The sequence below is a fragment of the Gossypium hirsutum genome, chromosome D05 (assembly GCF_007990345.1).
Source record: "Gossypium hirsutum isolate 1008001.06 chromosome D05, Gossypium_hirsutum_v2.1, whole genome shotgun sequence".
Taxonomy (NCBI): domain Eukaryota; kingdom Viridiplantae; phylum Streptophyta; class Magnoliopsida; order Malvales; family Malvaceae; genus Gossypium; species Gossypium hirsutum.
Window position 1 is genome coordinate 2000037 of NC_053441.1, and position 70749 is coordinate 2070785.

General features: G+C 34.0%; 8 protein-coding genes across 21 annotated transcripts; 1 reads left to right on the forward strand and 7 right to left on the reverse strand.

Moving 5' to 3' along the window:
- Positions 1-242: 242 nt before the first annotated feature.
- LOC107902867 (strigolactone esterase RMS3) lies at positions 243-1427 on the reverse strand. Its single transcript, XM_016828979.2, has 2 exons — positions 921-1427; positions 243-799 (listed from the first exon to the last, which is right to left on the reverse strand). The coding sequence occupies exons 1-2, from the start codon at positions 1289-1291 to the stop codon at positions 412-414; spliced, it is 759 nt and encodes a 252-aa protein (XP_016684468.2). The 5' UTR covers positions 1292-1427; the 3' UTR covers positions 243-411.
- Positions 1428-2795: 1368 nt separating this feature from the next.
- LOC107907417 (fe-S cluster assembly factor HCF101, chloroplastic) lies at positions 2796-7804 on the reverse strand. Its single transcript, XM_016834791.2, has 15 exons — positions 7624-7804; positions 7382-7522; positions 6592-6734; positions 6443-6493; positions 5934-6089; positions 5642-5785; positions 5420-5562; positions 5227-5296; positions 4885-4980; positions 4597-4686; positions 4401-4454; positions 4130-4253; positions 3900-4024; positions 3598-3720; positions 2796-3131 (listed from the first exon to the last, which is right to left on the reverse strand). Exons 1-15 carry the CDS (start codon positions 7691-7693, stop codon positions 3057-3059), a joined length of 1605 nt encoding a protein of 534 aa, XP_016690280.1. The 5' UTR covers positions 7694-7804; the 3' UTR covers positions 2796-3056.
- A 5967-nt stretch (positions 7805-13771) lies between these two features.
- On the reverse strand, positions 13772-20258 carry LOC107907232 (VIN3-like protein 1). Of its 2 annotated transcripts, none has more exons than XM_016834512.2 (5): positions 20027-20258; positions 19107-19176; positions 15928-16567; positions 15382-15692; positions 13772-15295 (listed from the first exon to the last, which is right to left on the reverse strand). In XM_016834512.2, the coding sequence occupies exons 2-5, from the start codon at positions 19135-19137 to the stop codon at positions 14124-14126; spliced, it is 2154 nt and encodes a 717-aa protein (XP_016690001.2). In that variant the 5' UTR covers positions 19138-19176; positions 20027-20258; the 3' UTR covers positions 13772-14123. The 2 variants fall into 2 exon arrangements, with proteins under 2 accessions (XP_016690001.2, XP_040949013.1); XM_041093079.1 differs by lacking the exon at positions 20027-20258 and adding an exon at positions 18233-18389 and having other exon boundaries at positions 19107-19171.
- Positions 20259-21547: 1289 nt separating this feature from the next.
- Positions 21548-29409, reverse strand: LOC107907231 (uncharacterized). 2 transcript variants are annotated; one of them, XM_016834510.2, is made up of 2 exons: positions 28529-29409; positions 21548-21906 (listed from the first exon to the last, which is right to left on the reverse strand). In XM_016834510.2, the coding sequence occupies exon 1, from the start codon at positions 29031-29033 to the stop codon at positions 28557-28559; it is 477 nt and encodes a 158-aa protein (XP_016689999.1). In that variant the 5' UTR covers positions 29034-29409; the 3' UTR covers positions 21548-21906; positions 28529-28556. The 2 variants fall into 2 exon arrangements, with proteins under 2 accessions (XP_016689999.1, XP_016689998.1); XM_016834509.2 differs by lacking the exon at positions 21548-21906 and adding an exon at positions 26882-27029.
- Positions 29410-30927: 1518 nt separating this feature from the next.
- On the reverse strand, positions 30928-32790 carry LOC107907230 (protein SODIUM POTASSIUM ROOT DEFECTIVE 2). The gene is made up of 3 exons (XM_016834508.2): positions 31768-32790; positions 31570-31645; positions 30928-31393 (listed from the first exon to the last, which is right to left on the reverse strand). The coding sequence occupies exons 1-3, from the start codon at positions 31963-31965 to the stop codon at positions 31266-31268; spliced, it is 402 nt and encodes a 133-aa protein (XP_016689997.1). The 5' UTR covers positions 31966-32790; the 3' UTR covers positions 30928-31265.
- Positions 32791-38945: 6155 nt separating this feature from the next.
- Positions 38946-44572, forward strand: LOC107907228 (probable ADP-ribosylation factor GTPase-activating protein AGD14). 10 transcript variants are annotated; one of them, XM_016834500.2, is made up of 14 exons: positions 38946-39205; positions 39325-39386; positions 39481-39589; positions 40129-40190; positions 40328-40415; positions 40532-40593; positions 40675-40771; positions 40967-41443; positions 42180-42857; positions 42961-43125; positions 43207-43311; positions 43423-43506; positions 43752-43927; positions 44005-44572. In XM_016834500.2, exons 3-14 carry the CDS (start codon positions 39491-39493, stop codon positions 44138-44140), a joined length of 2229 nt encoding a protein of 742 aa, XP_016689989.1. In that variant the 5' UTR covers positions 38946-39205; positions 39325-39386; positions 39481-39490; the 3' UTR covers positions 44141-44572. The 10 variants fall into 10 exon arrangements, with proteins under 10 accessions (XP_016689989.1, XP_016689996.1, XP_016689991.1 ...); XM_016834502.2 differs by having other exon boundaries at positions 38957-39216; XM_041093081.1 differs by having other exon boundaries at positions 38957-39216; positions 42183-42857.
- Positions 44573-45374: 802 nt separating this feature from the next.
- LOC107907227 (probable serine incorporator) lies at positions 45375-50261 on the reverse strand. 3 transcript variants are annotated; one of them, XM_016834498.2, is made up of 13 exons: positions 50003-50261; positions 48604-48905; positions 48346-48419; positions 48032-48191; positions 47865-47889; positions 47635-47724; positions 47248-47419; positions 47073-47146; positions 46686-46755; positions 46450-46521; positions 46240-46379; positions 46000-46073; positions 45375-45795 (listed from the first exon to the last, which is right to left on the reverse strand). In XM_016834498.2, exons 2-13 carry the CDS (start codon positions 48794-48796, stop codon positions 45737-45739), a joined length of 1203 nt encoding a protein of 400 aa, XP_016689987.1. In that variant the 5' UTR covers positions 48797-48905; positions 50003-50261; the 3' UTR covers positions 45375-45736. The 3 variants fall into 3 exon arrangements, with proteins under 3 accessions (XP_016689987.1, XP_016689988.1, XP_040949016.1); XM_016834499.2 differs by having other exon boundaries at positions 46240-46373; positions 50003-50259; XM_041093082.1 differs by lacking the exons at positions 45375-45795; positions 46000-46073 and having other exon boundaries at positions 46240-46368.
- An 8551-nt stretch (positions 50262-58812) lies between these two features.
- Positions 58813-61911, reverse strand: LOC107942295 (leucine-rich repeat extensin-like protein 4). Its single transcript, XM_041093083.1, is given in 4 exon segments — positions 58813-60215; positions 60218-60243; positions 60246-60308; positions 60311-61911. Coding segments are annotated over 4 exon segments (2187 nt in total). The 5' UTR covers positions 61617-61911; the 3' UTR covers positions 58813-59423.
- Between the last annotated feature and the right edge of the window lie 8838 nt (positions 61912-70749).

Here is a 70749-nt window from a genome sequence, read left to right on the forward strand (position 1 = left end):
CTCGGCTCGACTTGAATTTCATTTCACATGACTCATTTCGAAAAAATTTAAAATCGAGTTAAGATGATAAAATAAGACTTATCAATTAGATTAATTCAAAATTCTTTTACTCAATTCAATCCAACGCTAAACCCTAAGTTACAATTCACGCGATTTTACTATGATAAACCTTTGAAATTGATAATAATAATAATAATAATAATAATAATAAACCAACAATTTAGCTTCTTTTCGCACCAAAATGCAAGACCAACATAGTGTGTAATTTTCTTTTTCTAAATCACAGGCAGTTACATCTGGTAAAACTACCATATGAAATAATGATTTCACTAAATATCGTAAGGTCACATTCAAGTTCATTTTTTTAAAATTCAGTTGGTACCGTTTAAGGTGTTGAAAACATTTCAAAGCCTAAAACTCGACCCAAGACATGAACCAACTCAAGATGTGAATCTCCACTGTTGTTTCCCCTTTGATCTTCTTCTGCATGTAGTGTGCAACAGACTCCGGCACTACAAGGTCATTTGTGGTCTGAATTATGGTGCATGGTGTCGTAACCTTCTCCAGAGTTTCCCTTTCGTCGCTACAAAATACTATTTTAGCTAATGGGACCACAAATTCTGGGTTCATACTCTTCAAGCATCTTAAATAGTGTTCGACGGAGAGGGGATCATTATTGTCAACAAGAAGCTTAACGAAACTTAATGTCCAATTCTCGTAGCCTGATTCTATGCTTGTGATCATGTTGTCAATTGTTGCACCCTCTAATCCACCCTCGTAATCATCTGTATTAATGTACCTGTGTTAATCAATTTAGTTGCATTAGAAAAAGAGACAAAAGATTTAAAGAAGGAGCAGTTTTTTTTTTTCTAGATATTTTTTTGTTTGTTTCAGGGAAGTAAAGAAAAGAAGAGAAATACCTAGGAGAAGCACCGATAAGAATGAGCCTGCTAAAAAGTTGAGGTCTTTTAATGGAAGCAATGCAGCCGATCATACCAGACATGGAATGGCCGACAAAGACTGAGGATGTCAAGTGAAGTTCATCCATAAGCGCTATTAAGTCATCAAAGGAAGAGTATCTCAAAGGATCATAGAGGTTGGGATATTTGACAGCTCCAGAAAAGAGCCAGTCAAAAAGGAGAACCTGGTAATGTTTTGTCAAGTAAGGAAGGATTTTGTCCCAGAGAGATTGGTCTCCTCCGAAGCCATGTGCAAGAACCATGGTCTCACTCCCCGACCCAATTATTCTTGCGTTCATGGCTGCTTGAAGACTCGTTTCTAGCTTCGACATATTTGGCAGATATTGACAGAGAAGAGAGACAGGGAGCTGGAGGTGAAGCTTGTTTTTTCGATGCTGTCTGCTGCTGATCTGAGTTTCGGTTTATAGGGAGTAGTTTAGTTATAAAAAAAAAAGACACTAAAAAGGACAACTTTTTGCCGTTGGTATCTTGTTCAAGGAAAAGACTTTTGGATGCTCGAACGGTGAATCGCACTAAATTATTTTAGATGGGTTCTTAAATTTTAAAATATTATAATTTATTATATATAACAAAATGTAAATTTCAAACTTAGACGAATGGAATTAAATTTTAAAAAAAAATATATATTATAGTAAAACTTAAGCGAAAAAAAATCATTTTTGAGTGAAGGTATTAAAGAAATATAATGTAACAAAATTCAATAAAAAAATAAATGCATTTTTATCATTAAGACAATTTGCTTACGTACTTAAATTCTACTCAAGTTGTGAAATTCAAAGATTTGGGAAAAAAACAAAGAAGGAATAAACTGAAATCTTGGACATTATGACTATCTATATCCTTCAAATGATATTAGGTAAAAGGGCACACCAGTTGAACATAGACTTATCTCAAAAAATAGAATAAAAAATCAAGTCTAATAATCAATCAAACATTATAAAAGTCGTAAAGCTAATTATGAGTCCTGGAAAAAAGAAGAGAGTGATTTCCTTTGCCTCATGTATATTAAAAACTAGGTTTTAATGAATCAATCTATCTTAATTATATAATAATAGAGTTGGATCTCACAAGTCTTAAAAATTAATAAAAATAAATATATATATATGATTTTGAGGAAAGAATAAGCAAAATAAATAAGTTCGGGATTTATTTTTATGCATAGGAGACTGTCCTTGAAGATGCTGACTTCAATATACACAGTGCATTTTATATATGATAGTTTGAAGGGTAGAAGGTTGAAAAATAAAGCATGCCTGAGAGGTTTCCAAGGATGAAGTGAAATTATAATGGGAAAGGTGGGGAGGCTGAAAATGATTGAGCAACCAGTTACTTTGAAAATTAATTTTTCAAACTCCTATTTACAGTTAAAAAATATTTTTTTATGGTTGGAAAATAAATATAAAACTTCCGGTAATTTGATAAAGGTTTGTATCAAAATTAAAAATTGAAAATACGAAAAAGCATGCAAAATTGACTTTTGAGAGATTCCATTTTCAAATGATTTAGACCAAGTAACCACTAGCCATTACTTTTCTTCTTCCTTTTTTAGTTTAAAATTTTACCTGCTACTGGGACTTATTCACATTTTTACTATTTTCTTCACTTTATATTGTTATTAATTTTGTATAAAACCAAAAGAAAAGAAAAGAAAAGAATTGAGGGATAATTTTATTGTTACTATTTTCTCGGTCTAATTTAAGATTTTAACCCTACTGTTCATTTTGTTTGGTATGTTGAATGATGCAAATTTTCCTTTTTAGCAAATCTGATATATGGTTTCTCCAAGATACCAGAATTTTTGTTGTAAACTGAAGCTTCTTGAACCTTTGCGTAGAGTTCTTGAGAAAAATTACGTCTGAAAGAGTTTTCAGTCTAATACATACGTGCATATGCCTAGAAATACATAGAAGCTCTGGTCTTAAAATTGAGGTTACTGTGCTTCAAGTAATGTCCTAAACTCCCTTTCGTTTCATTTGACTCCAACAGGCTTTGTAGTAGAAATGCATGATATTCCTTGTTCGGTGGAATCATGGTATCGATCTGAATAGGCCACAAATGAAAAGAGGAAACTTATCATCATGATTGGACGGCTGTCGGTTGAGGAACATCCACTAAACGCTCTATCATCTGGAGCTGATCATAGGGAGCGATCTGTGTGATGACAAAGAAATTAAAAAAGTTCATATTGGTGTATATGCAATCAGATCCTGCTATATGTGATTTTCATGGGTAGCTAAATGCATGTCAGCAGACTATGTTACGCCGACTCTTTCGTTTTTTTAAAGTAATCTTGTCCACCCTTTGAGTATATGAAAATATTAAGCATAACCGTATTTGTTACTCACCCTGAGTCTAGCACGCAGAAGTTACTGGCCAATCCGTTTTATTAGTAGACTGATAACGCTGGAGGTTAAGCAAAAAGCATGGAAGTGTAGTTCCAATACTGGCTTACTCCATTGTTTCAATTGCAAATTTTCACGAAACTCTCAGTTATCTTAATGTTAGCATTAGGTTAGACAATTCCTTGACTTATAATAGCATCTATCACTCTGTAGAACTGTAACAAAAATCATAGTCATCCAATGCAAAAGAAAGACAGGAGCAAGTTAAGTATCACCTGGCTAAATCCATCTGGCCACGTAATTGACACAGCATAGTTTCCCATAGGTCGAATTTCTTCAGGTTCAATATCTTCTGGAATGTCACCGTACTGCAGCTTTTGCTCCCCGGTCCACTCATCCTGTTTTAAATGAAGAAAAAGAAAGATTGAACAGAAAAAAAAGGATGAAACAATAGTTAAAGTTGAAACTTCTGGCGACAGCTAAGTTCCACCACGTGGGAGGACTTGCTGAGGCTATCGTTTCTTCAACTAGAAAGATTTAAATAAAATCTATTAACTAGTAAGAAAAACATACTTACCACACTTTGGGCAGAGCGGTCATTCCGTCTTACTGTTGCAGGATGCAGAAGGAATTCTTCCTCTGAATCCGGTACCTTAACTCTTATGGCCTTGATGGATTTGTCATATGTAACTGCTGTTGATACTAGAACCAAAGAGGATATAAAAGGAAAAAAAAAAGCATTGTTATATCATCGATAGCAACTTGAAAAGGATGAAGTATCGGAAAAAAAAAAGACAATGTAAGTACCTTGCTGGCGAATCTTGGCACACTGTTGCACAACACATACTCCAAGGTTCTGAAAAGTCTGGGCAACTTCACCTTGAGGATCAGCCACCACTTCAGGTGTTCCACTATCACCAGAAGCAGAAAGCTGCAAAAATTAAATGTAATAAACCATAAACTTGGGTAGGATTTTCAGCACATACAAACATTCTAACGGAGTACTCTTGAGTTTGCAATAACGCAATGGAAAAATACAATTTACTATATAAGCACAAACATAAATCATCGGACATACAGTTGGTCTAATGGGAAGATCAAACAGATGAGGGATCCCAAACTGCTGGACAACCTGCAAATCCAGTAAAATGATCAGTTACACAATTTTTATTTTGCGCATAAAAGATTTACGAATAATTAGCGGAGTGTGAACGCTATAAATCACTATACTATCTATTAGGCATGAAAGTTAACTTAAGGAAAATATAACATGCCTGAGAGCCTGAACCTCGACCAAACGGGTAGTAGCGTTTGCCATCTGCATCAAAGTGACTCATATTTTCAACCACAGCAACACATGGTACCTATATGTTTTACCCAGCAAGACGTATTTGAAAATATGAAGCACAAAAAAAGGTTAGACCAAGTGATAACTAAAAGCAGGTAGAGAGTATAAATTGATTTGAAGTTTGGCGATTGTATGGCATAAAAAGAGAATCTTTGTCTGATATACATCAGCTTATTTGTAAAGTATGGTTAGGTTGTAAAGATAAAGGGGAAACCTTAAGTTTGGAAAACATGCGAACTCCTTTGGCAACATCAATAAATGCTAGCTTTTGAGGGGTGGTAACAATCACAGCCGCTGTCAATGGCACTACCTGACATTCATTTTAAGCATCATTAAACATCAAAGCACTGACTTTAAGAAAAGACGATGAATTGCAGTACAAGCAACAACTTTAATGACAGGGAAAAGGGCGATCCTGCAAGCTATATATGTCTAGGGCACGATGTGCATGACAATATGCTAGTCCTTAAAATTTTCTTCTATAAAAAGAAGAAAAATACTAGAACTATATAGAAGATTCTATTAGGGGGCAGGAAAGAAGATCATAGAAAAGAACCTGGCATAGAGTAAGCTGGATGTCACCAGTTCCCGGAGGCATGTCAATAACAAGATAATCAAGCTCTCCCCTACAATGTAGAAGATCATAGCAATGCACAAAAAAAGAAAAAGAAAATCATAAAGTTATGGATTCATCAAATGCTTCTAAATGATCTCAAATAGCATATTTAATACAACACCATAGACCATACCACTCTGAAGTTGTCAGAAGTTGATCGATGACCCCTGAAACCATTGGACCTCGCATTATTGCACGACCTTGTCCAGCAAATCCAAAGGATACCAACTTGACTCCTAAATAATCTGTTGGGATGATCGTTCTCTTTTCTGGGTTCTATGATAAGATTTTAAAGAGTCAGATTTCAGAATATTACCTATGTGCATGAAAAATAAATTTCAACTCTGAAAACTACCATCTCTAGCAATCGGTTTTCAGGGGAGACCATTGTTGGTAAACTTGGTCCATAAACATCAGCGTCAAAAACACCTACTCTGGCTCCCATTCCAGCCAAAGTATACGCAAGATTTACAGCAACCGTTGATTTTCCTACACCTCCCTACAGAGTTTTTGACAAACAGGAGTTATGAGAAAAATAAACAATGCATTCAACATTACTCATTTTAGCAAGGTCACAACAGATACAAACATATTTGCATACCAATAAATTCAGACAGACAGTAACCAAATGGTTCTGAAACATTTACCTTGCAACTTGAAACCGCTACAATATTTGAAATTCTCTGCAAACCTGCTGGAAGATCTCCGGCAAAAATAGGTTTGGCTGGTTGTGCTGACATGGTCACAGTGACCTTCTTCACCCATGGAAGCCTAGCCACCACTTCATTTGCTTGCTGCTCAAACTGTCATGCACTGAAAATCTCGTTAGACTTGCCATTTCAATACTGTCCCAAAGACATATATTTCCATTTGCAAATGCACGTGGTGGTAGACATAACAACATAGTTCATTGAAGATGCATTACCCAAAAATAGTCTGCACAGTGCAGGCATGTCCATAAAGAACAATACGCACAATGGACAAGCAAGAAAAGGATAATACCAAAAGCAATAGCCACCTAGCCTAAATAAGTTTTATGTTTCACAAGAGTACCATAGATTTTACTAGTTAGTTTTAAGCGAACATATGAAATAAAAGTCTACCCTTCCAAATATACGTCAGTTGTTGATCAAACAGTGGTGATTATGTGATTTACCATGTCCTTGATTGGACATGCTGGTGTTGTAAGCTCCAAACGGAAGGAAACCTGAAATGTGAAATTGAAACTAATTTTAGAAGGTGTGTTTTTTTCCAACTCTTTTTAGGGTATTTTACGGAAATCTTCAAACATAATTTCTAAGTGACCTCTCCAGAAGCTTCATCAATGAGCAGATCTTTCACAAAACCACAGGTGACAATATCTGTTCCAAAGTCTGGATCAATGATTTGAGACAAGGCTTTTAATACATCACCTTCAGCTGTTCCACTTGATGCTGCTGAAGAACCAGCTGCCATCAACCAAATAAAAGTTTAGATGACTCAAAACAAAATCCAGAGAACACCTTAAACAATAATGTTACTCCCAAGTCCTAGACCATAAAAGAAAAGGGGTTGCAAGGGTTTCCTTGTTCAAGCAATAACAGCAAAAATGGCAACAAAATTACTAGATCAATCCCTATGTCCTAACCTGATAGGATATTTTTATATAACTGCAAAGGATGGTAGAAACCTATAGGAGTAAAGCTTTACATAAATATTTTATTTATTAAAGTAATTATTTCACTTTAATTCAGAGACCAAATTAAGCATGCCCTGCATGGAGACATTCAAGCTTTACAAGAAATACAAACACAAATATAGGATATAATATAATTTTCCAGAAAACGAATAGTAAAAAGACCCAAAACAAAAGAAATATAAACACAAAAACATTAAGCAAAAAACCAATATCATCCATTTTAAAGTCATTCCAAAAATTAAGAAAAACCAAATAGATAATCATGCTTCCCGCCAATGTTTTCAACTTGAAGAATCCCCCGGCTTAAAAAGAAATGCACTATTCATGTTGGGTTTTTTCATAATAAAGGAAAACGAGGAAGTTTTAGCTTTCCTGTTCCTGAGTTTAACTTTGGATAATAAAACGGAGTATCATTACCTTCAACTGAGGTAGCTTTTGTTGCACAGAAGCTAAAAAAGTTTCTTTTATGCGATACCCATATCGACCTTTCCAGCTTTTGAGGCTGAAAGGAACAATTGGCAGTTGATGATTGAAGACATTTCTCAAGTGAAAGCAATCCTACAATAAAGAAACAGAGAGTTTTAAGTAAAAACTGAAACTAGTTTCGGTAGTTGTTGCCAGAATGAAGCTTATGGTTTAAAAAAAGAAAAAGAAGGTACCTCCTTTTGAATTTCGGTCTGAAGTTTGAAAGGAGAGATGTGGCCAAGATGGAGCGTGGAGAAGTTGCATTGTAGAGAAATACTGGGAAGGGAACTTCTCTTTTTTTCAGTGTTAGCAAAAAGAAAGCATAAGAAGTTAATGGTCGGCCGTTGTGAGCCTCATGTTTCAGTTGTTCGAATGATAATAAAAATTAATGGTTCAAAATCTCATCTTTCTGGACCAAAACGACAACGTTTCCAGTTGTTGACTTGTCCCACGCCCCAAGGCCCATGACTGGTCTGGGAAACAAGATTTGAAAAAAGATTGCCCACCTGGTTTTACTTTTTGGGTAAAAGTAGGATGGAATAATCAAATTGCATTTACCTTTTATCTCAAAATTAATTTCGTAAAATATTGGAACTGTAGGTTAGCTGATTTTTAGGCTTAGGTATTTTGTTTAGTTAGGTTTTTTTACACCGAAAAGAAAATTGTATACTAAATTATAAAACAAACTGATTCGTATACAATTTTTATGAATCTACTCTCTATTTTTTTATTCAGTGCTTAGCCTTTGAATCTAATTGGAATTAAAAAGAATACAGAATATGTTGCGGAAAGGATCGATTCGAGAACTCCGATATGACTACAAGTAAATTGACCGGAACGAAAAATAAAGTGAACACAAGGATTTACGTGGTTCGGCTTTAATGCCTACGTCCACGGGCAGAGGCGAAAAGAAATTTCACTATAACAAGATGAAGATTACAAGTGTTTTACACTCAAGACACAACCCGAGAACCTCACAACTCTCAACCCCTATAGAAAACCCGAAAGCTAAAATCCTAGCTTTCAAAGAACAAGCTTTGCTCTCTCTTGGTTTGGGATGATGAATATGGCTAATGAACCTCTCTATTTATAAGAGAGTTCAAGGACATAATTGTCCAAAACTTTGGCAAAGATTTGTGGTTGAAAATGGACACCAACAACCATCCACTAATCCACTACCACCAACAACCCACTACCAACAACAACAATCCACTACCAATTTTAAGCCATTTCTTAACAAATCTCCACCTTGGCTTGAAATTTACCAAGCTGAACATCATAGTGAATTCCTCGAACTGGATCACCTCTTCCAAACGCCTCTCTGGCGCTAATCAATCCCGAATACCTATCAAGTCCAAGCAATGCTTGAACTTATATGCAGGGATCACCTTAGTTAACATATCTGCAGGATTCTTCTCGGTAGCAACCTTGCTGATAACAATGTCACCTTGCGTAACATGTTCCCGAACAAAATGATATCTGACATCAATGTGTTTGGTCCGTTCATGAAACATCTGATTTTTAGTCAGATGTATGGCACTCTGGCTATCGCAAAATACAACAGTGAAATCCTGTTGTAAACCCAAACTGCTTACTAGACCTTTCATCCACAATGCTTCTTTCACTGCTTCTGCTAACGCCATATATTCCGCCTCAGTCGTAGATAAGGCTACGGTAGACTGTAACACAGCTTTCCAACTAATGGCTCCTCCAGAATAAGTGAAAACATAACCCGTCAGAGATCTTCTTTTGTCCAGATCTCCAGCATAATCAGAGTCCACATAGCCCGTGACACTGCTAGTGCAGTCACTCTGATCATATACCAAGCATAAATCTGCAGAACCTCTCAAGTACCTGAGAATCCATTTCACGGCCTGCCAGTGTTCCTTGCCAGGACAACTCATGTATCTGCTGACCACACTAACTGCATGTGAAATGTCTGGACGAGTGCAAACCATTGCATACATCACGCTTCCAACTGCACTCGAGTATGGAATGTGAGACATTTGCTGCTTTTCTTCATCAGATTGTGGTGACAACTCTGCAGAGAGTTTGAAATGTGGTGCCAACGGAGTACTCACAGTTTTCGCTTTATCCATGCCGAAGCGTTGAAGAACCTTTTCAATGTAGTTCTTCTGCGACACACGAAGCTTGCCCGCCTTGCGATCTCTGTGAATATCCATGCCCAAAATTTTCTTGGCAGCACCCAGATCCTTCATCTCGAACTCACCACTCAACTGCGACTTTAACTTGTTGATTTCCGACATGTTTTTGGAAGCAATTAACATGTCATCAACATACAGCAACAAATAAATGTGCGAACCATCTGAGAGCTTCCGATGATAGACACAAGCATCATAGTCACATCTTGTGTAACCATGCTGAATCATGAAGCTATCAAACCGCTTGTACCACTGCCTTGGGGATTGTTTCAATCCATATAAAGACTTCTTTAATAGACAGACATGGTCTTCTTTACCAGGAACTGTAAAACCCTCTGGTTGACGCATGTAGATTGTTTCCTCGAGCTCACCATGCAAGAACGCCGTTTTTACGTCAAGCTGCTCAAGTTCTAGATCAGACTTGGCCACCATGGCAAGTAATACACGAATGGAAGAATGCTTTACGACTGGGGAGAAAACTTCATTGTAGTCAATCCCCTCTTTCTGAGTGAAGCCTTTAGCAACCAATCGTGCCTTGAATCTAGTTGCTTCAACCCCTAGGATGCCTTCCTTTTTCTTGAAGACCCATTTGCAACCAACTATCTTCTGGTTACTTGGCGGCTTAACCAACTCCCAAGTATGGTTCTTGTGAAGAGATTCTATCTCCTCACTCATAGCAATTGCCCACTGTGCCGACTCATCACACGTGACAGCCTCATTATAACTGGAAGGTTCTATACCAATGGACTCCGCCACACTGAGCGCGAAAGACACCAGATTAGCGTAACGCGGATTTGGTTTGATTTGTCTCTTCGTTCTTCCAGTGGCAATGCTATATGGTTTTTCTTGAGGTGACTCATCTTCATCGGAATCTTGCACCTCAACTTGATCATCCTGGACTGAAGTACCTTCCGTAGGAATTGGAGCGTCCACCTGACACTCCACCTGCTTCTCAACACCGTGATCTCCCATTCTATCTGACTCCTCCTTTTCCCGGGAATTTGTGGTGGATCGAAGCATGGATGACTCATCAAAAGTCACATCTCTGCTGATGATGAACTTGGACGAAACCGGATCAGGACACCACAACCTGTATCCTTTCACCCCTTGGCCGTATCCAAGAAATATGCATTTCTTCGCCCTCGGTTTGAGTTTTCCCTCATTTACATGAGCATACGCAGGGCAGCCAAACACTCTTAAACCAGAGTAATCAGCAGGAGAACCAGACCATACTTCCTCAGGAGTCTTCAGCTCAATAGCTGTTGACGGAGATCTGTTAACCAAATAACAAGCAGTATTAACAGCTTCAGCCCAAAATTCTTCACCGAGCCCAGCATTTGATCGCATGCAACGAGCTCGCTCCAAGAGAGTTCTATTCATGCGTTCTGCAACTCCATTTTGTTGTGGTGTTCGACGAACAGTGCGGTGTCTCACTATTCCTTCATTTTTGCAGAACTCATTGAATTCACCTGAGCAAAACTCCAAGCCATTATCCGTCCGGAATCGCTTGATCTTCTTTCCTGTTTGATTTTCGATCAAAGCTTTAAATTGCTTGAAGTTGATGAGAACCTCATACTTGCTCTTCAGAAAATACACCCAAACCTTTCTCGAGTAATCATCGATAAAGGTAAGCAGATATCTGTAACCACCTTTAGAAATTGTCGGAGAAGGCCCCCAAAGGTCAGAATGGAAGTAATCCACTGTGCCTTTTGTCTTGTGAATCCCAGTGCTGAACTTTACCCGAGTCTGCTTACCGAAGACGCAGTGCTCACAGAAATTCAACTTTCCTGTACACTGCCCAGACAATAATCCTCGTTTGCTTAGCACCGATAAGCCTCTCTCGCTCATATGCCCGAGCCGCATATGCCATAACTTCGTGGTGTCAGAATCTAGATCATCTGATGATGACACTCCCGCAACACCTGTAACCGAGGAACCATCGAGGAAGTAAAGGCCCCGCTCCAAATTACCACGTATCACAGTCAAAGCACCCGAGAATACCTTGAGAACTCCACCTTCAGCAGAGTACCGAAAGCCTTTCTTGTCCAACGTACTCAAAGAGATCAAATTTTTCTTCATTTCTGGAATGTGCCGAACATCAGTTAGAGTTCTAACAATACCGTCAAACATCTTTATACGAACTGTGCCAATCCCCATGACTTGACATGCGTGGTCATTTCCCATTAGTACTGAACCAGAATGCTTCTCGTATGTTGAGAATGCATCTTTCGAAGTACTTATATGAAATGTAGCTCCCGTATCAAGAATCCATCTCCCACCAGCGTAAGAGTCGGATACTGCAAGAACGATCTCGGCATCACTTGAAGAATCTGCATCAGCTACATTCGCACGATCATTTTGTTGCTCCTGTGATTCTGATTTCTCCTTCCTTTTCGGACAATCTACCTTCATGTGCCCGTACTTCTTACAGTAGTAGCACTGTATTCTCTTCTTGGACTGCGATCTAGGATGGCTTTTACTTGAACTTCCACCCTTTGCCTTGGATCTTCCTCGAGCAACCAAGCCTTCGCCTTCATTGTTTTCGACCACCTTACCAGTGATTTTCTTCCTCAACTCACTGGAACTTAAGGCATTTTTCACCTCCTCTAGAGTCAGGTCATCACGACCGTACATCATTGTATCAACAAAATTCTCATACGAGGGAGGCAAAGAACACAAAACAATTATTGCTTGGTCCTCATCATCGATTTTGTTATCGATATTATTCAAATCCATGATAATGGAATTGAATTTATCCAGGTGCTGGGAAACAGGTGTACCTTCCTCCATCTTCAGGGCATAGAGTCTTTGCTTGAGGTAGAGCCGGTTCGTCAATGACTTCGTCATGTACTTGCTCTCTAACCGGAGCCACAAACCGGACGCGGTTTTCTCATCCGCTACTTCTCGTAGCACTTCATCTCCTAGACATAGCAGAATAGCACTATGTGCTCTTTCTAGCATGTCATCCTTTTGCTCTTCCGAAAGCGTGCTTGGTAATTTATCTTTACCAGACAATGCTTTTAGCAATCCTTGTTGAACCAGCACTGCCCGCATCTTGATGCGCCATAAACTGAAACTATTTTTCCCGGTAAATTTCTCGACATCATACTTAGTCGATGAAACACTTGTAGCCATAATTTGGAACCTTTGAATGAATGATAATATTTTCTTCCTGATGTGAAAGATCAGACAAAGCTGCAGTCACAGGGCAATTCAGAAAATATTATCACTCCTTCAACTACGCTCTGATACCAATTTGTTGCGTAAAGGATCGATTCGAGAACTCCGATATGACTACAAGTAAATTGACCGGAACGAAAAATAAAGTGAACACAAGGATTTACGTGGTTCGGCTTTAATGCCTACGTCCACGGGCAGAGGCGAAAAGAAATTTCACTATAACAAGATGAAGATTACAAGTGTTTTACACTCAAGACACAACCCGAGAACCTCACAACTCTCAACCCCTATAGAAAACCCGAAAGCTAAAATCCTAGCTTTCAAAGAACAAGCTTTGCTCTCTCTTGGTTTGGGATGATGAATATGGCTAATGAACCTCTCTATTTATAAGAGAGTTCAAGGACATAATTGTCCAAAACTTTGGCAAAGATTTGTGGTTGAAAATGGACACCAACAACCATCCACTAATCCACTACCACCAACAACCCACTACCAACAACAACAATCCACTACCAATTTTAAGCCATTTCTTAACAGAATATAGAAAATAAGAATCCACTTTGAATCCGAATGAAATATATATTATTGTTATATTATTGTTTTCAGATATCTCAATTGATCAAATTCGAAGCAATTGCCCTCTTTTGTTAACTGCTAACTAATAGTAAAAAGGGCCTTCACAGTTACATACATTTGGACAAACCTGTATTTTTCTTTAATGCATTCAATTCATTAACAGCCATCTTCATTTACGTTGACTTCAATGAACTACGAAACCCCAAAAGCTGGGTTACATTCGGTCACTCATCAGCCTCCTCAAGAACGGTATCCTGAAATGTGGTTTACATGGTTTGAACAAAAAAAACCTCTCCCTAAAAAAGAGGCATTTTCACAAGTATCAAGACCTGATAGGTGCTCATATACATCTTGGAAGCAAAGCATACACGAGGACGACCAAATTTCTAATAAAATTGGAGAACAAATATGTAACTGAATAAAATTCAAGATTAATTCATATACCCTTCATTGAATTTCAGAAGGCAATATCAAAAGCATCCATATAAATACATATATATTTTTATCCATGCTTAAAAAGTCTACTGCTTCAAAAGTAACTAGGATGTTTTAGGAAATGAAAGTTGCCTTCTACAAAGATGAAATCTGACGTACGTACCCCAAGGGCAAGGCCCCTGTGGAACCAAATACAAAGACCCACCTTCAGAAAGTGATTAGGTAAAACTGAAAATGCCTGTAAAAGGTTGGTGAAACAATCAGGGGGAAAGTGTATCGCAAGAGAAAAGAATAATCATGAAGCAAATTGACATTCTTGTTTTAGAATGGCATGCACTAATTTAGTGCCATAGCTTACTACAAAATCCATTTCGAGGCCTCTTGCTAGATATGATATCTGAAAATGAGTCAACTAACTGCCCTGCCAAGCTATTTGGATCATCGATCAGTGTTTGAATGAATGTGTTGACCACCCTGCGTTCTTGCTCTGTTGACCTCAAGCTAAACCATGTTAGTAATTTCAGTCTGAATTCCTGGTTGATATGACCCTCGCATTCTAGTGATCTGATTACCTTAACACAGTACTCGAAATTCTCATCCAAGGAACCTGAATCATTGGTGATTCGGAATGGCGAGCCATTTATAAGAGTACTATCACAGTCATGTGTCTCTTCATTTGAGTTTGCTGCTCTTTTCCTGCACAACTCGGTATGAGAATCCACAGCAGGCACTTCCCCTGTCGCCCCATTAGTCCAGGTCTGGGAATCTCCACTACCATGTGATCTTGCTAGCCTGTTCTTCTCTATTTCAAGCGAAGCAGCATCGTCATCCGCCTCCACAGCCAGCTCTAAAGTGCAACCATTATCTTCATCCCTCGAGGATTCAAATGGAGGAGTTAGTTCTTCATTTAGATCAGGTACTGAGACAACATTTAAGTCAAGTCCACGTGAAACAGATGGCATATGATCCTCTTCTCGAGTTTCAGGCTTAATATTTTTTATTGCTCCACAGCATTTTTCTATATCAGCACTGCAAAATCCTTCAAAGCAGCCTTGCTCTTGAGCTAAAGCAAGACGCAGGATTTTCCCAAGGTCTCGAACTTTAAATCCAGAAGAACCAACTGCTGTGAGCTCCTTCGAACTTCCTTCAGTAAGGTGATTCACATTCTTCTGACACATCACAGCTGCTGAAGTAGGATTCTTGTGAATTATCTCTACACTCTTGGTGAAACATTTAGCCTCAGAATGGCCCAAATCACCCGCTTCAGTGTAAGAAACAATTCGAAACGTGTACTCAGTACAGGGCTGCAAATTAGATATCAAAATCCTTCTCTGAGTTCTTGGAAAGACGGAACTAGGTTCTTTTGTATGTGTCTCATCTCTACTCTTGAAATACCAGAGCTTATAGCCCTTAATATCATCAGATGATGCAGTAGACAGTTCAATTAGAATAATTACAACAGATGACGATGTCACTTCTTCAAATAGAAACCTGCAAGCAGCAGGACGTGAATCTGCCCAAAAAAGGGGAAAAAGAGTTTCTCATTTTACTAACTTTAAATAACCAATAAGAAATAAAAGAAGTCATTGTTATCCTAACCTTGGCACTTTGGGTTAGTATTAGACATGGTCACCAGCCATTCATTTGCTTTTTCAATTGCAAGTGAGCATAGTTTCTGTATGTCACCGGCAACAGAAAGCCGGCTCACAATTCCCCGAGCCATTTTAGCAGAAACTCCATTTACAGGGCCCACTTCTGTTTCTAGTTTGGCCTTTGCATCTTTCACAAACTCATGCAGTTCTGTAAAGCGAGAAGTCTTATCTAGGAGCCTGTAACTCAAGTATATCCTATAACAAAGTACATCCAGGCGGCGAGCTTCCCTAGCTATCATTAGCTGCTTCTTCCAAGATCTGCCATGAGCAAGTAAATGACATCAATTCTATCAGCCCAAAGCTAAAAAACCTAAACCAGATGTAGAGAGATAACAGTTTAAAATTTTCTCTGAAACCTGATTCGTCACATTGCAATCATTTTCCAGATATAGAGAAATAACAGCTTTGGCAGATAAAAACAGCAGTTTTTAAGGTTTGGGAGAGAACAAAACAGCAAGCAGAATGAGGCATGAACTGCAAGTCAATTACTTACCCGAGTATACCTGAAACTTTACCACAAGAAGCACAACAATAGCTACCATCTAGTTGCATCAATTGTCCAAGATCAACAACCCCCACCTTCTCACGTTGAAGAGCACATTCAATATGGCATGACAACCCACAATAATCTCCCTCACCAGATTCAGAGGAACATACCAACCAAAGACTTGGGTCCTTGTTGTCATCAAATAAGTGACAGATACAACAGGAGCATCTCTTACAAAATGTGTCATCTATGGAAAGAATAGCTCTGCAAGCAGAATTTTTACATATCCATGAGCTAGAAAATCCATGGTCTGAAGACTGCTCAGTAGCTGGGAGCACCCTTATTGGGTTCTCCCCCTTTCTGTTTTGCTTCCTAGCAGAAGACTGACTGTTGGCAGTGGATGAAACCTTTCTCAAGTCAGGCTTTTTGATGATCTTGTTACCCAACTTTACAACTTCAGACATTTTGCTCTTTGAAGAAGCTGAACTTTTCTTCTCTTTATGAAAACAGGTTCGAAGAAGCTCCTTTCTTGGACCAGATTTCAGGAATTCTTGCAGGAGTTCTGGACTTCTCGAAGCATCATCTGAATGGCCATGTTTCTCTGGAGTACTTTGCACACTGGAAGAAAGACTTTGTATGCCAGAAACTGCACAGAGAAAAGATAAATGAGAAATTCTTCGGTGGGGTACAAGATACTTGGTAAGAACTAAAACCAAATATTTAAAATGAGGAAAAAAAGATATTACATCCTGAAAATTCCAAAGACAGTATTCAGGACAAAAAGTCAACTAATATTGGGGAAAAATCCTGTCATGAATCTGTGTTCTGTGCCAACAGGCATGAAACATAACAATTTCTTCCTGCAAACCCCATTCATGAGCCCTTTTTCTCAATACCAAGTTGTCCGAGATGTATGGCGATCATTTTGGCTATACATACTACTTGAATCTATCTCAACCCCTCAATATGTGTATCTCTCAAAACTCAGCCCTTTAGAGAACTTCTGAACTATTGGAAAAAGTTGCGATAGAAGTTGGTATCCAAACTCATTATCTAAATTCACTATTTATAGCTGCCAATAGGTTCATAAAAGGCAAAAATCTTGATTGAAAGGAAATTAAACTGCAAGATTTTAATAGGGATGCATGCAAAAATATTGAGGAAAAAAAATAATAAAAGAATACCATATCTAAACAATGTTGTGCAATATTGATAATTAGGCTACTACAATGGCTAGAAAAGAAAGGAACAATAATAAAAAAGGAATCAACCCACATTAGGCTGCTGAACATTCATGTGTTACTACAATTTTCATTAAGGATTAGCATCCAAGATCAGTTGATGATTTGCAATGCATCCAACTTCCACCCAAAAATTAAGGGAGAAAGGAAGATGTAGGAAAAAGAAAATCCTGTCTGGTCCATCTTCTCAAAATATTTATTGAACAAATTTTCCTAATCAAACTAAAATTATCTGCAAGCATCTGGAACATGTCAAATCTTGAAGATCATATCATGTTGCAATGCAACAAAAGAAAGAAAGAAAAAATACAGAAACAACTTTAAATAGGAATATTTGATAGCATCCAAGTGAGCTAGATGTTCCTTTTATTTAGTAATATTTAGAATAATGTATGAAATAATAAAAATCATGAAAGGAGAAAGTGTGCCTTATCAAGGATAGAATCCAACAAAAAAAGAAATCACATCTCTTAAAGTTGAAAAAAAAAATGGCAGCAACTTGCACCGGTCTGTTACAACAAAAAGAGTTGCTATAAAAGCTAATTCTATCATATACAAAATTTTCAATCCAAATGAAAATGATCAGGCACCAGCAGATACCTGATATCCTTCTATATAATGGAAGGAATGAGAAAAGGAAAACAAGTTATAAAACTTTAACACTGAAAGAGCATCCAGGGAAGAGGCTGCAGCAGAGGCTCGCGGCGCAGCACGGTTAAGTTATTCAAAATAGTTAGGGTTTCAAAGAATCCCTTATGTCTTTATACTCCACAAAGAAAAGATATCTATTTGGACTGGGTTTTTATTGGACTGGATCAGGTCATGTAAAGATCCATATGCAAAAAGTCAATGCTTCAAACTACTGTTCGAGTCGAATTAGTAACCTGATAGATGACGAATATACCCAATTAACAGTTTGAGAACATTCAACCAAAAATAGAATAATAGAGAAAGATTTAAGCAGATTACTAGTAAAAACAAGTGACATTAAGTTCCTGGTAAAAATGCATACCTTCAAACTTTAAATTAAATAAAAAAGAAAGGTGAGTAAGTTATTTTCATGGAATTACCAGGAAGAAAATCCTCCAACTCAACGTGGCAAGAACCTAAATGTAGCCAAATCTATACCCACCCTTCTTACTCCAGCAATCACCAATGTGTCTGTGGTTGGTTTGATTCATCCACCGATGTCATTACTGTATCTTGTTTAAAGGGCAATTTAAAATTCTGGTTTGGCATTAAAATTAGTCAGGATATTTTTCCCTCAAAAGCATGGAACTTACTGGGAATGTAGAAGCATTTGTCAACACAAAGGTTCAAGATTAATTTAGTCAACATGGAAGGAACAGGCACATTTATCATACAATATACCATAAACCTAATGCAGAGAAAAATGTGAAGAAAAAGAGGGTTCAACGGCATAATTAAATGATGGAACGTGGTAGTTCATGCTATAAGTGATCGTTTAAGTAATTAATTTTACTGAAAGAGTAGAGTGTATTAATCATAGCCATAATTCAACCTGCAACATATAGCCATGGCAGAATATGTTAAATGATCTAGTAATAGAAATGAAAAAGGAGAAGGAATTCAGGGAGAACGGTGGAAACTGCATATATATATTAATGATGATTCTAAATTATTTCCCTCGCAAATAAAACATTTCATCAGCCTTGATTCATTGAAGTCCTGTAAGCACCTTATATAGCCTTCTACTAATCATCCAAGTTATAGAAAGTATCCTTTTTTTTTTCAATGTCCCGATTAAGTTCACGGTACTTCAAACAACAATACCATTACAACATGAAGCTAGAGTGACATAACTATGTCATTATTCGTGGACAAGCATTCACTTCTAAGATCAAGGATTCAATAAGAAACAGCTACAGCAATAAAAGCAGATAGATATTAAGGATGAACAAAAAGCAAATATGAAGATCATACCTTTAGCAAGGTATTTATCTTCTAAATCCATAATTTAAATGCCGAAACCCGCAAAGCTTAGCTCTTCCCCCTGTCAAAATTTAGAATTGTTGAACTCAGCATACCATAAAATACTTATCATCAATGCTAGACTAATTCCCTAAACCCTTCCACAATAATGAAACCAAATAAGGTAAAAAAATAAACAAAACAAAAGCAATAAAAGCTTTCCTACTGTCTGCATGTGGAAGAAATTTTCGTTTTTTATTTAAATCTTATCTCTCTTTTTCCAGTTTCTGCAATGCAGCTTACTATCAACCCAAAAGTAAAACAAGAATAGAAAAAGAAAATACATCACTAAATAGCAAATCGACAATTAAAAACTTCGCACCAATAACAAAAATTACAATTTTTAACCATTAAAACAGCATCCGTGCTAAAAAAAGAAACCCTTTCCAGCTTTCCAGACCCAACAAAAAGATTTAAACATTTTCACCACATTTGCAAGCTCCATTCAACATAAGAAAGAAAAAAAATATATTGCTTTATATCACGCAATATTTAGTAGAAATAAAAAAGAGAAAAAGTAAATAATAATAAATTCCAAGCAGAAAATGTTATTAAAAAACAAAATGACACCAATGCCTGTGAATTTGACATGAATAAGCTAAAGAAGAAAAAACACACAAATAAAAACGGAATAATAATTCAAAAATAAGAAAAATCAAATGTAGGATATAGAAAAGAGCGTAAATTTCAAGCTGTTAATGTACGAGAAAAAAAAGGACCGTAGTTTGACAGAACCAAAAGGAAGTCAAGAAGAGAAGAGCCAAAATGAAACAAGGACGGATCTGAACATATTTTAATTTAAAAAATCCAAAAAAAAAAAGAAAAAGAAAACGATTAAAAGAGAAAAACAAATTTAAGAGAAAAATAAATACCTTCGTATAATGGGGAGGAACCTAGGGTTTTAACGAAGCCAAACAAAAAAAAAACCCACCAAAAAAATAGAAGAGGAAAAAAAAATAAAGCTCTTTTTTTTTCTTTGAATCCAAACAGAGAGAAAGAGAGAGTATCTTCTTCGTTGTGAGTTGGATTTTGAAGAGAGATAAGAGAAAGCTTGTACGAGTTGCTAACGCTTTGGAGGTAAAAAAGTTCAGCGGAATTCACGCGCGAATGAAAGCGCGTTTTATTCGTTTGGTATTTAATAGTGTTGGGTTATGGTTGTGCAGAAAAAGTACGCTAAAACACTGTTGCTTTTTTTGATTGATGCGTGGTTTAACAGTTACCAGCTTGGCGCGTGATTGGTTGCATTTATCAGTAGGGTTTGTTGGCAAAAAAATTAATGATCGAATCAAAATCTTTGGACGTTTAGAACCGTTGGATCAAATGATGGCTAACCAATTTTGTTATTAAACTGTTGACTAAATGTTAATTGATTTTTAATTACTGAACCATTAAATACTATGCGGTAGGGCTCAGAGAAAAGAATCCTGGAAACGTAAAATCTCGAAATCGTAGTGTTAGATTCTTCTGTTTGGATTATCAGATCATAAATATTACAGTTTTATTATAATTATTAATAATTTATTCAACTTGAAATTTATTTTTATTAAATTTTGTATAGCACTTAATTAATTTATAGATAAAAAATTTAAAATAAATTATAAAAAGAAGTATCATTGTGGGATATCATGAATTTAATGTAACTTCCTATGATTTAGAACGCAAATAAAAGCCCTACACGTCGCAATGGAATCTTCAAAGTAATGCAGCGGAAAAAAAATCAGTCAACAAAAAATTGCCACGTCAAAATAGGAGATGAATTTGATAATTGTATATGAATGGTACTCTATTTACAACATTATGCTCCTTTGCAGTAATAATGGAAAGGTTAAGTGTACTCGGTAATTTAACATTGGATTTATTTTTTTAAACTAATCTTTAAATTTATTAATTATTTTTATATTAGAGTATGAAATTTTTTGTTTGAGTTAGTCTTTGATATTATATTTAAAACTTTAAAATTCATATTTAATGTGAAAATAATCGTCAAGCTTATAGACTAACTTGGGTAAAAAAAATTCATACCCAAATTTGAGAGTAATTGTCTAATTTATTCAATAACCATTATTAAATTTAAAAATTAACTAAGGCCAAAAAATTTAGATTTCAATATAAAAATCCAGGTCTTCAAACAATAATTTAACCCTTGCAGTAAATTAGACTAATATCACCTCAATTACAGCATATTCTGAAAGTATTTTTTTTTTAACTTTTCTAGCTGCGCGGATTATTTGGAATGTAAAGTGGTTGGGAATCGAGAAGTTTCAAAGTAAGACCGAGTCCAAGGATCTGTTTATTTCATGGTGTTGAAAAACATTGACACTTTTTTGTTGGTCTTAAGAGAAAACTCTAGTTAGCTAGCCTCCACAACAAGTATTTATATGTTGGTGCATTACTAAAAAAACCCAATTGATTTAAATTTTAAGAGAAGATTGGGGGGGGGGGATTTGTGGTCATATTTCCGATGAAAGATTCGGTGATGGCTAAAGTAATAACAATCTAATCATAACATGCCTGTTTGTCTTGCTATATTACAGTGTGTGTTGTTTGTGTGCAAGACCTTCAATGTTCAAAAAGCCAATATAGCTTAGCCCCCCAACTGCGCAGCAATTTCAGCTAAGCTGCATGTATTTTGCTGTATCTTGGTAGACATAAAGTTCTTAGATTTATAGACACCCAAATTCGCAGTCTAAATGGCTTTGCCGAAGGGGGAAAAGGAAAAGAAGACAAGAAGCAGTAAACCGCTGACCCAAGTCTGCAAAAGAAGCAGTAAATCAATAACTACAGAGAATTGCACATGTATATATATGCATGCCCTACTTGTGATTTGTCAGTTTTACTTTAGTTGAACAATGAATAACATACATAAACAACAGTTTGTAGCTCAGCATTCAATGTAGTTATATTAAGAGTCTTGATTACAGCGTTTAATTCTAATTGTCATATTTGAAGAAAAACTTTGTAGTAAAAAAAGAGATGATTATAGCAAGTAGATGAAAAATGTGTTTTTATAAGAAATGTTTGTAATATACGTTTGAAAACGAGTATTTCCATCATGAAAAGCATCGACTATTTTATGAAAAGAGGAATAGATAAAGTAAGTATGAACGGAGGTGATTCAAAAATAAACAGTTTGATTATTATTTACTCCAACTCAAGCTATAAAATAAGTTAAAAGAAATATTTCAGAAAAATAATATTCAATTTGATTTCTACTTCTACGGACCGACCTGGTCAAAACCCAGCCAATCCCATTTTTCATAAAAAAAAAGATTTAAAATAAAACTATTGGAATGAATCAACAATTACAAGCAAATGTTCTTTTTTCATTTCTACGATAAATATCAAAATTATATTTTTAATTAATTTCGAAATTTCCAATTTTTATTTTTAATTAATAATCAACTCTGGAACGATCTATCTCAAATACCTCAATCGATTGTATTTAATTTTAAGAAATTCAAGCCTCGAATTTTATGTTTGAATGGTGGGTAAATTATTTGTTAAAATTAGGAGTTGAGATTTTTCCATTTATGCTTCAGTTTAAACAAATAAATAAATAGGGTAAATATTTATTAAAACCGGTTTCCCCGAACAATGATTTCCAGATTCTAACCCTCTTTTCTCACATGCCAACCATAAATAACATTCATTCCTTCCCAGCTATTCAACCACCCTTCCCCTTCCATTCCAATCTATTTTTATATCCATCAATTATTACCATCCCTTTTTTGTCCTGGCAACTTCTTGTTAAGACATGCAAGTTCAACATTAATGAAATTGTTGATTTTGTTGCGGAAGCGACGATAATATTAATAACAATATTATCAGAAATATTTAGATAATTATTATGCCAACAATTATACTAAGAAAATTCCCAGTTAAATTGGAGGGGTCACAAATGATCCCGCTTAAAACCAAACAACTAGACAGAACTTACTTAGATATTTATAGCAATAATAACTAAATAAATATAACCAACATAAAGCTATTAAATATAAGCAAACAAATAAGAAATAAAATACCAGAGTTTTAACGAGGTTCGGCCAATTTAGCTTACGTCCTCGGACACTACCAAATTAATATTTCCTCTAGAAATATTACAATAGAGAAGATCAACACCAAGTTACAATTAGCTATTTGGATTTTTGGGATGATGAAACCTAAGGGGAAAGGGTTCTATATATAACAAACCAAAACCCCCTCCCTTTCTATCTTTACCTAATGTGGGATATTGCCAATATTCAACAAATCTCCACCTTGACGATATTCCACATCTTCGAACATCTTCTCATAACACAAACTTCAATAGTGTCTTCAAATTTGCAACAAATCGCCTTCTTCCCTTTTGGTAGTTGTGCCAGCTTCCACGTCTTGTTTTTCTCTAGAGATTGCATTTCCTCTTCCATTGCACCTAACCATCTATTATTCTCTAAACTTTGAATGGCTTCGGTGTAAGTGGATGGAATATTATCAACAACTGGAAGTGCATAAGCTACCATGTCAGTGAAACGAGCAGGTTTCTGAATTTCTCGTCTCTGCCTTCTGACTGCAATTGGCTCTGATTGCTGTTGAGGTTCTTGGGTAGAAACCTCTTCCTTATCTGACTCTGCATCTGCCAATGAAGAATCACTAGTGGTACCTTTTGCTGGAATTACCACTCTCTGCACAAACTCCACCTGCTGCGGAGTACACTTTACCTGCTGCGAAGTACTACTCACTCCTTCTGGATTTACCTTATTCAACATGGCAGATTCATCAAAGGTAACATCCCTACTGATTATCGTCTTCTTTGCCTCTAGACACCGCAAACGATATCCCTTAACACCAGCATTGAAGCCCATGAATAGAGCCTTCTTTGCTCTTGGATCTAACTTTGATTCTTTCACATGATAATATGCAATAGAACCAAAAATACGCAAGGTGTCATAATCAGTAGCAGGTTTTCCATACCATTTCTCCAAAGGAGTCTTGCCATTTATAGCTGATGGCAAATGATTGATGAGATGTTGAGCGTACGTCACAGCCTCAGCCCAAAACTTTCTATCTAATCCAGCATTAGATAACATACATCGAACTTTCTCCACAAGCGTTCGATTCATACGCTCTACCACCCCATTCTGTTGCGGTGTTCCACCTACGGTGAAGTGCCTTACTATGCCACAATCTTGGCATATCTTCAGGAATGGATCGCTTTTATATTCTCCACCGTTGTCTGATCGGAGAACCTTAATCTTCCTTCCTGTTTGATTTTCAACTTTAGTTTTCCACTTAAGGAAAACTTCAAGCACCTCATCTTTGTTCTTCATAGGAAACACCCACTCTCTTCTGGAAAAATCATCAATAAAGGTGACAAAATAACGTCGTCCTCCAAGTGATGGAGTCTTGGACGGTCCCCATACATCAGAATGCATATAATCCAGAATACCTTTAGTATTGTGAATCTCAGTGCCAAATTTCACCCTTCGTTGTTTTCCCAGAACACAATGCTCGCAAAATTCAAGTTTGCAAGTCTTTGTACCTTTCAATAATCCTTGCTTGGCTAGAGTTTGCAAGAATTTTTCACCAGCATGGCCCAAACGCATATGCCACAGCTGTGTTGCCTCAGCGTCCTTCTTGGTACTCGAAATTGCTGCTGCTGTTGTCCCGACCACTGTACTACCTTGGTAGTAATACAGATTGTTCTTTCTTATGCCTTTCAACATCACCAATGCTCCTGAAGTTGCTTTAAGAACTCCATCTCGTATTGTCACAACTAGGCCTTTAGATTCTAACGACCCCAAAGAGATGAGATTCTTCTTTAACTTTGGGACATATCGTACATCCCGCAAAATTCTAGTAGATCCATCATGACTCCTCAGTTTAATTGAACCTATCCCGACTATTTTACATGTGTTATCATTACCCATGTAAACAACCCCTCCATCTAGTTTTTGAAATTCAAAGAACCATTCCCAAATGGGACACATATGATAGGAACAACCAAAATCCATGATCCACTCATCTGCATGTGATGTTGAAGATGTCATACTAAGAGAAAAGTCTGACTCTGCTTCACTATTGCATTCTGCAACATTTGCATCTTGCGGAGTCTTCCCCTTTTTTCTTCAATTTTGGACAATCTTTCTTCCAATGTCCTTTTTCTTTGCAAAAAGAACATTCATCTTTGGCAACAACTCGACCTTTGGACTTTCTTCTCTTCCCCTTAGACTGACTTTCCTGACGATCTCTTGATACCAATGCTTCCACTGCTGCTTCACTTGAACCTTTCAACTTATCCTTTCGGCGTAGTTCATAGCTATACAATGCAGCAGTTACTTCATTGAAAGTTACTTCCGACTTTCCATGAAGTAAAGTAGTTTCAAGGTACTCAAACTCCTCTGGAAGCGATCCCAACAACATTAACGCCAAGTCTTCGTCTTCAAAAGTCACATCCAAATTCAACAAATCAGCCACCAGCTGATTAAAATTGGTAATGTGCTCGTTCATCGTGGTACCAGGAACATAACTGAAACGAAACAGTCTTTTCTTCATATGCAACTTATTTTGACTGTTCTTCTTCAGGAATTTCTCCTCCAATGCTTTCCACAATTTACTTGCAGAAGTCTCTTTACTGAATATATACTTCTGCTCTCTGGAAAAACATGATCGAATTGTACCACATACCAATCGGTTGATGGTCTTCCATTCTTTATCATCAACCCCTTCTGGTTTTTCTTCCTCAATAGCAATATCTAGACCTTGTTGAAAGAGGGCATCTAGAAGCTCACTTTGCCACATGCCGAAATGACCTGTTCCATCAAAAATTTCCACTGCAAATCTCGTATTTGCAGTTCCAACCCTCGACAAAATGTACGAAGTGGAAGTTGTTGATATGGATGGTTTTTCTTCTGTCATTTTTGTCATAGCTTCTATTTAATAGCCACCAAATGCAGAATACCTACAAGCTTTCGGAAATGTTTCTGATGTGTAAGATCAGACTAAGCTGCAAACACAGAGCATACTACAAAACCTTGGCTCGGATACCAATTGTTGCGGAAGCGACGATAATATTAATAACAATATTATCAGAAATATTTAGATAATTATTATGCCAACAATTATACGAAGAAAATTCCCAGTTAAATTGGAGGGGTCACAAATAGTCCCGCTTAAAACCCAACAACTAGACAGAACTCACTTAGATATTTATAGCAATAATAACTAAATAAATATAACCAACATAAAACTATTAAATATAAGCAAACAAATAAGAAATAAAATACCAGAGTTTTAACGAGGTTCGGCCAATTTAGCTTACGTCCTCGGACACTACCAAATTAATATTTCCTCTAGAAATATTACAATAGAAAAGATCAACACCAAGTTACAATTAGCTACTTGAATTTTTGGGATGATGAAACCTAAGGGGAAAGGGTTCTATATATAACAAACCAAAACCCCCTCCCTTTCTATCTTTACCTAATGTGGGATATTGCCAATATTCAACAGATTTTGCTGCCAAAACCCAGCCAGCTACATCACATTTCATAACGTAATTTAATTTTAACAGATCTATGCATATTGACACCATGCACAGGGTAGCTGTTGCAAAGAAAAATGAACAGCTGGAGAAAGGGAGAATTTTTGCAGACCTAGTTTTAACTTTAAGAAACATCCACACGACACCGTAAATGATGGGATCAGCACTACTGCATAAATCCGTGGTAACAAAAACATGCACGGGAAGATAACGTTAATTGTTCTATCGATTTAGTCTTAGATCCAACAAACATCTAAAGATCACAAAGGACTTGTTTAGTCTTAGACGAGACAAACATTCTTACGATTACAGAGCACATACGTAATAACTTAATTGTTGCAGCAAACTGAGAAGCCCTGTGAAAGCAAGAAACAGAAAACTAGTATGTTATAAAAACTTGAAAAGTAACTAAAACCAGTAATTTTGCACTTCATGCCAAATTCCAAGATAAATATATATATGCCAAACCGTCAGCCCGAATAAAACAAAATCCATTCGATGATATCTTTAGCACATTGATGCAAAACACTATGAAGCATGGTTTCTTAACATGGATTGAAATTTTATTGTGTCCAGTGTGCATGTCATGGTAATATCTTATAGGATAAAGCTTATGTTAGAGATGAAACCATATAGTTTTATCCTCCTTGCTCTGAAACATCTAACTTTTTGATATTAGCATCTTTGAAGACAAAGCTTAATCAAGTGATGCGCAAACAAAGTCGGCCAACGAGATATGCCAACCACATCACAATCAAAATTTGAACCTGCCCAGATACTATATAAGAAATATCTCCTTTTACAATCATATATAACTTAATTTATGTTAGTGCGCTGATAGTCCTGTATTGAATACAATCCAGAGAAGTACACAATAACTTCCACGTCAATCTCAAACTAAACCTCTTCTTCAAAGTCTCAAAATAGATCCAAATGTCAAGTTTAAGATTAAAATATTAGTAATGATACTGGAAATTCAATAGAATTTCACTTTCATTTTATAATCAAAGTACTCCTTCGGGGACGTTTTATAAGTAACAACAATCCTAAACTTCGGATAATCTTATTGAACAAGATATATATTCGTATTTGCATTTATAAGCCTAAATAAGTTTAATCTAAATGCATCAGCTAGGTCTACAATCTATGTTAATCTACTCTTCAATTTTCTTAAAGGTACCTGTGTCCAACACCCGTATAGGATGCATATCAAGAGATGGGTATGGAGATATTAACCTCAAAATACATGAAAAACATGCAATCAAATCAACATACCCGTATCCGAGTTACATAGGCTATACAAGAATGCAGGCAATGTACATCACAGTTTTCAGATTACTAAGTTATGCATATTAAGAAAATCGGGAAAATAATTTCCTAATGAGAAAGTGCCGTTGCAATAAGAGACAAAGAACAACATAATCCCAGACAGAAAAGAAAAATTAAAATAATCATCACAGCAAACAACTCTTGATGTCTAATCATTACTATATTTTAGCAATTGACAACATCTTAGATTAAAGAAAGCTTCATCAAACTACATACTACATACCATATATTTTAAACATATTCAACATGAAGCAAGAAAATCTCAAATTAGACAACGAAACCAATGATCCAAGGTTAAAGCTAATCCATTTAAATTGGCAGAGAACTTATAACCCATTGTAAAAACTTCTATGTTAAAAACAGTCACATATCGTTTTCAAAGAAATTATTAAAAAAAAAAGAAAAGAAGAAGATAGCACTGAGAAAGAAGCACCAATTAGCATGTAAAACTTTATTTAGAAGCTTTTCCAACAAACAAATTAAAAGAAAGGAAACATGGAAAATTTTCAAAGCTCAAATATCAAACCTTTATTTTTCACTTTGGTTTTAGCTTTTTAAGAAGACGAATGACGGCCTTCACAGAGAGGGCTTTCATCGAAGTTCTTAGCAGGATATTTAGCCGTAACCATCCCAACTTCAAAGACCAAATTATCCCCACTGGATCGAATCCCGGTTATGGACCACCATTTGAACAAAGCCCGGACCCTGATCCCATCGAGTTCCGCTATCTTTCCGTTTTCAATCTTCCCCGTTACCCGCTTCGAGTAAGTAGCCAGGTAGTTGTCAGGCGGGAGCGTGACCTTGCACGTGCCACCGAGATCAACGGCGAAGTTACCGGATGTTTGGTTAAGAGTGTACTTCGTCACCGAGGCCGGAAGAAGACCGATCGGAAAACCATAGTTTATAAGCTCGGTGTGTGCCTGGGTGAGCGGGGGTTTGGGATTGGGGTTCTTAGGGTTTGGGGTTTGAGAGGAAAAGGGTAAAAGACCAAAGAGAAGAACAAGCGAGAAGAGAAAGAGATAATTCTCCATTATGTTCTGCAGATATTTTCCTCTGAACTATTTTGATGGAATTAAGGCTTCGCCCCTTGTTTTGTTTTCCTTCGCGGCTTTGCCCTCTTTTTTTTAATATTTTAATTTGATATTTATTGTATTAAAATGATGTTTAAGGAGGTATTAGTTTGTGGTTCAGAGGAAGAAGGCGATGGGGAAGAAGACAGCAGATAGGAGTTGGGTGTCGTGTTTACGAGGTAAAGCGAAACGGTGCCGTACTTCTCAATTACTGGATCTTCAGTCTAGCCCATATTATCTTCTCTAATTTCATGTTTCTTGAGGCCAATAACTCGCTAATGTTCTGTTTAAATCTTTAATTAATAATTTATAGGATAAACTACACCTAATATCATTGATCTTACTAATAGTTTACGTTTTGGTCACTCGACTTCAAAAAGTTACAAAATGGTTATTAAACTATTCAAAAATTTTCATTTAAGTAACTAGACAATTAAAATTGTTGCACCAATCAAAAGTTCTCCTTCCACTTCTATTCTACAATTCGGTTTTTTTCGTAAAACACCATTGAATGTCACGAATCTGTGAACTAAAATCTAAACAACTTTATTCACTGATATTTGACATTGACTGTCAAATCGAATTGGATATAAACTATATTGTTCTACTCATCAACGAGTACAGGTCCATTGTACCAATTATCGAATTGTCACTTAAAGTTTCTTAGTCAAACTTTTTTTTAACTTAATAAATCAATGACTTGAATAAAAATATTTTAATAGCTCGGTGACTTAAATGAAAACTTTCAAATAGTTCAACTAACATTTTGTAACTTTTGAAGCTAAATGATCAAAACATAAAATTATTAATAGTTTAGTGATCTTAGGTGGAACTTACCCATCTTTAGTTAATAGTTTTTATTGGCCAAAAAATATGTAAATATACTACTACTACTTATTGGATGTGTCGAACCATACATACCCCTCTTAATTAGCATAGAACTTATGTCGGATAATGTAGGGGTGTCCACAGGGACTGACGTCCGGCCACCACCACCACCACTCAGCAGAAGCTGCAATTAAAGACCTCTAAATTGATTATTGTACGACGGTCAGGTCAGTCCTTGGCCTCTCCGTGGGTTTTCCACATACCCAAGCTCTATAATCTTGAGCTTGATTTTTTTTTCTTTTCGGTTTGGTGCAGAGGGCACTGGATTTCTCTTTCCCACAGAAACCTCCTTTTGGAAGTACAAAGTACAAACAGAAATTTCCTGCTTTGACGCTTACATTATTATCATGTTTATCTTTGTAAGTACATGCATTACTATCATTACCTATTTAAATATTAATTTGGTTGATTGGTATCATGCTTAAAATCTTTTAATTTAAGGTTGGGAAAAGTTTATTATCAATACCTAAAAAGTTAAAATGAGTTAAATTTTGATATAAGTTTGGATCCATTAATAAATTCTTTAAAAAATTATATCAGTGGGGGTTTACTACTTCTATACCCCATCCCCTCCCCATCCCCATCCCCCATCTTCAACATCAATTCATTAACCAGAACATCTGAGATGAGAAAGTATTGCTTTATCACCTATCATGTTCAGGCTTTTGTTTTTTGTTTTTTTGTTTTTTAATTTCCAATGAGTATGTTGAAATGCTGTCGTTTTCAAAATTTTGCATGCAGGAGTAATATAAGTTTGGGATCAAATTAGAAATGGGTCCAACTCAGGTTTTGTACTATTAATCCAACCCTAACATCACATGTCATGTCTTGCTATGACTAGGACAAACCCACATTTCAAAACAGTGCTGTTAGGTGTCAATCAGCACTCACACTGGACCATGCAATATACCCACTTTTATTTGTTTATATCCATGCCATTTTCCAACACAGAAACGAAAAGCCAAAGTAACACAAAATACAACCATGAAAATTATAGTAACAATTACAGACATTGTTTTGCTGCTAGCAAAAAAAATGCAATTGCAAAACATAACCAGCATGAACTTACACAATGTTGATTGAATATAGGATGCAAATACTCTCAAATTTTAAACTTTTCTTTTCTACATTAAAAGGACTATATTTCCATATCCATAAGGAATAATGGCATAGGGTTCTTCCTTTTGCTCTGCTCTACACAGGCCAACAAGAGCTTTGACATGTCTATCAAATATACGGTACTATATGTTATAAAAGCTTACAATAGTACAGAAATAGATTCTTCTTCTTCATTGTTCATCCATATCAAGAAGGAGATGTCCAAAGCTCTGCATTTTTAACCTTTGAAACACTCTCAAGCACTTCAAAAGGGATTATATCACCAATAACAACTACCCTTTTGTTTTCCAGGTCTACTTTGTATGAGGTCACTCCTGTTTTTTCATGGTACAGCTAGGAATTACATTACAGTAATGATAATGTATAATAACAAAACAAAACCAAAAGGAACCTAATTAGCTCTCTCCCAGCTAAACATACTTTAAAATGATGGAAAAAAGATAAAAAAGGGTCGATAAATAAAATGGAGATATCAGAAGAGATTGCTTACCATCCATCTTTGAAATGTGTTTTTCAACTTTTCTTGCACATCCATGGCAATGCATGGATACCCTTAGTACCACCATCTACAAGGTCAAATCAATCAAAGTAGCTTGTTAGCTATTCAAGCTTTTCATTCACTATATGTTCTTCTTTCAGAAAATAAAGCAAACATTTAGAGATATAAATATATATATATGCACATTACCTTAGGCTTAAGCTGAAAGGCCAAGGTCTGATTGCCAGCCACAACATCTTTCAATCTCAACAACTGGGTTTTTTCAGATGTTACCAATGGGGTTTTTTCAAACTCATCATCATCCAATGTGTTCATACAGAAACAAGAACAAGAGCCTGAAGACAAATATAAACAATCCAACATCTTGCTAAAACTAAGTTTCCCCATTGCTCCCAGATGTTCTAACACAACAAAGACACTCACTTAGGGAACTTAAACATGGTTATACATAAGCAAACTGTCTATCTTATAGGAACAAAATCAATCAAAAGAAACTATGTTCACAATCCCCAACACTATATAATATACATGTAAGAGAGACAGAGAAGGAAGCTAAAGGTCAAATTTTTCTTGGGAAAAACAAAAGCTAGACAGAACCTAATGAAGCTATTGAAGAAGAAAAGAACCTTCAAGTACCAATTTTTTTGTTGAGTTATAGCACTAGTCAAAAAGGTTCTCAAAAAGGGTACTCTTTATCTTTAATCACCACAAGCAGCATTTTCATGTGGTGGTGAGCTACTAATAAAGACAACAATAAACATACACCTTAAAAAAATTTACATACACTACACCATAAAGATTGAGTGGGATGAAAAGAAAAGGGAATGTTCATGTGAGATTTGCAGTTGGTTTTTGAAAGTGAGAGTTGGTTTCACTCTTTCATTTGAACTATTGCTTTTTTATCGTGAAAGAAACTTTAAAAACACACTGAAAGAAGATACAGTTTCACATGATATAAAAACAGGATAGAGAAAAGCTATATAAAAAATGGGTCATAGTCACCAGCTCAAGAAAATTGCTAAGATCAATCTAAACCAGGCATGGCATGTGGATGGTAGCTAAGAAGTATATATACAGGAAGAAAATTTTATAACCAAAAGATTGGATAATATAAGCAACTTTAGTAGTGTACATAAGTACATTTGCTAGATGATCATGACACATTACCTTCAGCATTATTTGAAGAATATGCTAGATATCTAATCAAGTTTTTCTATTCATTACTTCATATTACTTCACTACCTTTCTTATACATGTAGAGAGAGAGATTAAGGGTGAGATTGATTAGATTAAACCATGAAACAAGTTTAATTAATTCCATCAAAGTACTGTTCATGTTGAAGATATAATATGAGATGGGATAGATGTAATAATTCAAAAGCAGTGAATGAGTTTGAAGTTGTTGGCAAGCTTGTCTTGATCTTCATTCTTTCAATATTAATATAGAGAAGATGGGGACAAGTGGCATTGAATTATTGCTGCCCCCCTGAGCTCAGAAGAGAATAGAATTATTGGATGATTGAATATTTCAATATATATTTTAAATTTTCTACAAGATTAATGGGAGGCTTCTCTAACAGGTTGGTCCATGTGATGATGACTCCTTTTAGTGGGAGGAAAGGGACGAATTATTTAAAAATATTATGAAATTAAAAAATATTTGAGTGGTGAAGTCATACTCATGTTTGTTAGTCTCACATGACCTTTGGCATGCAATAAACCAAAGCTGGATTTACCAAATTTTCATGTGGAGGCATTCAACAAATGAGGGTGGCAACCAGCAAATTGGAGTAATCCATTTCCTTGGCTAATAGCCGAAGCTAAAGGGCAAGAATCGCCTCTTGGTTCTTTTATGCCAAACATTCCTATTTAATGTTATATTTCCTTCATGCTCCAACAACAACATTCCTATTTTATGACTTTTGGTTCATATAATCGAAGTTTATGACTATCAAGGACAAAATTTAAAAAATTATTTTAAGAGTAGAGATGAATCATAAATTTTTTAGGGTTAAAGTGTAAATTTACCATTATATTAACTTGTATTTTTTGAAAATTTTGAAGGGACTACAAAATAATTTTATCATTTTTATGGAACTAAAGCCACTACTTACCTCCTTCTACGCCCCTAGTGATTAACGCTGTTAACAATGTCGTCTTTAAATTTTGAACTAACATTATCTTTTTAAAAATACAAAATATTTTACCATAAGACAGTTTCTATCGGCTAAACTTATACAAAGCATTAACTTGTTTCAATGTCATCATAGATATTAGCAATATTACCTAATAATAATAAAAAGGTGAGGCATTATAGTTTGTATGTGGGATGAAGGGGACATAAACATAATATAAGGTTTAAGAAGAAGCATGGGCGCATGGCTCACAACAGTTCACTGCCTTCAAAACCGAAAAGAATAATAACATTGAATATGTAGAAATAAGGCTAATATATATATAAAGGTTTACCTAATTCCATGTGATTAAATAGTTCCGTTGCCCATTCTCTACATCTGTCCATATTATGGACGGTCATGCATGTTTAAAAACAATTAAATTAATAATAATTTAGTAATATTTGATTGAGACACCTATAATAGGAAACATTATCCAACTTGACGGTTGATAAGTTTTCAAGATTCGAAGGCGTGCATCAAAAACTTACTTCCATTTTTGTTATGTATTAAAAGGCAATAGGACCACCGACAGTAAGCAGCAGAAGTTAATTCTATATATATATATAGAATTATCACATGGTTGACATTCATTATTAAGTATTACCCACTTGATAGATTCGTTGCCACCCATTCATTGGTTATACATGTATGCTTAATATGATTGATGCCTGTTATATACATTTTGTTATGTTTTACAATGTTCGTATAGCACGTACCACACAGTATCTAATGTCATACTACGGTCCTTATTTGCTCAACAATACACACCTATATTTATAGAGAAAACTATCTCATCATGTTACTTGTTTTTTCCTATAAACTTTTTACAAAAAGTAAGTTGAAGAATCTGCTAAAAGCCAGGAGATAATTTCTATTACTTTTTTTATAAAAAAAAAAACAGGCTGAAAAACAAGGGCTACATGACTACACTACAAGCCCATTATACAAAAAGATGGGTGGCACCAAAATAAGAGGTCCAGAAATGTATTTCTGAATTATTATTATTATAAATTGTATTATGATAACAATATATAGGTAGAAGTATGACGAAATTTTGTTACCAAAATTTGGATTGTATTTTGTTTTTTTATTTATTCAAAAAATATGTAAGTTAGTTTTTATACATCAAATCAAAGAATAAATTAGTCATTTTAATAAAAATTCAATATTTGTATTACTAAACGATAGCATATTACTGTTTGGTTGCTTGAATTAGTCTCTCTATGTCAAAAGTTCCATCCATTTCACTTTTTATTAAAGATTCCATCCATTTATTCTGTTAAAACTCACTCATTTTATTTGAATTACCTCCATGTTAGCATAAGGTACAAATAATACACCAAGTGTCACTATCTTATTGCTCTATCAACCACGTCGGCACTTAACAATAAAATGGATAGGATTTTTAACAAAATAATCAGTTTGCCCTCTATCTAATGTACAATAATTAAATTGCTCATTTTTTACTAAATAGAGCAAAATGCAATATTGCTCCCAGTTCAAGAGCCTCTATGATAATTTATCTATATAATATCTAAAGTGATATATTAGTTTTAATTTAAATTATTTATATTTTTACTAGTATTAATTTGATTCTAGTTTGTACGTTTAAAAAAACTTTGACAGTTGAATTGTACGGGGGAATTTGTTTTGTTGTTGCATAGTAAAATGGAAGGAAAACTCAAAAGGAATGAAGATTGTAAGATAAACTGCAACTTGCCAACTTGTTTGACAGATAATATACTCTCCATACACTAGAATGTTATTGTTAGCTGTGCCTCGACATTACGATCTCTTCATAGTTTACTTTTTAACTTAATCATTAGAGTAGGATCTCACTGTCAAAGAAAGCTGCTGAGTGAAAACTTTGGAAATGGAGGCTTAATTAATATACACCGTCAACCTGCATTTGTTGAACCGTCAGCGTAACCAATTCTCTCAACACTGGGCATTGGACAAAGGCCATCTTATTTCCTTATGCGATTTCATCGTCGTCGTTGCTTGTTTACCTCCTCCGGTTCGCTCTCCTGCTCTGTTTTCACTTCTCCGGAGTTTTGTCCTTTTCAGAACCAAAGCCAAAAATCTTCTAGATTCATTCCTCCAAAATGTTGTTGAATCTGTCCATTTTCCTTTCCAACCGTAGTAAAGAATGAAAATCAAGTGAAAAGTTTAGGGGTTTTCATAAATTAAAAGATAGTATGGTATATCGGGGAGCCGCTAAGATCGGCTTCAACAAAGGATTACGTACAATCTGGGCATACAAAAACAACAATACAATCATTAATATCAAAATTACAACTATTACTAATATTGCTGTCCATTTTTGCTAACGCTTTAATACTTCTTGGAATATAGGACAAATCCGAATGGAAGCTACTCAATATAGTCTTGCGGTCAAGCAGCAGATTTTTCACAGTAAAAATTCTTCATGAAATAAACAACAGAAGGAGCATCAAGTTCAACAAAAAGCCGGGAAATATTAAGCTATTTTTCAAGGGATAAACCACCTTTAAAACCCAAAGTTTTTTGTCGTGTGACCAATAGGAACCAACAATCCAAATCCATTATCAGAATGAATTCAAGAAACTTTTTGGGGCTTATAATGATTTATAATTTCATTATTTTTAAAAAGATTAAAATGATTTTTCCCATTTTTTAAGGTCAAATTTACTATATATTAATTTATAAATTTATTATTAATGAGGGATTAAAAGTGAATTTTCCATTAGGGAGTCAAGTCCTTTAATTGTTCCCTTAAAATTATCCCTATCAATTATGATATCCAATAATGATTTTGATATCAGCTTCAAGAGAAACCGCTGGAGGGAAAACATGCTCTAAGTCAAAGGGATTATCAAAGACAGTAGAGTTAGGGGCAAGCGAACATTTCCAAGGAAGAAAGCAAAGATGGTGAAAACCAAGTATACGATAATCAGTAAAACTGAGCTTGGGAATGAGATTAATCTTGAGCCATTCGTTGAAGGGAAGATAAACATTAGGAATTGATAATATTCTCCACAGGTCCTTTATTTTAAGTTTTGTCTGTTGCAAATACAATGTATACTAATACAACTATACACAACAATATAATTACATATATAAATATAAATTCAAGTAATTACAAAATAAAATTCTACCAATATAAAATATAATTTGCTACAGATTAAGTCTTAGCTCGATTGTTATGGGTATTGTTGTCAATGCAAGAAGACTAAGGGTCTGTTTGATTGGCAGTAAAATATTTTCCGTAAAATGATTTCTGGAAAATGTTTTACATTTCTGTAAAATGACTTACTGGAAAATGTTTTCTGGTGTTTGATTGAATCTGTGTAAAATATTTTCTGCTGTTTGACAGATTTCCCGAAAATATTTTCCGGAAAAGTTATTTTTTAATATATTAATATAAGGGAAATTATAAAAGTTAAATATTATTTCTTAAAATATATTACTTATAAAAGTAATAAGGGAAATTATAAACTCTAATGGATCCCAATAAGCCCAATTTACTTGAGGTTGAAGATATGATTTTGGATTCAAGACATGGGATATGTGATGCCAAAAGATGATGTTGGATATAAGACATGATATTCTAGGGTGTGTATACAATGATTCGTTCTTGATTTTTTGGAACAAAAGAGAGCAATTGCTTTGACTCTTAACCAATTGCTTTGACTCTCATTCCCACTTCTATTTTCCTCTTCTATTATCAGAGAACAAAAGAGAGCAATTATCAGACTGCCCTCTTCTATTTTCACCTTCTTCATCTCCTAACCAATTGCTTTGACTCTCATTCCCACTGCTTTCCAATATCTTCTCCTTATTCCCTCCGACTGCAACAGTAAAACTTCCTTCCGATTCACTCAAATTAGCCACACATTCAGCATCCTCTGTTGCTTCCCACTCTAAAATTTGATTGCTTTTATCTGAAGAATCGATAATACCTTGATTTTGGTCAATTACTTCCGCATTATTTTCAATCGCTGCTTTGGGTCAATTTGAAAAGCAAGCTCATCAGATTCTCGTTCACTTTCAATCTCTGCTTTGGGTCATTCCGAATCAATTCCACAGTCTCTGTCTTGGAAACACTACGCTCGATGTCATTCACTTGCTCCCTTCTGGATCTTGATTGCCGAGTCGAATCTGCCCCGCTCCGAACTGACGAAGTGGACGAGGATGGATACCATCTTGGGCTTAAGAGACTGAGGCTGCGACGCCTCGGGCATTACCAGAACCGGGATCCCTCTAAAGCTTCTCCCATAGCGGGGGCGAAACGACGCATCGAATGGATTTTGGGCAAAAGCAAAATGGAATCCAAACAAAGCTTCAAGGAGAGCTTTTTCCATCAGATTGACTGCCGAGGGCTACACTTTTCGAGAATCAGCAACTTCTCTCCGAAGGCCACTGCCATGGCTTGGAGGCGATTGTAGGCTTCGAAACGGGAAAGGGAAGGAGAAGGGGAAAGGGAAGGAGAATGGGAAAGGGGAAAAGAATGGGTCATTTTCCGGAAAATGTCTTACCGAATTCAAAACGGTAAGACATTTTCCTCAAACAATAACTCCTTTTCCCGTGTTTTGTAAAATATTTTACAATAGGAAATCATTTTCCTCCAATCAAACACCGAAAAATGGGGAAAACCAATTCCGGAAATGGTTTTCCCCCTATCAAACAGACCCTAAGTTTAAGAACAATGAAACGTATTATACTCTCATTTATAAGTTCGGAGGAACTATTTATAACTTTAGACATTGTGTAAAAAAAATCTAAATTACAATAAAAAATGAATTGAAATATATCCGAATTTAGTTGAAATTTGCAACAAACCAATTTTGATTTTTAAGCATCAAATCTGATAAAGTGAAAGTTCTACCTTTGTAACTTATCAGTTTTACAAATAGTTAAAAATAATCTTTGAATTTTAATTAACTTAATTTTTAAAAATTAAAAAACATGAGTATTCTTTTATTTAATTTGTTCGGTGGACAATAAAATGATTTTTTTTTAAAAGGAAAATCGTAACTCCGTTATTTATTAGGGGAGTGGCAGTTAAGTAAATAAACTTATTAACGGTCAAAAAGTAGACGAAAACCGTCAAGGAAAAGGCAACTGCACGGGGACAAAACCTTTTCTCTCTCCTCTCTTTGTCCGAAAACAGGGTGAAAAAGTTTCTCTCTCTTCGTATTTAAAGAAAAATAAAATAAAATAAAAAAGCTGGTTTCTTACTCTTAGTTCTTCTGAGCTGTACCAAAGCTTCTCTCTGTAGTTATCAACACTCGACCTGCAATTTTCTCTCTTGATTCTATATATTTGATCTTTTTTTTTATTTTCCTATCACTTATGTAACGATTTCTTGGCGTTGGATCGAATTTAATTGATTAAAAAAAGGCCTCTCGACGAAAGTTTCAAACAAACTTTTCCTTTTCTTTTTCTTTCTCTCGGTCAACTTTTCTAAGGTTCCAAACACGTCCGTATTTTATCTATTTGCTCTGTTTCGTGGTACAGACCTTTGCCTTTGGTTAGTTGAATTTTTGTACGTTGTAATTTTTTCTTTTCCAATCTGTTTGATTAGCAGGAAAAATGTTGGCTTCGTAAGGAAGAATAAGGAGTTTTGATTGTTTAATTTTGCTTGGCAGGGTAAGAATGTTAATTTAAGAAAGTTTTGTTTTCGGTCGACTCTTTTTTTCTTTTTGATTTCTAGTTCATTCATTGCTTTTGTTTTTAAATGTAGAAAGGGTGTGATGGCGGGTCGAGTGAAGGAAGACGAGAAAAATGAGCGAATTATTCGGGGTCTTCTCAAACAACCTGAGAATCGTAGATGTATTAATTGCAACAGTTTGGTATGTTTTTCTCTTCTTTTTATTGATTTTTATTTTTTATGTTTTGACTCCATGATTGTAGTCAGAGGAGCTTGCTTTGAACGGTGGATTATTGTGTTGTTATATGCGAATTGTTCATCAAGTATCTGGTTTTGGGATTTACTTTTTGATACACTTGCTTTTATAGCTTTGAATTGATTACAAGTTTGCAACAATGATGTCGATGAGTATATCATTGATACTTATATATATATCTTACTACATGGAAAAATAAACCATGAATTTTGTGGAAAGAAAAAAAGATGGAATAACAAAAGCAGTTTCTGCTTAGAGTAGTACTTATGAGTTGTGATTAGTGGAATAAACCATGAATTTTGGTTGTTCCATAAACTATTTGTTTGAATATCCTCCTAAAATGTTGCTTCTGGAAATTTCTCAGTTGAAATATATTTTTTGCAACACCTTTCTTGTGCTAAATTGAGTGTAATGTCCTTTAATGTGTAAATTATGGAGTGCATATACTTTCTCTGTTTGTCACTACTAACTTGTTGGCTGAGCAGGGGCCTCAATATGTCTGCACAAATTTCTGGACATTTATTTGCACCACCTGTAGTGGAATACAGTAAGTGTTCACATTTTCTCACATTAAGTTCTCTTCAGATATTGGCTGCTCATTTGTTTATATCTGAGATTTTATTGCCTTTGAAACCATAGTCATTAGGTTTACTAAAAGTGGCTCCTGGTTTTAATTGTTTGTAGCCGGGAGTTCACACACAGAGTTAAATCAGTATCGATGGCTAAATTTACTTCTCAAGAAGTTAGTGCTCTTCAGGAAGGGGGAAATCAGGTAGGCATAAGCGTTCTCTTGCTATCCCTTCCCTTGATAAAGTAAAAACGAAAAGATTTATTTCATGTATGATGTTCTAGTTTCACTCTTTTCTTGTTCCTTTTGCATACTTGCAGCGTGCGAAAGAAATTTTTTTTGAGGAGTGGGATCCGCAGCATAATTCACTTCCCAAGAGCAGGTTATCTCTCAAATATCTAATCTTTTGATGTCCTGTGCCTTCATTAGTTACAATGTTTCTGAGTCAAAATTTTGTAACCAGCAATGTTGAGAGGCTTCGGGACTTCATTAAGCATGTCTATGTGGATGGAAGGTATAGTGGTGGGAGAAGCAATGACAAGCCTCCACAAGGAAAGACGGTAAAATGCCCTTCCATATTCTTATTTTCCATTTAATGTGAATCAATTATAAAGTTGTGAGATAGGATATGACAGATTATGAAATTATACAGTATGTTCCTGTTTCCTGGGGAGGGAACTTTTAGATAATCTGATATTATTGAATCTGCAACAGAAGTGTTGTATCATGATTTTCTGAATTTGTGCATTATGCAGGGTGACAAGGAAGACTTTTTTGAGAATAGGAGGACAGATGGATATCAGGGAGGGTCCAGAAGTCCACAATATGAAGATACACACGAACGCCAGTACAGTGAAAGGTCCAGTCCGGGGGGAACAAGTGATGACAGAAATTCCAGATATGGTTATGATGAAAGGCAAAGTCCTGGATACAATCCAGAGAATCGAAAATATGCTGAATATGTAAGAAGTCCTGCTCGTCCTGAGATTGTGAATGACTGGCGTCGAGAAGACAGATTTAGTAATGGGAGGAAATTTGAAGATCGTAAAATATCTAATGGAGATCCAAAGTTGGAAGGGAGGTCACCTGAGCGACAAAAAGATTTAGAGTCATCCAGTCCCCCAGTAGTACGTCCCATAAGAGAAATTTTGGGTGAGAATGTAATACCTCTTCGTATAAATGACCCTCCGAACACAAATGGCGGAAGAACCGGTGATGGCCCTCGGGCACAGGTAGTTTTTGCTATGTGCTATGTAACTAAGTTTAACATTATGGTTGGGGTTTTGTTTTGGTTTAAATCTTTTCTTTGTTTTTTCTGCTGTTCAGATCCTGCAAAAAGATGGCTTTTCATCTTCTCTCTCAGAAGTAATTTGTTTATGTCTTAGCATGATGCCCTTAGAATACATTGCAAAAGCCTATAGTTTTGGCTGGATTTCTTTTACCACAATTAACCACTTCGCACGGTCTTTTTCCCCTTCACTTTTTCTTCTTTCTTTCTATAGTTGTAGGAGTATTTGTCCAACTTTTAGTGGACTTGACTTTTTCCTGTTGGAATTCTATCTATACTATCTAATTTTCATTAGTTGAAACCTTTCATTATAACCAATAGGGTAGCCTATGTTGAAAGTGACCATTCTAGACTTAGTGATTGATAATGACAAACTTCTGTGTTATGGTCAATTTGGTTATGATACCGTGGCAGTTTGCTCGTGTGAATTAATGTACTATTTAAGTGGAATATAGGTATAACTTGGGTGTCAATTGTTACCAACATAAATGAACTTCGTTGCTGTTAAAGAATCATCCATCTAGGGCTTTGCATGACCATTTATTAAAATTATTTCCTTTCCTCTTTATTGCATGAGAAAAGATGTTTTCTGTCTTTCTTTTTATTTTCAACTTTTATGCGGGTAAAGAAATAGGAACTGCACTTGCTGTAGTTTTCTTTCTTTTTTTTTCTTTCTTTAGCAGAGAACTGCATCTTCTAGCAGCTTGGGGTCTACCAGCGGGAACCCAGCAGAAGTCAAGTTGGAAACGACTGGGAGCTTAATCGACTTTGATGCTGATCCTGAACCTCCAGTAGCTTCTGCAGTTCCTCAGACTCAACAGACAACCATGACTCAGTCCATTGTGCAGCCAGCTAGTTCTACCAATGAAAATAATTGGGCCTCTTTTGATTTTGCCCCTCAGACAAATGTTTCTCAAGCTCCTCCAAGTGTGAACACCCTGGAATCTGTTCTTTCTCAGTTGTCAGTTCCAACTTCTGTACCTGGTCACCTATCAGGACCATCTAGCGGTGTTGGTGATCAGGTAGGTGCTCCTGTGGGCAATGTGAATGTAGCACCTCTTGGTGGTAATTCCAATGTGGCCTTCACAGGGCAGATCAACGCATTACCCTTTGGTACTACTGCTCCTGCAACTGCACTAGCTAGCAATTTCTCAACTGTGCCTCCTACAGGTGCTTTTACAGCTACCCCTGGATTAACACCAACAATGCCTGTCAGCAGTGGTTCCCAGGATGATGTTAATAATGCTGGACAATGGCCTAATATGCAGCAGCAACAGACTTCTTTTTTCTCTGCAGCTGACAGTCTATCTACTACACATCAGTTTATGCCACTTGGTGCTGGAGCTACAGCCAATCAGGTGGGAAGTATTTTCTATTTATTTATTTAGTTATAGATTAATAATTTATAATTGACAATTTGTTCACCAAATTCAATAATTCCATGTTGTGCCTTTCTGGCAGCCATGGAATTTAGCTGTTTCCCAGCATACGCAGGGACCTTTGAGTGCACCTGCTGTTGCGCAAACACCTCAAGCTGCCTCAAAAGTTGTCCCGGATGTCACTTCCACTGTTGTATCACAGCCTCCTTCGGAAGCAAAAGCAACTGGAAGACAAGAATTACCCGCGGTAATTTCTCTATTAAAGACCAAGGACACTGTAGTTTTGATGTGGGGATTACTTATAGTGTTAGGTTCTTGATCTTCGCAGGATCTATTTACTGCAACCTATCCTTCCTACCCTGCAGCTGCACAAGGATGGCAAACTGGCCCACCACGTGGGATGGGGTTCACAATGCAATATAATACTGCAGTGGTACTGTTATATCTCGAGAGCAATTAGGTTCATGAGTTTGTTCTTTTGTACTTAACTGCATGTCTAGTTACTTGATTAATCGCTTATAGTTCTGCATGTATTTTGTTGCAGCCAATGACTGCTTTTCCACAGTCATCAAGGTCAGTAAACCCATTTGATCTTGGTGGCGAAGGACCTCCTGTTCAAACTCAAACAGTATGTGACTCACTTCTTTTAAACCATCTCATTGTAGTGGCACTGACTGAATTGGTCCTATTGGGTTTTAGAAATCTGTAATAACTTCATGATAAGAGTTTATAATGCTGGCATGCTGTTTGTTTGAGATATAATTTTAAATTTCTAAATTTTGATTGAGAGAGAGAGAGAGAAAATGAAAAGGGGGGTTATTGTTTCTATGAGTTTGCATATTTATTGTTTTTTCGCTATCTTTTTTGGTGCAGTTCCCTTCAATGGTATCCTTACAGGGTGCTCTACCAATTATGCCACGTCCTGGTCTAGTGCACACTTCTAACCTCAGTCCTCCATCGTCAGCATGGATGCCACCTCAGTCTTTACCCTATGCATCACGACCCCCTTACCCAGGAGCACAATTACCTAGCAACTTGCCACCTTCCAGGTAAACCATTTCTCAGTTATTGGATCTTTGGTTACTGGCAATGTCTTCAAGTTATATTCACTGCTTTGTATCTGCAGCCATCAAAATGGGGGCATTGGCAATGAGGCATCTTTTGGTTTTGTAAATACCGATCAACAGATGGGTGGTAGATTCTCAGCAGCACCTACCCCACAGCCTTTCCGTTCTGTTGGTTGGGGCAACCCGTTCGGCTGAATATAAAGAGCAATGCCATCCTGGACCCCAAGTCTGGCTAAGCCCAGCATCTTCTTGTTGCTATATACTACCTATTAAACTGGTGGGTGTAAAGTTTTGGGCTTTATTTCGAATGATCCAAAAGTCCCCTTTAACAGATTTAGTTTTCGATGCTCACACACAGAAAGAAAAAGAAACTTAGCTAGTAAGCGATCCGATTGTTTTTGAAGGGTCTTTTTCTTTTGGGTGTAGATACGATGCCGTTTTGCAGTTTTCGTCGAGTGATCTGTATCTTGCGTGCCTTCAAATTGCAACATTTTTCTCCTTTCCTTTGTTTTTTTCCCTTCCCCTCGTTAGTGTTTGTATGATGTTGCAGTATCTGAATGAGCCTGGTTAACCATTGTCAAATTTTGTAACTTTTGCAATGTAATATATTAGTTAGTATTGAGATTATTTTGAGAAATTTGTCTTTTCAAGGAGGGAAAAAAAATTACTTTGTGATATTACTGTGGTCAATCCGAATTCATTTTAAATTACCGTAAATCAAATATAAAATTATTAAATTACTATATATACGCTTTTAAAATATATAATATCTTTTTTTTTAGTTAAAAAAGTGATAAAGTTCAAAATTGTACATAAAAAAAGTTGATACATCAATTTTGATTTTGTGAAATTATATACATAAAATTTTAATTTTGATTCAATTATATATTTTTAAATAAATAAACATATCAATTTATTTTTACATTGAAAAATATAATTATTTATATATGTAACATATAAACCTAAAATAATATTACATCAATAATAACATTACAAATTAGATAAAATATTATATACAAAATCACATGATCAAATTTTATGTGTACTTTGGAAATCTCTCTTAAAAAAACATTAATGATGTGCCACATCACCAATCATTTTATTATATGTCACCAATGACGTGGTGCATTTTGATTGATCAATTTTTTTTGTAGCATCGTTAGTTTCTAGGAACAAAAATGGGTAATAATGTAAAGTTTAGATATTAAAATGGGGATTAAAAAATTTTATGAACCAAAATAAAAGAAAGGATATAGTTCAAAAATTAAATGATAAATAAAGTCAAATATTTTTAAATTTTAATTTTTTATTGAATTGATGTTACACCAACTTAATTACAAATTTTATATAATTTTAATTGTATATAAATTTGAATGGAAATAGAAAGACGAATATCTTTTTCTCAAATTTTGAATTAAAAGAAAATAAATTTAGCAGGAAATATGCTTTTTGACTTTTCCAACATTATCAAAAATGTAATTTCCCGAAGCATATAAAGCTTTTTTGTTTCTTTTTTGTTTGAAAGATAATATCTTTCATCAGTTGCGTATTTACAAATAACAATTGTCAACAGATTTTCACTTTAATATTGAATAGTCTACCCCCCCCCCACCCCACTTTTTGGACCAAATTGAACATCAAATATTTCTTGGGCAAAATAAATTGACATTAATTTAGATCCCAGGCTCTTCCTCCACTTAAACCATGCTTACTGTTATATGCTTCAATTCCTTCCTACCTTCAATTTTATAGTGTAATGTCCCATTTGAACACCACCTTCCAAAAGCTTTTTCAGGCACTTTCACTTGTTTGTCTCCACTTCAATATAACAGGAGCTACCAGCATCCACACTGCAACCACATTCATCTTACTCTTTTAATCATCACTAAAGCATCCAAAACTCGAGCCAACATCTACGTTACTCGACACATATTTGGATAAAAGTACAAGGCATGGTATTTAAAATATGCAAAGGAACTTTAAAAAAAGTTGAATATACTCGTATATGACACGTACTCAAATCCAGACAAGTCTAGTTCTAGTTAAGCACTTACAGTAAACACAGACGGCTAGCCATTCGTTCACTATCCTCACCCAAGTACTGGTCCAACCAACATCAATTGTCCATCTGCAAAAGTACAATAGAGCACACATCATTTTTCAATAGATGCTTTAGTATGTTACCTGGAATATATGTATATATATGTGCCCATTTATTCATCTATTTGCAGCTCTAGTGAACATTTATTCAAAATTCAATATAAATCAAACTACAAATGCACTAGGAGACGTACCTTTTAATAGTATGATGAGTATTCCAGCCGATCAATAGCATTGCGAAGTACATAGCTCCAGTGGCAAAAACGAAATGGAAGAAACCGTAACCATATGGTACTGCATCTTCAGCACGGGCTTCCTTTTTACTGAACTGCAGCTGTTGTCAGATAACATTCTCATGGAAAAAAAGACAACAAATAAACATTTATGAATCCAGCAGAACAAACCTGAAAACATTGAGAATCAATACCGGTAGAAAACGTAGCAATAACCATAGCCAGTAAGGCAACGACAAAGCTCTGAAAGAATTAAGAGAGTTATTATCATGCTCCTGATAAACTTTACAAGATAGTATTGTTAGTCTTATATGTAGCATAACTGGTTAAGCTGCAAAAGTTAGATGAGCAGTCATCAGTATTTCGGTCAAAAACCCTCGATAGATTTTGAAAGAGAGAAATATTACTATGATGGTGAGCCAATCTGTCTTGTTTGAAGCCTCTGCCTTTCGGTTGCAACTTTCCCCTGCTGGTTCACTGCAATCACAGAATTGTAATAAAGTTGAAATTTGATCAAATACATATGGAAAGATGGCGGTCGTCTCAACCTTGAAAGGACTTTAAAGAGCAGTGTATTCGATTGTTGAAGTTATGAACTTATCTACTTCAACTTAGCAATAGATAGAATACTGTTGATCTCATTATTGTTAATCTGTTATATTTTCAGTTTTCTTAAGATGCTGACTGGATACGAAGGGATGGTCGGTTTTAGCAGTTGCAGTTTGTAACCGTGAAATGTTAATGAATGCACTCTAAAACATATTAATTTAAATCTGAAAAGCTTAAATTCGTACCTTCGAATGGCACACCAACAGATAAATACCACATAAAGCCCCATGAGCCCTGGAGTTAAGAAGCCAGAATTGATCTGTTTCAGGGAAAAACGATAATAAAAAAAATCATGAATTCGATTAAAAAACGTGTTATAGAATTTAAGAAATGAACGTGACACGAGTGACTGGAACATACTTTTGGGTGGAGGGAAACACTGGTCATTAGTTGCAGAAGTACCAGCGTCCATGTGATGAAGAAAATGTTAAGGAGGCAGGACGGTTCTGGTGCATACCAAATGTACATCATGATAATCCCAAATATGCATATAATATATGCAGCAGTAGCAAGTAACATCACATGGATGTGGCTGCAGAAACGAAGTAAAATTTTTAGCAGCATTAAAACCAAAATACATACCAAAGAGTAAATAATGAAATGTCTTTGATCGCCAAAGACAAAGAGGGATACACGACCAAATTGTTTTGACTGTTATGAAAGTGGTTTCAACTCTCTAAAAGCATTGAAGAAATGTGAGACGATTTTACCAAATTTCCAAGAGTTTATCAAACGGATGAGGCTTACCATCTTTCTGCAGTTTTCTCAGATTGACAACAATCATTCAGCCATGTAATGAAACTGATTACGCTTACGAGCTGAACTAGGAGAAAGACCCTGAAAACGATAAACGGAAAATAAGATCGAACAAAGTGTAACATAGGAAACATCTTCAACTTCCTCAACAGACTATTCTATTAAGATTGTACATGGTTTATATAGAGGAATTTATAACAGGAATCTATAATACCCCATACCCGGCACCAAAATGCGCAATCTCCCCTGCCAATAACAGCAACACAAGGAAAAAGGAGGAAAAGAACACAACATATCAGATCATTGATGTTGATTAGAGCAAAATGAAAGATGGAGCTGAAGTCCTAGGATTGGTTATTGAAAGAGGGTTGAAGAAAAGAACACGAACCATATATTTGTACGATGAAAGTAGGAACCAAAAAGGAGGTAACTGTCAAGGCAATCCAGAGGCCAATCTTTGCAGACCACCATCCGGAATGCCATGAATCTCTGCAATTGTACATCCTTGAGTTGCCAGCAGTTGAAAGAAACATTACAAAATAGAAAGCCTATAGTTCAATTAAGGAATAATCCAATAGGCCCTTCTCTTCAGCATTTTAGTATTTGACATTCTACATCTAACTGTTGAGCTCTAAATGCCACTATTATCAACAAAGGAATAGTATGTGTGTGTATCTATCTATCATTATGACATGAGGATACAAAACATCCCAAGCTCACACGTAGGACTCCTTCGGCGCCCAAACAGCCACGGCCACCTTGGCAATTCTTCAGCTCTGCAAACCACATTCCCACATACATGCTGATTAACATTATCGACATTACTATCATAGAGCTCTAAACTTAAAAACAGAAAGTGATGGAATGCATTTATTGTAAATACAAAAAGCATTTATTGTATTTATAATCCATTTATCATTTTAACAAACAACGTAGATGCAATGCAAAGAAGCAACTTACTTTCCATTTCAGGGAAGGCATTGTGGCCATAATCTCGAACAGCCCAGGCCAGCAAATTCGAAACCAGGAAGATCAATGCATAGGCATATCTAGCCATCCAAGGATTGGAACCATTCCTGAACTGGCTAAACCAGGAATCGTCCTTGAAAATCCAATGCCTCTCGTTGCAGTTACTTCCTAAACCACTCTCCATTTTCACTTTCAAACCCACAAACACTTTCCACTCTTCATCACATTACAGATTCATGTTTCCAAGAAAGTAGAAAAGCAGATGATTCCAGTTCACTGGAAAATCTTGTTACCTACAGTGAAACACCCCCCCCCCAAAAAAAAACAATAAATAACAGTACCATTAATATAACCATTGTTTTTACTTGGTGGATCCATGATTACCAGCACCTAAATGTCAAAAAAGTGAAGATTTCGAAATTTGTGCTTACGAAAACTGGATTTGGGCTTTTGATGATTTGGGTTTATATTTTATAATAAAGCCTAAAATAGATGCAAACAGGATTAAATTAAATAATAATAAAAAATATTAAACTAATTAATTTAAGTAAACTAACTGATCACGAAGAAAAGCCATTTCTCATCTGAAACAACAAATAAGAAGCTCAATTTTTGCGTGCAATGCACGGCAAGTTTCTAACCTTTTTTTTTCTTCAATCAGAATTTGATTAAACTTAAAGTTTTAAATCAACCCATTGGATCAAATTATTTTTGGCAGTGATTTGAGTTCATGTAACATTGAGGACAAGCATCACAAGAACAGTAAAGAATCACTTTTTTTCTTTTTAATTTGCTGAAAATGAACAAAAACAATGTTTTTTTTTAATTTCTTTTTTGCATGAAAAAGCGTGCAAGGATAAACAGATGAGTAAAGGAATCTTTGAATTTCTTTCTTCCATTGCAAGCAGACCTTTTTCAAACAAAACTGCAGTAAGAAACAGAAAGAAAAAAACAGTGTTTTGACCCTTTGAGACTATTCTAAACTTCCTAATCAAGTGATTTGATTTGAACAGTGTAAAACAGGGATATAATGATATCAACATGTAATCTTATATTTAACAACACTCAATTTATGTTTTTGTGTATTGATCGTTTTGTTTTGTTTTCCAGTTCAAGTACAAAAACAACTACTATGATTCTCTGCCAAGGCTGTTCAAAGTTTAACGTATTAAGCGAAAATAAATGAAAAGAAACACTAATCTCTTTGTTTTGTTTTTTTTTTATTGTTATGAAATGAAGGAAAATTCAATTTTCTTTCAGAATCTGAAACATTGTCCCATTTGCATGTGTTTTGAAATCGTTTTATTTTTCATCAAACACCAACCTAGCATTAAAACATAAGAATCATAAACTACAGAGCAATGCAATCTTTGAAGAAATGAATGTATACCTCAAAAACGATTCAGCACAAAGCTTTAAGATCCAAAACGGAATCGTTGCAGCAAAAACAAAGCAGACCTCTCTTCCTCTCTCTGTTTCCCGGAAACAAAAAAAACAGAGGAAGAAGAAGCAAAGAGAACGCAAACACAGAGATATTTCGTGATGTCTTTTTTTTTTTTCCCCTTTTTTTGGTTCTTTTAAAATGGTGTGTTCTTCAGGGAACTATAAAGATAGAGAGAGAGGGGGGGAGGATTGCTTTACCAGTTTTTGTTTCCTTTTTCCTTTTTATTTTTCCTTTTTCCCGCCGTAAGCTTTATGTAAACGAAATTAAAATTTAGTATATATTTCAAAATATACTAAATTATTCTACGCCGAAAAAAATTAGGGACAATATATTTATAAAAAATAATATGAAAATTAAATTAAATTTTGGTTAAAATTTAAAATAATAAAATTACTATTTTGAAATGTGTAATTTCTGTTCAAATTCCCCAGTTTTTTTTTGAAATTATTTAGAATTTAAATTGATTTTATAAATTTTTAATAAAATATAAAAATACTCTTATAATTATAGGTAGATATGTAAATTTAATTTTAAAAAAAGGGAATATGTAAATTCATTAATTAGTACATCATGATGCCACCTCACCACCTCAACTTATTCCATACCTTTATTTCACATATTACTTTTTTTTTTTACATTTTAAAATTTAATATTTTAACTTATTAAAAAGTTCTGAGAACTATGAAAATGTCTATTCATTTTGTTTAATTAACTATTCCGTATTCACATGTTTTATTACATCATAAATATGGTTAGAGAGCATTTTATATTAAATAAACTAGCTTGTAAAGTCACTCATTTTATTTACCAATAAAAATATAATTTATATTATATTAACTAAACCATCAAATCTTCATTTATATTATATTTTTTTTAATTTTAGTGTATAATATAATAAGGACAAAGACCGTGTTTCTTTCGGCCTGAGATCTAATGCTTAAGAAGCACTCATGAGCAGAGAAAGTGGGGGCAGACGGCAAAAGAAAATTGATTAATGTTTTCACTCCAAAGGCACAAAAGATTTTGCATGCACGTTTAAGATAAAATGATGCTGTAGGGGATTATCGTGCAAAAAATGCCATCTCATTTCTCTTTGTTTGGTAGTCGAGAAAAAGAAGCAAAACTTGGGTGAGAAAAAAACTGTTAACCTTCTTTGTTCTTTAAGAACAGGGCATTTTGTTGGTTCAAGTAAATCTTTGTTTTTATTTTCGTGTTTTTGTCTGTTTGCTTAATTGTACACCAAATGGTAGAAAACTATATAAATTTGGCACACCCTTAACCTAGACTTTTGTGCCCATTTTTATTGCAGATATTTTTATTGCTTTGGTGAGAAAAAGGGTAATTCAAAGGGATTAGTTTATTTCGAGTAAAGAAATTAGGTGGATTTTATCGGTTATAAACCTCGACTAAATTCTATATTTTATATTATTTATTTTATTCAATTAAAACGATTTATTAATTTTAGAGAAGCACTGAATAAGAATGACCAATTTTCAATAAATATATATAATATTTATCAGCTTTTAGAGAAGCATGTCTTGTAACTTTTATGATAATTTTTTCGGACACCCACCGCAAGTAATGATTGAACCTATTGTCAATGAATATGTTTTTTTTTTTTTTTTGAGTTAATGAATGTGTTTCTAGATTTTATTATAACGCGAATGTTTTGAGACACGATTTAAAATTAAAAAAAAATCTGTTTAATGATTTCAATGTGCCAAATCTACATAGTATCTATAATTATCTTAAAGAGAAAATATTAATGAACGTATAAAGATAATTTTCTCGTGATTAATAATAATAATTTTCTCATCACTTTTCTTTGAAAGGAAATAAAAACAAGCTAAAGAAAAGAGAAGGTATCAATAAATATTTTCATTGTACTGTTTCTCTATGTAACAATTCATAATTAAGTTTACGTGAACATAATAATCAAAGATAAGAGAATTAATAAGATTTATGAAGGTAACTACTTCTTCACGAACTTGTTTAAATGGCAATTATTAGATTTTTTTCACAAATTTGCACGTTGGGTTATGTATAAATGTCTTAATTTTTCAAAAAAAAAAAAGGAGAAAGTAACTTTTTTTTTCATTTAGGACAATTATAGGGTTTATCACTTAAATTAATTGATTATTTATAGAGAAATTATTTTGTCTACTTGTTAGTGAAGAAAAAAAAACTCCACAAACAGATTTAAAATGATGTAAGTGTCTTTTTAATTATTTAATTATTGATTTATTATACTTTAAAAACAAATGACATCGATTAAAACTCGCTTGTAAGATTTTTTTTTATTCTAAAAATATATAATTGAAATTAATAAAATACAACTACCTCTTTAAGAAAGTATTAAAAAATGTTAAAATATGCTCTAAATTTTCATACTCTTCCTACATTTTAAATTTAGTCCCTCTCAATTAATAATCTCGTATAATGAACCTTAATTTTATAAAAAAAATTAACGATATTAACAATAAAATTTACATTTTTATATTTAAGAGAAAAAAAAAGTAAATATACAAAAAAAAAAGTAGAAGCACATGAAGTAGATTTGAACCTATTAAGATGTGTTTTTTGAACCTATATATTATAAAACTAACAAAAATAAGTTAGGTATTATCATACGTATACTGAGACCCTTATATTAATTACATGATGCTACTTATTGAATAGCATTCAATTTATAAACTCAACTAATTTTAAAGTCCAACCCACCTTTTTAGTGCATGTAGATGTATGTATCGTACAAATCTTTTATGAATTAGGGATTTGTACAAATTAATGGAATCCCTTCTTCCTGCAATAAAATACACGATTTGGGGGCTGTTAGTTTCGGAGGCTATTAATGATATTTTCAAGCACCGAATTTATATATTAAATAAATATAATTTAGATTTTTAATAAAAGAAAAAGAGAGAGCAATGGTCCAATATGCAACAATAAAGAAAATTAAAAAATATTAAATAGTTTTCGTCGACCCTTCATGATACGGCAATATGAAAGATTCTTAGAATAGGGTTCTTTTTTTATAAAACTTTTTTTATTTCAGTTTCAAAGAGTATCTTCCTTATTAAATTTGCACTCACATGAAGTTCATTTTTGGACCATACAAAATTGGACCGTCCCTATAATACCTAACAGAATGTAAAAGAACATTCTTTTTCCTTTTTTTTTTTTTCCTAACATTCTTCCTTTTCTTTTCTTTCATTTATTTTTTCTAAAAAATAAAAAAATAATTATGGATTTAGACGAAACTGGCTCATATGCGAAAAGTGCAACGAGACAAAACAATTAATGTTGTCCATAACTCTCACTTTGTCAACTCTTATGTTTTGTACGTAAGTATTAATGAATGTAGTAGAAAATGCTTGGCTATTTTCTTTTTATCGGATCAGCTGCTTTTAAGTATTCGCGGCTTGTCCTGTTCTTTTATGTTTTGATTTAGATTTCATTTGTTGTAGAGATTTTTTTTTTTACATAACTTAGGGTAAAGTTATACTTAATATAAAATTTTTAAATTGATGAAAAATTTTAATGTTAGTCTACATTAATTTTTAAATTTGATTATTTTTTCAATTTAATTATTGAATTATTGTTTGTTAATCGGGCATTATCGATTATTTGAATCAATTGGATCGAAAACTGGTTGAGGTATCAGTTTGGAACAAGGGGTTTGATCAGTTGACCTGTAAATCGATCAACCAACCGGTTGGACTAATTTGAATCAATTCTCTCTAATTTTAATTTTTTTCAATAATTTATTCAATTGAATTGGACAGCATCAGTCGAACCAAAAATTGATGATCCAGTCTGAAACCTTGCCTTGAACTTGAACTTAATTAAAGTATGATAGTATGACACTCTTAAATTGTGTTGTGTCATGTCATCACCACCTAAAATTAAATATATATTTTTTACTAAAAATAAAAATAAAAAATTTCAAATAATAATATGATACAATCTCAAAATAGCACGTAAAAGAATTAAAATTCAACAACTAAATTAAATAATAATTTTAATAATAGCATGGACAAAAGGAAATTAAAAGAGCAATATGAAAATTAATTAAGATTCTGACAAAAACAAAGCCAAATTTTATGTGGTGATGATGGTCGAGAATCGAGATGGAGATAAAAGAGAATAAAAAGATATGATTTAATATTTTGAAATATTTCAATTCACAAAAGCATCGAATAATTTCATAAATTTTTGCATTTATATGTTTCTTTTTTTTCCATACAAATAGTATTTTTTATTTAAATTTCATTGTTTAAATATAAATTTCGATTTGTCAATTAATAAAATCTCTTAAACCCGAAAAATATGAGAAATAAAGTAAAACAAATTAATAGAAAACAAGAAAAAGGGTTTAAATGTTACTAAAATAACGTCAATCAAGGAGGCTCATAACACTTTTTTTCTTTAATTATTGCTCATAATTAGTGTGTTTTCATATAGAGAGAATCAAATGATAGTTGTACAAAGAAAGCAGGGATCGAAGAGCATGGAATTCCCGAGACTGAAATCATGAATTTAATCCAGCGGTGTTGGATCTCAACAAAATTTTCAGTTTGGGATAGAGGAAATAATTATAAATATTGATATTCAAATTTTATATTTGTTAAATATTAATTTTTTTAAGAAGTTAATTGTTAATTTACTTTTTGGGCCTCTGATAATAAATTTTACGTCGAAATAAAATTATAAATTATTTTAAAACTAAAGCCAATTTTATATTAAAGAATGAGCTAAAATGCAATTTCATTTTTTTTTTTTAAATTAAAAGATCAAAACCCATGCATGTTCTCCTGTCCGAGTAGCCTGGTTTTGCTCTTGACTGAATAAAAGAAGCTTTAAAACCTGAACCTTTTCATTAAAATTGGGCTGAATAGTTGAGGTCAACTCCTAAATAAGTTTTTGGGCCCAAATCATATACCTTAATGAACATTTTGTATGTCCAAGTTGATATCTTAGGCTTTTATTATCTATACCCATTAATATTAAGTCCTCAAATTGATGCTACGAATTAATAAATAAAATACAATTTTTTCTATTGCCCATGACCCTCAAATTAGAATTAAGCTGGTTATTACAATTTACAATAATGCAAGTTGATCCAAACCCCCAATCAACATCAATTTCTTTTTAAGTTAATAAATATCTTGTAAGAGAATTGTTTAAAAAAAATACATAACAATTTTTTTCAGACTGCTTGTGAAATAAAAAAAATACATTATTAATGTATCAAATATTAATATGATGATATTTTTACTTTTTAAATATTATATAAAATTTATAAAAACAATAATCCACAATTAAGACTTAATCCTGTAGTTTCAACTAAAGTTCCGTTAATTTTTTTATACAAATATGAATTTTACATACAATTTTCATATGCGTAGTGGATAGTTGTGCTTGTTTGAGTAATAAAAGATAAAAATTATATTCAAATTAATTGATTAATATATATTTCGAAAGGAATATATAAACAAGGGAGGATGTAGGGGCTGGGCTGGACTCTCCTAATTTATACTCTTTATAATTTATAAAATTTTAAATTAGTAAATGTAATATTATACTTTAACTGTCTCAAAAAATGATAAAAATTTGATTTAATCTTTTAAAATTTATAAAGATATAAACCATTAAAATAAATAAAATTATATTTTTATTATAACAAAAATATTAAGGAAATTCGTATGATTTCACTTTACTCCTCCAAAATTCCTTAAAATACGAATTAGCGCATTATATATAGGATTGTATTCCATTATCGACAATTTATGGCAGAGAAGACACTGCGTAGTTATTACCACCTAACGCTCAGTGATGGAAATTATTGACTATGGTTTCATTCATCAATGGCTACCTAACACCCAAAGCTAAATGTCCTCACCATTAACATGAATGTGCTATAATAATTCACATACCACGTAAATGTACATATGGCAATCAATTTATATGATTAAGGTTGCATTAAAAAGGCAGCAACCCAACCCAATCAATAATCACAACAATTTAATACTAAAAAACCATTGGGTGCGAAATCCCCACATGAAAGAGGTTGAGGTCACAATTATCAACTAATATTCTAGATTCTCATAGGGATATAAATCCTCTCTAACTATCTGCATTTCTTAAGTGGCATCTAGTTATGTATTGGTTTGTTTCTAACAAAACTTATCATTGGGGGGGGTTATCTTTTTCATAAGCAAATAACATTGACTTCTATAATCGTTTGTCACTAATATATGTGAGCTAATAACAGCCTGTCCTCCCCCCAATTAAATGATAATTAGTGTCCCCTTTTTTTGAGAATTAATATTTTGGAGGCATTCAAGTTTTACATTAGCTTTCTGCTGTGCCCCATGTGACTATCAACTTTAATAGGACCCAATTATTACTATTATTGGTTGGATATACTTGCATCCTTATCATTCAATGCCAATTACCTCTGTTGCCTTACCTTTTAAATTTCTACAATTCAAGCTTAAAAATTGGCTACCTCAAGAAATTTTTAATGCCAATTACATTCATATATTAAATGTTCAAGCATTTAATTTTGTATCTTTTTTTTTTTCATTTCACGTTGTGTTTTAATTGTTATTTTGTCTTTGTGTCAATATATGGAAGATTAAGCTGGTTTTATTATTTTGGTGTAGTCATGTTATGATGTACTTAATCATGCTATTATCCAACAGCCGGCTCTTCTTTGTTGAAATATTCCATTCCCCCTTTTTTAATTGTATTCCAGTAGCAGGTACAAAATTTCCCCTTTATTTTAATATTTGCTCTAAGGCCGGGAAAAGAAAAATCATAATTGCAAGTAAACTGATCACATAATTCCTTAAAAAGAACTGCGTAATCATACGCAAGTATTTTATTGCAAATTGAAGAGGAATTTGAACTGCTAATTCGGTATTAGCTTTAGGTGATGTTGCCGTTGGGGGATGCTAGGAGGTTGAGATTAATTTTATATTTATATTGATTTATATTTTTATGAATTAAAAGGATTAAATTAGAATTTTTGTATTTTTAAGTTCAAATTATAATTTTATTATATATTAATTTAAAATTTTATGAATTTTTGGATGGACTAAAGCATAAATTTTCTTTTTTAACTGATAAATATTTAGTTCCTTTAAGATTTATGATTACAAATAAATTAATGGTAAAATTATATGTTGTTACTTTAAAAATTTTATTATTCAATTTTGTTTTTTTTAATATTTTTTATGTCCGTTTTACAGTTCATGTTCGGGGTTTGGGCTATCCCTTCTAACAATGTCATCTCCAAGGTTCAAACTTAAGTTCTCCCCTTGGTATCAGTGACGGAGCTAGAATTAAATTAAATTTTATTATTTTAATAGTTTATATCTTTATAATTTTTAAAAATTTAAATCAAATTTTTATTACTTTTGGAGGTTAAAGTATATTTTAAAAATTTATAAATTACCATTAGACTAAATTAAAAATTTACCATTTTAGAAGGAACTATTTCCCCCTCAGTCTCCACGCTCCGCAATTGCTTGGTATTATGATTTAAATCATTCCATGTGTGTATCCTCTCACTTTTTATTTCAGTTTGGGTTAACTGCTTGTAATTTAGTCTAATATAATATACAGATTCGAGATCAAACAGCAGTAGTGAAAGGTTGAAAAAGTGGGCATCTTTCTTTATTAAATGGGGTTTGTTTTAGCGGTTGAAATTTGAAAACCAAAAAGCCAAAATTCCGAGTTAGAGCAGCGTAGAGTTGTGTTTGTGTTGGTTTTAATTAGACTAATACAGGGCCAACACCACCCTCTCTTTATCTTAAAAGGGTGACAAAAGAAAATAAACAGTTATGGTGATTCATACATATCACATGCTCCCAAGTCCTGTCAGTGCCAGACAGCAGTTTAGCAATGTTGTTTTTTTCTTCCAAAGAAAAAGACTTGATAAGGAAACAAAACGCTTTCTTTTTGCTGCCCAAACATGCAGAAAGAGACTTTGGCAATGTAACTGGTGTTTGTGCTAATGGTGGGCTTGACAAGATGGCAATGATGGCCATGGTTGAAGCAAACTGGTTGGAAAAAATGCGTTTGACAATGATTTTGATTGATATATCATTGAACTACATGGTGTTCGCATTCCATGGGGACTCAGCTCAACCATACAACAATGGAGTCTAAGGAAGATAAGGCAATACATAGTGGGGATGGTTGAAAAAGTTGTTTCTAGTAAAATCCAGAGAACACGGCATGTAGGGAGCGTTGAACAATTTCAAATTTTTCCATGTTCCGATAGGTTGTTAAAAAGAGAAAGTGTGAGCGTGAAGAAATCTGGTTTTGAAACTCCAAATTTCAAATCAAACCCACCATTAGGGGGGTGCACATGGGACTAAATCCCAACAAATATTAATCAAATCATAAAAAAGTTGATCACGGATTGAATCCCACCACCCAAATTAAAGTAGAGTTGGTGGGGGCAACTTCAATGGCTTGGCCCCATTTCAGTCCTACTAAAGATCTTAGTTACCACCTGCCGCCTCCCATGAAATTTCCTAATATTTTTACCAGGATTGCTGTATCTACTTATGATAATGCTAAAATGCTGGAAATTATAAAGTGTTTCCAAGAAACAGGAAAGGGTTTCTTCAACATTCAGATTCTAATCTTAAACTCAGAATCCACTAACAAACATGTTAAGTAAGATGCCATCGAGGGGAAATGATAAACCAAAACAATCAAATACAATGGAGAATAAATGGTGAACATAAAGGAATGACTGAATTCTGGAAAATAATCAAATACAAGTAAAGTGTTCATCAAATTATACCCAAAAAGAAAAAACAAAAGTATGATAGTAAAACAGAAAAAGAAAAGAGAAGAGAATAATAACAATAAAAAGCCACAAACTAGCAGCAGTAGCAGCGGCGCCGGCGGCTGCCATTGTAAGCCTGGAAAATTATGGTTCTGAAATTTTCATCTCTATACATACAACATTCTCTGCAACCTAATCTCTTTGTCCATGCCATTTTTATTTCACAACTCCAAATACCCATAACAATTTTCTACTAAATATAGAATTCTCCTCTTTCAATCTCTCTTTCTCTCTTCTTTCCACCATCTTCAATAACATTCGTTGAAGTGGTCAATCCTATAGTAGACCTTTTTTTTTGGCTAGAATTTCTTCATTGAGCGATGAGAATTGCTCCCCAAGGAGAAAGAAGAGTTGTATTTTTTTTGGAGATAATGAAGTGCAAAGAAGAAGAAAAAGAAGCCGTGATGATAGCCAAATACAATTCTGCGAACAATTTTTTTTTTTTGCCTTTTGTGGTTTGAGAAGAAGGTTATGAGAGGAGGAAATTTCTCAAAAGAATCAATAGAAAGGTGGCGGAGGAGGTGAAGCGTATGACACTCCAATTACTGGTGGCAATGGTCCCTCATACACAGGAGCTGGAGGGGGTGACAGTGATGGTGGTGGAGGTGAATGGTAAATAACTGGAGGTGGTGGTGGAGGTGAGGAATATGTTACAACGGGTGGCGGTGGTGAAGGTGATGGGGGTGGCTTGTAATGAATTGGGGGAGGCGGCGATGGGGATGGTGGTGGTGGCGAGTACTCTACGCATGGTGGTGGTGGCGGTGGAGGAGGTTCTATACATGGTGGAGGTGAAGGTGGTGGTGGAGAGTGAACCGGAGGAGGTGGGGAATAAACAGGGGGCGGCGGCGGCGGCGGTGATAAATATGGATAAATTGGAGGGGAGTGTGGAGGCGGTGGTGGAGAATGTGGTGGGGGTGGGGGTGAATGATGTGGCGGTGGAGGTGACTGATGTGGTGGTGGAGGGGAGTTATAGTAGTAAGGAACTGGTGGCGGAGGGGAGAACAATGGAGGGGGTGGAGGTGGTGAATTTGGTGGTGGAGGTGGGGACCTCACACAATATATTGGCGCAGGTGGTGGGGGTGAAGGGGGCGGTGGTGACGGATAAGTAGGTGGCGGGGGTGAAGGTGGTGGAGGTGATGGATATGTAGGGGGTGGGGGTGAAGGAGGTGGTGGTGAGGGCGGTGGAGGTGATGGTGGTGGAGGAGGTGGAGAGTAAACAGGCGGTGGTGGTGGCGGAGGCGAAGGAGGAGGAGGCGAGGGCGGTGGTGGGGGAGGCGAGGGCGGTGGTGGGGAGGTGAAAAAACTGGTGGGGGAGGGGAGGTGGAGAGTAAACGGGTGGTGGAGGTGAAGGAGGGGGAGGGGGAGGGAGAGGGGGAGAGGATTTAGGGGTGGAGGTGGTGGTAGTGATGGTGGTGGCAAAGCAACAGGGGGAGAAGGCACCGGAATTGGCGGAGACGGCGGAGGAGGGGAAGGCAAAGAAGGAACAAAAGGAGCACATTTAAATGAATTGCAGTCCACTGGCCTAGACAAGAAAGACTTACATTGCGCCGCGCTTCTTTGCAAAGGTCTCGCAGGCAAGCAATTTCTTCTATCATCAAATGCACGTAAGTTCAAGCAAACCGGCGGCTCTCCAGTGAAGAAATTGTACGAGAATGTGAAGTTCTGCAACTTGGGTAACTGACAAATACTGGCCGGAATTTTCCCAGACAGCATATTATGAGCAACATTCAGCTGCTCAAGGCTCACCAGTTCCCCAATTTGGTCCGGCAAAGGACCCATCAACTCATTAAAGCTAACATCAAAAACAGTCAAGTTCTTAAGATTACCCACTTCTTCAGGCAAACAAGATCTCAACCCATTGTTCATCATAATGATTTCTTCAAGACCCGTCATGTTACCAAGACTCGACGGCACACATCCATGGAACTTGTTGTTAGCCAACACAATAACAGAAACTGGAGAGTTACCGAAGTTGTCCGGAAGGTTAAACCTGAAGCGATTATGGTTGATGAAAATGGCATCCAAGTCCTTGTCGAACAGTTCTTTTGGTACGGTCCCTTCAAACTCATTGAACCTCAGATCCAAGAACTTAAGTGAAGGCAGCTTGAGAACCACTTCAGGGAACTTACCAGCAAACCTGTTGTTGCTAAGATCCAACTCGAACAGTCTCTTGAGTTTGATAAACTTGTGTGGAACAGTACCACAAAAACGATTAGAGTTGATGTGGAACAATGCTAGATCAGTAAGTAAACCAAGCTCTTCCGGCAAGTACCCAGCAATATCACCATGGTTTAGATCAATGCCAGCAACAGTCTTGATTCTCTTGTTATCAGGTGCAGGAGCACAGTAAACCCCAGTGTAATGACAAACACTAGATCCAACCCAGTTACCAGTGAGATTGAAAGGGTCGGATAGTATAGCTTGTTTCCAAGCCTGTAAAGCTATGTAAGCATTTCTCTGCCTTGGGTTTTCAAACACAAGAGATGGGTCGACAGTGACCTTTTCACCTCTATCGCCGAACTCATCTCTGTAATAGAGAAGCTGGCGTTGCTTGATATATGAAACTTCCTTGTCCGTAAGACCTCCATGGCTGGTAATGGAATGCTGCTCCGACGAACAGAAGAGGACGAACAAAAAGAGAAGTGAGAGATGAAAAGAATGGAAGTTGATGATATTACTCTTCTTCTTCATCTCACATGAGACATCTGATTCAAGAAATGCCACTTTTTTGTGTGTGTGTTTTGTTTGGTTTTGGCTCTAGAATTCTCACCCTCTAAAAGCTTCAACAAAGCTTTGAGTGAGTAATGTGGGTTCACTTTGAGATCCAAGGGAAGAGATAGGGATTTTGGGGGGTTTGAGGAGAGAGACAAGGGGATGAAAGGGTGTTTATCTAGTAGGGATTTTAGGGCAGCATGTGCTTGTGTGAGAGAAATGAAAAAAACAATAATAAAAAGAAGGAGAAGAAAAAAAGAAATAATAATTCACCAAAAAGACAGCTAAATCACAGCTCAAAGCCCACCAGATTCTGTCACTATCAGCCCCCTACTTTTCTTTCTTATTAACTCGTTTGCAAGGCTGACTTTATTCTTAATTAAAGCCCATACTCCATTTCAAGCTCTAATAAGCTTATTAAAAGAATAAACTCCTACAATTAATTTAAGGCAAATATTAACAAAAACGCAAAAGCGTGTCGGTGAAGGAGCCAAAGTTCCGGCGAAAGGTTGACCAGAGAGACATGGGGTGGGGTGGGTTGGGTTGTTGATATCACGAGATTAAAGTGAAAATATCACGAGTGATTGGGAACATAAATTTTGGTGGTGGGAAATCAATGGTTTCAATCCATGTTTTTAAGCTTGGTGGTGGAGTCGTTTTGCTTCTTTGATGTTGTCAACTCATGCACTAAATTAACTACCACTAACGCTCCATCAAATTACCTTTGTTTACATTTATTTCTATTTCATTTTTTAAAAATTATCTCTTCCTATTTTTCATAAAATAATTAAGACCAAAATATTTTTTCAATCTCTTCCAATTTCGAAAACAAATAAACTGGTCGCTCTCAAAATAATCAAAGCAATTTAATTACTCTCAATTTCTAAAATAAGCAATTAGGGATGAAGTCAGAAAATTTTTGAGGGGGTCAAAATTAAGTTGTATATTTTTATGATACTAAAAATGTAAATTTACTATTTTAATAGTCTATATATTTATAATTTTTAAACGATTAAATCAATTTTTTTATCATTTTTGGAGGGGTTAAAGTACACTTTACCATTATAAATTTAAGAATTTAAACGACCTAAATGAAAATTTTTCATTTTAGGGGGTCGGGGTCCCTGCCAACTTCCCATGGATTCATCACTGTGAGCAACTATTATTATACCAATTATAATCATGTACAAATGACGAAAAACATTAACACCGTAATTAATTATCCTTAATTGTTTACTTTCGAGATTGACAAGGATCAAATTGATCCATTTAAAAAAATAAATTTACTCAATTTCGAAATTAAAAAGAACTGGAAAAGTCTTTTTTACCAATAATAATATATACTATATTTAAGTGTTGATCAAATTTATGTCACCAATCAATCGAATACTAACTCAAGTGAAAAGAAAAATAAAAAATTCATCCTTTTTACAAAATAACAAATATAATAAAAAAAAGTATCTTTTCACGTAAAATCAATAAAAATAAACTTAAACCTAAAATTCCATAATTTTCAAAACTCAACTTCACTGTATGAGACAAAACTTCAATTGTTTTTTTACATACAAAAAGTGTAGACTTTTTAAATTATGCAAGTGTAGAAGAAAATATTTTAAATGATGCAATTTTTAATATATTATGGTTTGGTGACTTTTTCACTTTTCATGAGCAATAAATTTAGACTTTATGTTGGTGCTGTTTCTCCAGCCCGCCAGTATTCGGTGGCCAATTTTAAAGTTAACAATGTCAATGCTTTAACACTTTTTAACTTGGAATAGGGGGAAGATGATGGGAAGTATACTAAATAAGATTTTGTTGGTGATTAAAATAATTTCAGTTCCTCTTTCTTTTCTTATTGAAAATTGCTAGAAATTAAAGTATGGATAGAAAAGTTTATGCAGCAAATGCTAACAATAATGTAACGCTAAAAATCCAATAGCAAATGCTAAATCATTGTAGGACAGAATGATTTTTCTTTATTGGGCAATGCTAATATGACTTTATTGTTTGCTTTTTATTTTTGTAATAATGAAAAAGAAATGGTAGGAGAAGGGTATTAAAGACAATGAACAATGAGATGCATTAAGCGTAATAAGACATTCGTTAACATTCATACTAGAATTGATTACAAGACATAAAGCACCTCCTTTTGACGATGTTTTATGACGTGTTTAGAAACTTAATGGAAAGATCTATGCATGTTACTCGTCCCCATCATGCTTGATGGTGGTGATCATAAAGTTACAAAACTACCCCTTTTTTTTACGTGGTCCCCCCATTTTAAGCCCACATCAAGTGTCACAACGCAAAAGAAAACGACATCAATCAAAGGGAGCGGCTTGGCCCTTATAAGGGACCCACGCGTCACGTTTTGCAGCGCGGGCTCGAAAGAGATATATGAGGGTCCCCCCTTTCCCCGCGTTTCCCCGTATGCAGTTGCACCGCATACGCTACCGCATCATCGCCTTTATTAATTTATTTACTTGGCGTCGGATTACCTCGCATCAACGCCAATCGCTTCCACCAATTAGGACATTTGCCGCTGGCCGTCCACTAGTAATTTGTCTAAACCGCGGTTGCTCGTAATTTCAAAAACAAAACATATACGCACATATTTTAGATTGTTTGAGCCCATCGTTTGCCCAAATCCCCCACCCCAAAGGGTTTTTTTTTTCATATTATTGTATGAATATCAAATCAGTATTATACTCGGTTTTATATTAACCACTTGTAATTGTTTTTCTACCTAATTATAAAAAATTAGCATTATATATCGTATCAATTTAATATTGATTCTAAAATTTTGACCCTCATAAATTATGCATTGTATGATTTGGATGATTAAAACAGATAAAATTAAATAATTAAGAGACTATTTTATAAATTTTCATAATTAAATAACCTAAAAAAATTAATTAAGAATTGAATGACTATTTTATAATTTTTTTTATAATTAGTTCACTACTAACATGATTTATTGTGTTTATTATATAAAAAAATTAGTAACTTTTAGCAATCTTATCTCAAATATATAGGTTTTTTCCCTAACTATATAGTTTAACTTTTAATATAATAAAAGTGAAGTCTTTTAATTATCTGGCCGGCTTCATAAACATCTACCGGAAAAACATGATAACTTAAGGGGAAAATGAATTCTGGATTGTATAAAAATTTATTTTTAACACTTGACACAATAATGTTTAAAAAACATAAAAAGTTTCTCTTCTTCTTTCGGTTTTATGTATTAATTCACTAACTACGGGTATATAAGAATTAAGAACTCAAAACTTACATAATTTTTGTATACAAAAAGCAAACCATAAAAGTTAATTACAGTTTCAATTGAATATTTAAGTATAAATCATTTTCTTATATTGTCTTTTTGAATTATGTCGAATTTTTTATAATTAAAGTAATTTTCTTTTTCGTTTTATAATTTATAAAAATTAAACATTATTTTCGAATTCTTTCTCTACTACATCTTTTCATTATACTTAACACTACATCCAACCTTAAATGCTTTTTGATTTTTTTCTTTGATTAGCGGCAATAGAACATCAAATTCATAAAAAAATAAAAGCATTAGAACCAAACATGTTTTTCTTACTTATTAGAAGTCAGTGGGAAGTGAGAACTGAGAAGCAATCATATTGGTAGGAATGGGTAGAATTTAAAATACGAATAATACAGAAAAACAACAAAACATAATAAACGAAATAAAATACCAAACTGCAATAGCATTTTAAAATATATAAAAAATAATATAGAAATTATTAAATACTCAAAAAAAAATAATGCATTGAATTTGCAATTATACTCATTTGATTCTTATTACAATAATCACCGGAGAAAAGAAGAGTCAAATTGTATTTGGTGACTATCAACAAAAGCAGAAGTCCTGGATCGTTATCTTCTTCCTTTTTTTCTTTTTGTAGTATTGTTCTCTCTCATTTTCGTCCCATTTTTATTTAAAGGAAGAAAGAAGCAGTCAATTCCATCTTTTTGTTCTAAAAGAATATAATTATCAAAGCCAGGAGAATAATAACAACTTTAGCGTATAAACGGCTGGTACAGGTCAGCAGAAGACCGTGTGGGACTCTTTATTGACACGTAAGAAAGCGAAACCCCTATAGACGGTTACAAATGCCAGCCGGCAATGCTTTACCTATTCTTCTTAATAATACAACACGTGTCGTGTGAAGGCTACTTTGTTATATCACGGATTTTTCCTACACAATAATGCTTTTACTTTGTGATTATTGTTTATAATTTTTTTATATTTCCAAACATAGGTAATATGGTGTTGGATGGATATTAATCTATTTTGGTATACCCTTTTAGAATTATTGATACATGTGTCTAAAAAATATTTATATATTTTAAATAATAAAATTAAATAAATCTCAAATATAAAGTATTCGTAAAAAAAAAATTTTGGTTAAAGTGGTAAAGAAAATATTTTTAAAATATTGGTGGTATAAGTTTAATTCTTACCATATATAAACTTTAAGATAAAAAAAACTCATCAATTATATAAAATAAACAAGCAAAAAAATATTTATTCATAAACTAAACAATAAGACCATCTTACACTATGCATATAACAATTCATAATTCAATAAATTCAAATTAAATAATAAAATATTTATTTTCAATTTTAAAATATGTTTTATCATTATTTTTTTACAAATAAATAAATAAATAAATTTAATTTTAAAAAATATTTTAAAATTCTTTTTTTAATACGGACCAGTATACCGCATTTCGGCTCATATAGACAAAATTAATCAGTATGCACCGATACAGCGGGTACTGACTGAAATTCGCATCGAAATGGAACTTAAAGTTTATTGTTCCAATTTACTACCGAAAATGAGTACTCTGACCGGTACATGCAGTACCAAAATGATGCCAACTACTATAGTTGATATATGACTTATCTATATTAAATATAAAATAGTTGATTGAGTTGGTGTCAATGAATTAACTTGATATCAATTTAGTTGGAAAATTATTAAAATATATCTACTTTAATAATTAATAATTTTGACTAAAAAAGGTAATTAATATTAATATTAAAAATATTAGTCTTTTGATATATTTATGTACTATTTTTAAATAAAACAATGAAAAAATTATTTTAAAATTACCTTAAAACACATTATTTGAGATTGAATGTACAACCAAAAAATTTAAATAGAAATCTATTATCCCTTCACGAATAATCATCAGTTGAAATGAGCGTATATATTTATTAATATAATATATTTTCGTTGAACCATATAATGTATATTATATAAATAGTATTTTTCTTTCAAAATTACGTTTTGTAGTGTACAATTATGACGTTAAAATTTTATTGTAGTGAAGTGATAGTAGGAGTTAGTCGATGTTAATAAATTATAAAATATTAAAAGAGAAATAACAAATGTAAATGTTGTTAAGGTGTTTCATCCTTTTCATATTTTCAATATATAACTTGATATACGAATTTTAATTTATGTAATTTATCACGTGAAATTTTGATTTGGATGTACACATGAAAATTTAATTTTGATTTAATTGTGCCATAAATACATCAATTTATTTTTATATTGAAATTTGTGTATGCAATATATGAATGTAAGATAGTGTTGTGCTGATAATGTTATTAGTAGTTTTGTAAAAATTAAGTTAAAATTTCATGTATAAAATTACACAAAATCAATATTTATATACAATATTATAAATTGGACAAAAATTCATATATAATTTTAATATTTACGATTATACCATAAAAATATATTATATTTAAAAAAAACCTATTATTATTGTTGTAAAAATCAAGAGGATGTGAATTCACTGGATATTTAAGGTCATAGATAAAAGTAGGCATTATATAACAAAAACAAATCTATCATTTTTTTAAATTCCTTTTAAAAATTTACAATTTATTTTAATATACTTCTTTAAGATAAATCTATATTTTTTGCATACATTTTTTTTCCCTTTTTCCACATGATAATGCTCTTGATTATCGACATGATAATTTCATGAAAAAAATGTGAAAATGATGAGTGATTAAAGTTTTACCGAATCCCAATAGTTTAATTAACCCTAATTACTCATTATCTATACGAAAATTGAAATTTTTGAAAACAGAATTGACAACTGTATAAGAAAACAATAGCTGGCAAGGTGGAATTTAACAGAGCTGGAAAATTAAATTCAACTTTGATTAAAGCCCTTCTCTATTTGTTTTTTTCTAGCTCAAGGCATGTAACGTAAAGGACATATGTTTTGAAACAACATTAATCTTCTTCTCTTTTTTTTTTTAATGAATTAATATCCGTAAAATTAGGTAAAAAGACAGAAGACCTTGACTTGAGAAAGGTGCAATGAAGAAGAGAGAGAGGGAGATACAACTAAAAATCAATACTAAACAAATAAATAGTCTAAAGTCAATATAGAACAAAGAAAATATAGGGGTACTTTAGTTAATTAATTAAGGTTAAGAATATGCACGCAAATTCCGGAGTCAAATTCTGCTTTAATTTATCATTTATTACATCTTTTGTTGTTAATTTACATTTCGTCGGTAGCAAAATAATTATTTTAAATAAAAAAAGGGGAAAATGAGCAAAATAAATAAATAGGGAATACATTCTCTTCGTGGTGGGCCTATTCACACACGTGTACCAATTAACCTAAACTTACGACAAATTTGACAATGGGGCTTCCTCACATCAGTGCCGTGAAAATGCGGTTAAGTTGTATTCTTTCTTCCATCATCTATATATTTATATTCAATAATCTGTTCCGATTTAATTAGGATTTTTTTTAATTTTTAAAGAGTAATAAATATTATTTGGCGGGTAGTATTTTTTTTATATTTTCATATAAATACATACGTACATATAATATGAATTGATTTTAAAATTTTGATTTAATGAGTAATGTTATACATGAACTCTGGTTTTGTGCGATTTTATGTATAATTTTTTTATTTGATTTAATTTTCAAGAACCACTAACAACATTGTTGAATTTGTACCATTTTACTTTCATATATTACGTACGCAAACAATTACATTAATTCAATATGAAAATGAATGTTCGTATTCATTTCTTTAAATGTGTACAATTAAAAAAAAACCAAAATTTTATGTGTATAATTATATCAAATTACAAATTGAACCAATATTCATGTATAAATTTAATATTTATCACTTGAACTAAAGCCACATTTAATGTTTATTTTAACTTTTATAAATTTGTTACATGAATTATTTTCCAATCACATTGTGAGCTGATAAATGTGCGTAATTTTTATATCTATTTATAATATTTCTTCTTAAATTATGATATTTATAATTAATTTAGGGAATAATTGAAAAAAATGACAATTTAAACTTTTAACAAATTGTAAATTTTAGTATTTTGATCGTAACTTAAATTACAGTTATTTACCATTCAAGCCCAACAACGTCAGTCATCTAGTTTTATTATATAATTTTATTCTATTTGAGTAAATATTATTTCAAAAAAAATCGTAAATATCTCTTATTAAAATTGGTTAATTTTATTGGATTATGACATTATTTATGAAAACAAATTAGGTTTATTAATTGGAAAACAGAAATCGAAAGTATTGATTACCCAATCATAGGACAGACATAAGACAGCAAGCCTCCCATGTGGTCCCGTTGAAACCAATAACTTTATCCCAAATCCCAAATCCCCATCACCATCTCTTTGCTTTCTCTCATCTTATCGATAACAACTTGGTAACCATTGGATCTACATAATTGCCCCCTTCCCTCCTTTTTATGTAATAATCAAACTAAAATCTCCAATAGAAAATACAGTAAGATATTAGATACGAATGTTGCAACTGACCGTTGGACGATTTCAAACATTATGAACGTTTTCCAAACATAATCCGAGTAGATTAAATAAAATTATTAAACCCTATGTTTTAGTCCTTTTTTTATTTATGTACCAATTATTGTATGGCTTTATTTTTTAAATTAGAGAAAAGAAAAGTAAATGTAATTTGAAAGTATTTTATTAAGAGTCCGATTGTATTTTATCCTTACAAGTTAGAAACAGTAAGCTAGTTTTTGTATATTAGATTGAAAATTAAATTGATTTTTTCTGTTAAAAATTACATTCATTTGTACCGTTAAAAATTAGTGTGGTTGATGTGCACCTCATTCTAACATACACGGATCAATTTTTAACAGTAAAAATAGATAAAAATTTTAATAAAAAAATCAATTTTCTCTTAGATCTAATGTATAGGGGCTAATTTGTCCATTTTTTTGAACAGGGAAGTAAAATGCAATCTGATTCATATTATAGGGACCTTCATTATACTGTTACTAAGGAAGAGGCAAAGACTACCTGATCATTGGTTGAGCCATCCGTCCAGGCTCAAAGGCTTGTCCAAAAAGTGGGAGGGTTTGGGCAAAAATATAGGGTCGAAAAATGGGCTTCAACAAAAATAATGCCCATTTTCTAAACAAGTCGAGTCTCGGTAAGATTTTTTGCCCCGACCCGAATTTGCCTAAAATTTTCACTGTTGTTTACTGTTGTTTTGCTGACATTTTGCTATTAGATTGCTAGTATATTGTTGTTATTATTTGAATATTGTATAACTATTGTTTTATTATTAATTTTGTTACTATTTTAGACACATTTGATTGCTAAGTTGTAACTATCTTAGTACTATTTAAGTATAAAGAATTTTTTATGTATTTTCGTTTAGGAATATTTATTTTAATATTTTTAATATATTTGATTTATTATATATTTTAAATTTGTTTTTATATACAAAATTTTAATATGAGCGAACCATGTCCGAATCCAAAAAATAAATCTAAAATTTTGTATTGATTCAATTCGGCTCAACCTAAGATCAGGTCTAACAAAGACCCATCTAATTTAGGTGATTGGTGGATGATATAACCAGTGGTTGTGTTGATTTTGATACCATCAATGAATCAACCATAAAATATTTTGAAGTCCCTACAACGAAAATATCATCAGATCTCACAGCAATGTATATGTGACCATCCATGAATCAAAATATTATCTCACCAAAACCCTGTTCGGATGGTAGGAAGATAAGG

Coding starts and splice junctions, on each gene's coding strand:
- LOC107907417 (XM_016834791.2), bottom strand. CDS start 7,693: ATGCAACTTCTCCACGCTCCATCTTGGCCACATCTCTCCTTTCAAACT. Junction 7,523..7,623: donor AGACCGAAATTCAAAAGGAG/GTACCTTCTTTT, acceptor TCTTTATTGTAG/GATTGCTTTCACTTGAGAAA. Junction 6,090..6,442: donor CATGTCCAATCAAGGACATG/GTAAATCACATA, acceptor AGTGCATGACAG/TTTGAGCAGCAAGCAAATGA.
- LOC107907231 (XM_016834510.2), bottom strand. CDS start 29,033: ATGGAGAATTATCTCTTTCTCTTCTCGCTTGTTCTTCTCTTTGGTCTT.
- LOC107907227 (XM_016834498.2), bottom strand. CDS start 48,796: ATGGAGAGTGGTTTAGGAAGTAACTGCAACGAGAGGCATTGGATTTTC. Junction 48,192..48,345: donor GTGTGAGCTTGGGATGTTTT/GTATCCTCATGT, acceptor ATTGAACTATAG/GCTTTCTATTTTGTAATGTT. Junction 46,522..46,685: donor CAGATTGGCTCACCATCATA/GTAATATTTCTC, acceptor TAATTCTTTCAG/AGCTTTGTCGTTGCCTTACT.
- LOC107907232 (XM_016834512.2), bottom strand. CDS start 19,137: ATGGATTTAGAAGATAAATACCTTGCTAAAG. Junction 16,568..19,106: donor AGATAAATACCTTGCTAAAG/GTATGATCTTCA, acceptor TTCTCTGTGCAG/TTTCTGGCATACAAAGTCTT. Junction 15,296..15,381: donor TACTAACCCAAAGTGCCAAG/GTTAGGATAACA, acceptor TTTTTTGGGCAG/ATTCACGTCCTGCTGCTTGC.
- LOC107907228 (XM_016834500.2), top strand. CDS start 39,491: ATGGCGGGTCGAGTGAAGGAAGACGAGAAAAATGAGCGAATTATTCGG. Junction 39,590..40,128: donor GTATTAATTGCAACAGTTTG/GTATGTTTTTCT, acceptor TTGGCTGAGCAG/GGGCCTCAATATGTCTGCAC. Junction 40,594..40,674: donor AATTCACTTCCCAAGAGCAG/GTTATCTCTCAA, acceptor TTTTGTAACCAG/CAATGTTGAGAGGCTTCGGG.
- LOC107907230 (XM_016834508.2), bottom strand. CDS start 31,965: ATGGGGAAACTTAGTTTTAGCAAGATGTTGGATTGTTTATATTTGTCT. Junction 31,646..31,767: donor CCTTTCAGCTTAAGCCTAAG/GTAATGTGCATA, acceptor TTGACCTTGTAG/ATGGTGGTACTAAGGGTATC. Junction 31,394..31,569: donor ACACATTTCAAAGATGGATG/GTAAGCAATCTC, acceptor ATGAAAAAACAG/GAGTGACCTCATACAAAGTA.
- LOC107902867 (XM_016828979.2), bottom strand. CDS start 1,291: ATGTCGAAGCTAGAAACGAGTCTTCAAGCAGCCATGAACGCAAGAATA. Junction 800..920: donor CTTATCGGTGCTTCTCCTAG/GTATTTCTCTTC, acceptor TGATTAACACAG/GTACATTAATACAGATGATT.